A 72,089-nucleotide genomic window follows, 5' to 3' on the forward strand; every position below is an offset into this window, starting at 1 on the left:
GTCCACCTGAGATTTGTATCCCTATCACTTTTTTATATAAAGCCCTAAAATGATCTGTAAAATGGATGAACGGAATTGATGAAACACATACATTATGGTGGGGCCCACAGAGCACCGACCAGGGGAAGTAGACAATGTCTCCGCCCGTACGTCTTCGCACACAACACGTACCTACAGCAGCTATATAGCTGGTGTGTGGTACACCAGCAAATCCAAATCCGCTTCTGCTTCTGGCACTGAGTAAACTCTGTTGGGCCCACCGTGAAAATGCATATGTGGTTTATCCGCTCCGGATCGGGTCAGATCGGATCGGATCGGTTCGGGTAGGTATGAATCCGAACCCGACTCGAAAAACTTTCGGATCTAAATTGTCCTACTCGATCCGCACCGATCCAGGCCCTCGGATCGATTCGGATCGGGTCGAATTTGGTCAGATCGGGTCAAGATTGCCCAGCTCTAGCGGTGATAATGAACGTCCACCATTGAAAACTTCCTTAGAGCTGCAAAAGTTTTGGATCACTTTCTGATATTTGCGTTTTCACTTTAACTATATGTACATGACCTTCTTAATAAGTTGGATGGTAACAAACAAAATAACGGTGGCCCTTGGAAAGGTTTCAACGTTGGTGTCATTATCATCGCAACTTCCTTTGGTGTGGTCCACTGGAGCTATGGACCCGCTTCATTTTTCGGATAATATATTTACATGATTTGAGTACAACGATGAACGACATGGATAAGACACTTACATCACTGTTGGCTTCACAGAGCCTTGCCCGGATAGGTAGTATGTTTGCACCCATCTGTTGAAACACGATCAATCCCGCCCCACGCAGACCCAACCTGCCCAAACGACCATGTTATTTGCACCCATCAAATTTCATGCCATCCCATGCCTGGCCAAATAGGACACACTTACGTGATCCTGGGATAAGCCAAACATCCCAAACAAACCCTACCATTTTGTCCAGGGATACAATAATACCGTGGATCTTAAACCAATCCAATGACATAGCCATCATTACCTTAAAATAGATCCCATCCATCCTAATCCCGTTTAATCCGCCCAACCAAACAAGCCCTAAGAGTGATAATGACACCCGGAGGAAACTTTCTTAGAACTAGTGTGATGTTTATTTACCATACAACATGTTCTAAAGTATAAATAGAAGCTTAATCAAAATTTCTACAACTTTCAAAATGTTTTTAATGATTAGACGTTTAATCCGTATCCTATTGTTCATTTGAGTTGTAAATCTACCTCATTTTTGAGCTCATTCCCTAAAATGACCTGAAAACATCAATAGATGCATGGATAAAACACATACATTGTAGTGGCCCCCCACTGCATCACTGAATTTTGGGCCTAACTTAGGGAGGGCTCATCCCTGAAGTGATGTCACTAAGTTTTGTGGGTCCCACCATGATGTACGTTTTGTATCCACACTGTCCATCGATTTGGAGAGACTATTTTAGGGCATGAACTAGAGTTGGGCAGATCTGACCCGATCCGGTGGATCCGACCTGATCAGACTCGATCCGACCCATTACGAACCGAACCGACGGCCTGGATCGGTGCGGATCGGGTAGGGTCATTCATATCCGACTTCTTTTTGGTTCGAGATCGGGTAATTGTCACTCCGGACCGATCCGATCCGAATGGATCCGGACCGACCCGACCCGACCTGATCCAGAGTGGTTCTTATCAATAATTCTACCTTTTTCCTATGGTATGGTCCACTTGAGCTTTGGATATGTATCAATTTTGGGTTCAATCACTAAAATGATTTGGAAAAACGAATGAATGGCGTGGATGAACCAAATGCATTCACGGTGGGCCCCAACAGAGTTTACTAAGCATAATAAGAAATATTCCTTCGTGTACCATAATAATAAGAAATATTCCTTCGTGTGATTCATTTGATCGTTGGATCTGCCTAATTTTTGTTTTGACGCTTTAAAATAATCTTAGGAAAGAGATAGATGGTTTGGATGTACAGATACATCATGGTGGACCCGCCCACAGAACTGCCCGTTCGGAGCTAGGGACGAGCGGGGGTAGTACGCAATCCGTGTCCTGTGGCGTAGCTCGTATGCTATAGCTGTAGGCACGTGGCGTGCGAAGACGAGCAGTTTAGTATGTTGAAATCTTGGGTTACAGCCCTTTGGAGATACTTCCAAAAGAAGTTATCTGATATGCTGCAAGCTTGTAATGTTCCATACACATGCACACATAAACTGTACACGTGAAACGTCTGTACCTTGAATCCAACCAACCAAATATCGAGACTCTTAATAGATGGAACACAATCCCAAAATCAGTTCAATCAGATGATCCTGACCTCTGATTAGTGGACCGTCCACTAATATCAACCAATCAGCCAACTACAAATACCAATTCCAAAACATTCTTGGGTCATGACCCATCCATAGTCCCATGATTTGAGCATGTGTGATCTGTTATCAACTTCAACATGCACTTTTACCGAGTATCAAACCTGCCAGAGTATCAAAGCATCCCGCCCAAGTAGAAAATAAAATGCCCATGTGGGTGTCCTTACATCAAACTCACATGCATTCCATAAGTAATGGTACAATGAAGCATAAATGTCTAGGACCAGCCATTGGTGAACGGAAGTGATGGATTGATAGAGCACTAATGCTCCTCGAGCTCTGAGTTGTACGAACGGTTCAAAGGAGATCAAGGTTATATGGGCCACAGTGATGTATTTGTTATATCTACGCCGTTCATATGGTTTTAGAGATCATTATTGAGTATTATCTAAAAAATAAATCATATCCAAAGATCATCTGGACCACACTACAAATAGCAGTTGAGAATGATTTTTCTAGTGTGGTCCACATGATAGTTAGATCTATCTTACTTTTCGTCTCAAGCCTTAAAACGAGCACTCCAAATGGATGGACGGTTTGGATATAAGACATATCCCATGATCAGACCTGTTTTCGTTAGCACACATGTCGTGCGAAGACGAGCACTAACGCTACTCGAGCTTCGAGTTGTGCGAACGGTTCAAAGGAGATCAAAGTTATATGGGCCCCACAGTGATGTATTTATTATATCTACACCGTTCATATAGTTTTAGAGATTATTATAAAGTATTATCCAAAAAATAAATCATATCCAAAGATCATCTGGACCACACCACAAATAGCAGTTGAGAATGATTTTTCCAGTGTGGTCCAATTGATAGTCAGATCTATCTTATTTTTCGTCTCAAGCCTTAAAAAGAACTCACTAAATGGATGGATGGTTTGGATATAACATATATCCCATGATCAGACCTGCATAACTTGCTAACTTGAGTGTTCTTGAACAACACGCTACAGGCTTATAGTTGCCGTGCACAGCATGTTCGCAGCTGTAACGCCTCGAGCTCCAAGTTGTATGAACGGCTCAAATGATATCAACGTTAGATGGGCCCTACAATGATGTATTTATTATATCCATACCGTTTATCCATTTTTCATGATCATTTTAGATCATTTGGAAGAAAAATGAATCATATCTAAAGCTCAAATGGACCACACCAAAAATAGCAACGAGGATAAGGATTTTTACCGTTAAAAAATTTGATCCGAATCGCACCCAACCCAATCCGACTCGGGTTCTCTGACCGAGTCGGACTCAGTTTTGGTCATGCCAACCGCGTGTCGGATCGGATCAAGTCGTATGTCTCGGACTCAGTCTTGGATCGGATCGAATTCGGGTTAGCCCAACTAAATTTCGGACCGAATCGGGTTAGACCCAATCCGATCTGACTCGGTCCGATGCCCACCTCTAGTATGAACCAGAGAATGAGTGAGATCCAAATCTCGAGTGGACCCCACCACATAAAATAGTGGAGAGAGTGACGCCCACCGTTAAAAACTTCTAAGGGCCACAAAAGTTTTACATCAAGCTGATATTATTTGTGTTTTCCCTTATCTAATGTTTGTGTTAACTTATGAACAAGTTGGATGTCAAATAAATATCATGGTGGAACTTAAGAAGGGTTCAACGGTGGGCGTCAATCTGTCCACTGTTTTCTGTGGTGGGGTCTACTACAATTTTGGATCTGACTAATTCTTTGAATAATGCGGTAAAATGATATCTCCAAATAAATAGACAGTGTGGATACAACACATACATCATGGTGTAACCCACAGAACTTGGTGACATCACTTAAGTAACGAGTCTCACTGCTCAACTTTTAGCGTTGGCCCACAGGTTTAAATGGGATTAGGTGGGATTGGGTTTTAAGATCCCACGGATAGTTGCAATGTCTTATTTGGGACTCACATAAGGTATGAGTTGTGAAGCTCCTTCTTGAAATCAGCACCGGGCAAGGGTTTCTGCAATCTTACTTTGGGTTTCGTGTGGCTAGTGGTTGGTGTTATATGGACCCCACCATGATGTATGCGTTTTATCCACCATCCATTTTGAAATATAATTCATGATCTCAAAAATGAGGTAGATATAAATCTTCGGTGGACCACACCATGGGAAAACAGTAGTGATTGAATTACACCATTAAAAACCTCCTAGGGCCAATTGTGCGGTCCACTTGAGATTTGGATCAAACTCATTTTTGGGCTCATACCATAAAATGACATGGAAGAATGGGTGGACGACATGGATGAAACACATACATCATGGCGAGGCCTACAGAGCACCAACCCGTAATGGTGAGACGAGTAGCCAATCCATTTCCCAAACATGAAGTGGGATGGCCTCCAAGCCATGGGATTAAACGACAATCCCTGACACAGTGTAATCATTAAATTTTGGTAATTCTATCCCACTTAAACCCATCTAATCCCATGCTCCAAACACTCCCGTAAGCACGGGTGTACACGAACCGAGCTAGCTCAGTTAGCTCGCTCGACTTGACTCGAAAAAGTTTGATTCGACCCGGTTCGAAGCTAAGTTTGAGCTGATTTTTTGAGCTCGAAAATGAGTTTGAGTCGAGTTCGAGCTGGCCCCTACTCGACTTGACTCGGATCGAACCTAGCTCAAATCGAAGTCGAATCGAACTAGTTCGGTGACTCGGTTACTTTGATATTAATGTTGCTCACCAAGTGTTTGATGAAATGACTCAAAGAAATATGGCTGGCGGCAAGGAATGTATATATATGAAACTAATACCTTTTTTTTCCTTGATTTTTATGTTACTTAGACGGTGCTTAGAAGGTGTTTGATGAAATACTGTAAAACCATTACTGCTGTCTCAGAAAAGATTTTGAAGGCACAGTCTAAGTGTTTGTGAAAATGCTGCAACGAAGAACTTAGTTCGAACTCGGCTCCAACTGGCCTGAGTTGTTAACCGGATCGAGCCGAGTTGGCCAATCAGACTCGAGGACCTAGCCGAGCTGAGGACAGCTAGTGGCCAATGTGAGTCAAGCCGAGGGCAGCTCGCCTTGATGTACGCCCCTACGCGTGAGTAGCTAATCTGGGTCCACGGTATCACTGATCCCGCTCCACCCAGGAGAGCCAATTAGGTGAAACCCTGGCCTCACCGAAGATATGCAGCCCTTAGGGTTACTGTGGGGCTCACTTTGATGTATGTATTATGTATCCACACCGTACATCCATTTTTTCATATCATTTTAGGATATTATCTCACAAAGCAGGTTCAATTATCCGGCAGGACATTATGAGGAATAAGTCGATAAGGTCACGTATGCTTGTACGAAGGAAAAAGCAAATATCAACCTGATCGAAAACTTTTGTGGCCCATTAACGGTGGATCACCACTGTTTCTTATGGTATTGTCCACCTGATAATTGGATCAAGTTAATTTTTGACATAATTCCATAAAATGATATTGAAAAACGGATGGACGGTGTGGATACATAATAAATACATAAAAGTGGGCCCCACGGTAAGGGCCGCACCGTCTTGGGTGAGGCCCAGGGTCTCACCTAATCCGCTCTACCCAGCTGGGAAGTCTCGGAACAGGAACCCCTAAAACCTCAGCAAAACCCCGAACCCTTCATCTGAGAGAGAGAGAGAGATGAATCCGAATCCGATAGCGGCAGCAGAAGAACGAATTGTTTCGGAGAGACTGAGAAGGAAACTCAACGAAGTAAATGTAGCAGCTCAAAACCATCTCTCTGAAATCCAAGACCATGTCAATTTCACTCTCCAGGTCTCTCTCTCTCTCTCTCTCTCTCTCTCAATTTTTTTTCTTCTTCTTTTGCATTTTTTTGTTTATCAAATTGGGTTTTTTTCCCGTGTTAAAATTCCATTTTTGAAGTAATTTTCATTGAATTTTCTTTTGTTTAGCTATTTTTCCTTCAATTGTCTGTTTTCTTTGGCAACCGTTTTCTCATGTCAATTTCAGTCTCCAGGTTTATCCACCCTTCTCTTTGCATATATATCCCCCCAATTTATTCTTTCGAATTTTTAACTTCTTTGGCTTCTTTTTTTTAAAATTTTTATATTTATCCAATTCGGTTTTCTTTTGTCTTATCAAAAATCCATTTTTTGAATTAGGTTTCGTTGAATTTTCATTTGTGTCTTTGTATATATGCCTCTCTCTCTCTCTCAATCCATTTATTCTCTCGAAGTTTCACTTTTTAAAAAAAAAAAAATATTTATCCTCGTGGGTTTTCTTTTTCATTATTGAAAATATATTTTAAAGTAATTATCATTCAATTCTGTTTCTTTGTTTTTAATTTTTCCTACAATTTTCAGTTTTCTTTGTCAGTCATTCTCTCACACCTATTCCATTTGTTTTGTTGCCTTTTTTTTTTCCTGAGAAAATGGTTTGTGGTTTTCCTCATAAGAGATTGTTTGAATGGTGTGGATTGTAGCAAGCATACTTCAAATGTGCCTATGAGTGCTTTGATAGGAGAAGAAATCAGGAAGGAATAAGTAACTGTGTTGAAAATTGCAGCGTTCCTGTTGTCAGTGCCAACACCATGGTCGAGAATGAGATGGCCAAGTTTCAAGTAAGAAAATAAAGAAATTATTTATTTGGGGTTTTTGGTATTTGAGTTTTTGTTATCTTGGTGGAAAATATAGAGAAGTTTCTCTTCCTATCACTGGTATTTGGGGTTTCGCTATCTTGTTGAACCAATGTAGGAATTTGGTTTCCTGAACATGGATGGTTTCTGTAGCATTTGGCATTCAAGCCTACTGGGTTCAAAAAACGGCTGCCATTGGATGCATCAGTGAACTGAATTGCGAACATTCAGAATGATGGAAATTAATGATGCTTCCCGGTGTTCATAACAAGGAAACAACCCTAAATTGCAGTGCATTTCCTTCAAGTTCAACTTGAAAGCAACATAATTGCAATTTGAGTGCAGACTCTAGATATGAATGCTAAGGAAAATTATTGGGTTATTTCCACTAAATTAGACTAAATTTTTTAGTCCAAGTCAGTTGTGCATCTGAACACAACTTTAAGAGAATTTTCTCTCTTCTTTTCCCGGTATTTGGATTGTGCCTAATTCGTACAGATGAAGAATGCTCAGAAAATCTAGAAAAGCTTCTCTTGAATTTTGGTTCCAGGAAATCTAGAAAAGCTTCTCTTGAATTTTAGTCTCAGGAAATCTAGAAAAGCTTCTCTTAATTGTTATTGTTGTCTCAGTTTTTGGCTGTGTTGTTCAAACAATGCAGGAATTTCCTCTCTCGTGTCCTGTATGTGGATGATTGTGGTAGTGTTTGGTATTTGGGCTATTTGGGTTTAAAGTTTATAATGGTTTTATCTTTTCCGTTGTTGGTATTTGATTTCAGCCATGGTTTGATGACTTGTTTGAGTCATACCTGACTCGTCCTAGTCGACTCAGTTTTGGTTGTGAGTGGTCGGATCAATAGCATGAGTCTCATTTGCAGGGGCGAGTTGCCATTCACTACCCGATTTGCTTCACACAGGTGAGTCTGAATGAGTCGACTCACCTGATTTGTTTCTTTTAAGTTAAAAGGGGGTTGAAAACCCATCCTTTTTTCCCAATTTTTCCTCCTTTTTTGGTCTTTTTCCACCAAACTCAAGATCCAACATTCTAGCAACATTTTTGAGAGTCAATTTACAACAAATCAAAGAAATGTGTTACTGGATCTAAGCGGAAAATTTAGGAAATTTTTTGTTTTCTTGAAGAAATACCAATAATCGAGGTAAAAAGTTTGATTTGCGCATTGTTCCTCAGAAATTGTTACCTAAATCTATGTATTTCATGTTGAGAGCACATTGTTTGTGTTGATTCTCATTAGATTTGAAGAATGCAGTAGCGAAAATATAGTATCTCAAAATTGTAATATGCTTAAATTTATTAAGTTATTTTTAATAAATTTTGGCCACTTGAGAATTGAGTTTGGCCACTGGAGAAAAGGTATCCATATAATTAACTTCATAAACTTGAGTGTAGCCCTTGGCTACCACCTTGGCCTTGTAATTGATCCATCTGGATGGCCTTGTAACGATTGATTGATCCATTTGACTGAAACTTAACAGTGTAAACCTATCTACATTTAACAGGTGTCTTACCTGATGGAAGATCAGTTAACTCCCATATACCATTACAATACATGGCATTCATCTCCTCATCCATAGCCCTTTTCCAGTTTGCATCCGACAATGCATCCTGAACTTTTGTAGGAATAAAACAGCAGATAAAGCAAGAGCAAACTTTTGATAATTTGTGGATAAGCAATTAAAGTTAAGAAAATTGAAATAGGATATTGAACACATGAGCATTTACTTTTACGAATAGCAGTAGGTAATCAGTGACAACTTCAGTAGACATGGAAGAATCTGGAATCTCAAAAGGTGTAGTAGCTGATGGTGGTGAGAGATAGGAAACAGTCTGTACTACTTGATTTAACATAATATGTCTGCATGAAATGAAATCCCTCCGAGGTGGTGACTTAATAACATAATCTGATGGAAACACATTTGCTAGAGGAACCTCTATGGGAATAACTTTTATGATATTTTTAGATTTAACATAGAAAGGAACATTCTAAAAAAAGGTTGCATCCACTATCATAAAATGTTTTTTAAGTGAAGGATAATAACATCGATAAACTTTTTGAGCGTGTGGCATGAGTGACAGAAAAAAATGCATTTAATGGAATGTGGTGTTAGTTTATCTTGACATAGCCCAAACAGATGAACCAAGTAGGTACAATGAAACACTTTGGGAGGTACAACAAATACTGGCTAGCAATGTTGTCAAAATTGTTATCGTATTGCAAATCGTAATAGGGGTTGGATCTTATTGAATCGCAAATCGTGTGTGTGTGTGTGTGTGTGTGTATTTTTTAAAATTTTTTTAATTATTTTTTCAATAAATCGGGGAAAAAATTTTAAACTCCTAGAAATACCATGCTAAGATTGTGTTAAATGATTCTTATCTTTACTTTATTTTTTTATCTTTCAAGAAATTTTCCTTAAAAAACATACAAGGATCCTTTAATAATTTATATTCTTGTAACCTTTCTTGAATGTATAATCACATTTGAAAAGCGGCATTTGAGTATGTAGACCAATGAAAAAAGATATTTTGATTTCTAACCATCATTCGACAATACATATAAGTGAACATGATCGTAACCATTCATAAAAACATTCCAAATAAGTCATACATCAATTTGGTGTTTTGACTAGTTAAGAAGTAAGACATCATAAAACAAGCTCCATGACTTAATGTTGAATAAAAGATCTATCATTTAATCTCTTATAAAGAACAAAATAAAATAATTTATCTTTTCTAAACGATTCTTAAAGCCCTTCTAACTTAAAAAGATAAAATGAAAGCCAAGTGTAGCTTTAAATCAAAGAGAACAAGTATAATTTTGAATTGTAAATCGGGATTTGAATCGTGGCAGGATTCAAATCATAGAATCATAGGATTCATTTAAAAAAGGGATTCAAATCGTTTTCTTAAGATTTGACTCAAATTGTATATTGTAAATCATAAATCGTAGGATTTTGGCAACACTGTTGGTCAGTCAAGAAACAACATGGAGATTTTTTTTCCATTCAACATGGAAGACAATATCTTGTTTATTGAGAGACATGTGGTAAGGACTTCATCAACCCAAAAGGATTGTGGAACATTCATTTCCAACAACAAGACACGAGTAACTTTAATCAAATGTCTATTATTGTGCCCAACCACCCATTTTGCTAAGGTGTATAAGTATAAGATATCGGATGAATAATATCCTGACTTTGTAAATAAGATTGAAAATCATGAGACAAATTCGAAGGCATTATCCAACCTAAATATACACAAATTTGTACTAAATTATGTTTTGATCTCACTATGAAAGTTCTAAAATACAGAAAAGAAATCCAACATACAGTTCAAAGATATAGTCAAGTCATTCTAGAATAATCATCTAAAAAAAATAAAATACTTAAAACTTAACAAACTTAAAGGAAAATGATATATGACAATGAATTAATTTAAATGGTCCTCGCACATCACGATGATCTAATTTAAATGAGAAATCACACCTATCACCAACTCTAGAAGAAAAATTGACTCTATGATGTTTACTCAGTGACACGTTTCACCCTAAAAAAACTTGACACCTTTTAAAGAGATGGAACAAGAGTTTGTGGCTTTTAGAGAGATGGGTGACCTAAATGATGATGCTGTTGAATTGTAGAACTCTTAGGAAGCACCTACTGATTCTCTCTCCAAATAGCATAGACCATTCCTTTCACGACCTCCAGTCCTCCACCAATTGTCCTTCTTGTCATGAGGTCTTGAAAAATACGATGAGTAGGAAAGAAAGCGACATAACAATTTAGAGATTTTTGTGGTTTACTTACTAATAAAAGACCGAAGGGAAATTTGGGGGCATTTAAGATAGATGATAAGGACACTCACATATTAGCAATATCAAGTCCGACGATGTTGGATGAGGTACAATAAGCTAAAGTAACAAACATATTAGATGGAATAAGGTCAAAGGAGGAAGATGAACTATTGTTACCAGAAATATAATCCGATGCCTTAGAATCAAATTATCCAGGAAGGGGGATGATATGACATGAGACAATTTACCTGAGTGGGCCAAAGTGTCTATAGACGTGGAAGGTATATTGTTGAATGTGGAGCCACTTGAAGAGAGGAGCCGCACAGTTTTCCTGTGATGGTATGACATTAATCTGATCACCACCAACATTTGGTGAAGTAGAAGTAGTGGGTCTACCATCCTTAGAAACATCATCAACCACATGTTCTTGATTGGCTCTTGGAGGCCTCCCATGAAGATCTCAACAGAAGTCTACAGTGTTATTCATCATATTACAGTCAATGTATACACGATCTCCTCTACGACCATGATCACCTCCACCTCTCCCTGGCATCCTACCACGAAAACCACCACGACCGCCTCTACCAACCCATGGCGTCCTACTATGAAATCCACTACGGCCAATCCATCCACCGCGACCTCCACGCATGCCAATGTAACCAAAAGAAGTGGCCAAGGTGGAGTTCTCAGAACTAGTAACATGAGCACTGTCAGATTCGTTCATAATATAAACCCTTTGAAGTCTAGCATAAACCTCTGTAACTGAAGGGGTTAATGTACCAACCAAAATCTGATCTTTAGTAGTTTGGTATTCTTTTGAAAGGCTAGATGAGAGTTTCATAACTTTCATGTCTTCCATGTGCTTCTTCATAAGAATTATATATGTAGTAATGGGATGATAGATTGAGAGTTCTTCCCATTTAGTTTTACAGATGTCACTAATGCATTGAACGAAGAACTAACAATTCCTCCTAGTGATGAGGGATCAATTATCGCACCTTTTGGACCCATAACCACCATGCAATCGATCTATTTCAACTTATAATGAAAAAATGGTGATCTATGATCAGATTTACACACAACTACACTCCATGGCGGTAACAAATATGAATTTCTAGCCCTTCATCATCTAGGATTCACTCAACCATTAACGATGCATCTCAAAACTATGTCACGGATAGCATAGATATACCAAAAACCTGCCTTTCAACACAAAATACTGGAGGGAAATCACTTTACTATCACCTTTACGAAAAAATCAGCAAGCTTTCATCCCCCGGACTAGGCTCCTATGCCCCCTTTGCGAGTAGTTGCATTTACTCGCTGAAGAATGCAGAAAACACAAGAAAACCACAAAATACCTTTTTTTCTTGAGGTCCGATCAGGACACTAAGGTTTTTGGGGCCTCCAAGACTTGATGTGGGTGTTAGGGTTTTAAAGAGGAGATTTGAGATCCGAATCACACATGGAATGGCTCTAATGTCATCTAGACTCATTAAAAAAAAATAGTAAAAGAGTAAATAAAGGAGAAAATAAGAAGAAACTAGAGAGGAATGGAGAGAAGAGTGGAATGGCTAGAGAGAGAATAGCCTCCACATGTCCCACTCTTCTATTATTTTATTAGGGCTTTCACTTATTTGTTGAAATTACGATATTGCCCCACTTAAGTGACTTAAAGAGAGATTAAATAACCATGGGCCTAAACCTCTACTCAAACATCCATATAGAAGTCTAAAAGCCCATAGGGTCCGCACATTGGACAATTTACATTTAACAAACTTGTACCAACTCACTTCTTCTAACTGGCATAGTTCTTGGTCACTTTTGCACATGAACAAACCATCTAAGTCTACTTTAACTCATCTTATTATCTATTGGCAAGGTATTCAGTAATGGTAACGATGATCATAACAACTAGACTCAGGGACATTACAATGCAAGCCATAACGCCATTATGGCCCTATAACAATCAAAATTTTCTTGGAGGAAGAAAATGTATTGGCTCCATATTGGCCCATTATGGGTCCGCAACCACCTTTACAGACCCATTGTAGGCCTTTTTTCCCCATCCTAGAACATGCGTTACAGACTTACAGCCCCGTAGTGCGTAAAGGGTCCTACCATTGTCGCTATGGCCGTTACATAAGCGTTTATGAATATGATGCTTATTGTGCTACTCCTAAGCTTCCTCGAATGCATGCATTTCTAATTCTATCCTACATTGTCTTGCCACTCAGCCATTGCAACGTCCTCATACTCTGGTACACTCATCCTATGAACAATGGCATATTTCGACATCTTATTACCTATTGCATTTTTTATTTTATTTTTATATCCTATTTAGATATAGTTGGGTTGAGGCTTATGATGAAGATGATGATCCCTATTTAAATGTAGAATTTCTGATTCCTGAATGTTTGGGTTGTGATCGCAGCTATTTGGTACTTTGGTTTTTCTTAGTCAGTAAATGTAGAAAATATCTCTTTTTATGGTTAGAAAAAATTTCTTTTGTTATTGACATTTTGGGTCGGGGTCTATCTTGTTCAGGCAAATAGAGAATTAGGTTCACAAATTCACAGTATTGGGGTTTATAACCTGATATGTTGGTTCCAATCATGTCACCAGATTTACGATGGAAGTGATGGCATAAGTTTGACGCCGGCTGCCAACTTGACGCAACCCTCCTCCTTTGTCCGGGCTTGTGACTGGCAATGAAAGCACATAACTCCCATAATCGCATTGTAATAGACTATTACATAGGTTGATTGCAATCAAGCACTATCTAACTCGCTGCCAATCATGTGGCTTTAGCAATTTTCTCCTTTTCTAATTTATTTCATCATCATCATCTAAGCCTTATCCTAACTAATTGGGTCGGCTACATGAATCCTTTTCTACCATTCCACTGCATCAAGGGTCATAACTTCAGTTAGAACATGGATCATCTTGTATTTTCTTACTACTTTCACCCACGTCCTTTTGGGCCTTCCCATTGCCCTTTTAGAGCCCTCAACTTGCACCAACTCACCCCTTACCGATGCAGTTTTTGGTCTTTGTAGCACATGAATGAACCATCTAAGTCTACTTTTCTTCATTGTATCACCTATTGGTGGGTGCTACACCTAAGTTCCCTCAAATGCATTTATTTATAATTCTTGTGTTTTGGCAAAATATGGTGAGCCATTTGGCTCTTTGTATTGGGATCGAGTACATTCCCTCCTTTTCTTCCGTAAAAAAATCCTGATAAAATTAGTTGTTATTTGTCAAAAAGAAAGAAGAAGAAGAAGAATTTGTATTTCCTTGTGATTTGCAGCAAGATCTTTATTGGAACAACCCTATTGCTTTCCGCATATGGAAAGTAGGAGAGATGGTTATGGAACAAGATGATTGCTAGGTTGGAAATGTAGGCATGGATAAACATTATGTTCTTAGGCCAGAGGAATGTAGATGATGGGAGCACTAAAACATGATTTGCCTGCATATGCTATAAGGTGATGTGATGTCGTAACCGTGTTAACTCTCCAGGCATATGTGCATGCTATTTGAGCATACAGGTTATCTACTGCCTCAGTAATGTAGGCGCATTTTCATACCGGCCTCGAGTGGGGTGGCCTGTGGGATGCAAGGGCACACTCAGGGTGGGCGGCCCGTGTGAGGCAGGTAGCTTATGTGTGGCGAGACCCATGTGAAATGGGATTCATAGGGCGAGGACCTGTCCCATGGGATGTGAGGCTTGGGCTATGAGATAAATGAATTAATTCACCAGACTCTATTAATTAGTTCAAGCTTTTAGAGCAAGTGATTAGTTGTCCTGCATCAAAGTGGTATCAGAGCGGGAGGTATCGTGTTCAAGACTCCTCATCGGGGGTGATTAATGCAGGGGCATTTTCACATCGGGCTCAAGTGGGGTGACTTGTGGGATGCAAGGGCACACTCGGGGTAGGTGGCTTGTGTGAGATGGGTGGCTTGTGTGAGGCGAGACCCATGTGAAGTGGGACCCATGAGGGGGGTTCGGCTGAGGACCTGACCCATGGGATGTGGTGCTTGGACTATTGATGGGGACATCAGGCGCACACGTACGCCCCCCCTTACACACATACGCAAGGAGGAGGAGGGCCCCACCATCGATCTAGATCGATGACAACGTACAGGGAGGGCCTTCTAGTTAGAGGACTGCGTTTTAGTTCCTTGAAGTGGACACGATTGTTATGTGAATCCCATCATGGGTTCTCATGATTGTGGCCCACCATTCTAAACGATTTAGTACTTTGAGTTTTGGTTATTAGTATTATTAAAAACATCATGGACGGTTTAGATTACTTTGATTAGTTGTTATTTGTGGTTACTTCGTCTCTAAGTAATAGGTTGCGCACATGGCGCGAGTTTTGGGGTATAAGAGTTTATTATAAATAGGCACCCTCTGAAGTCTTTTTTCTCATTGAAGATTGAATAAAATTTCTGCGTTTTCCTGCTCCTCTCTGAGTTGTGAAAATCCAATTGGGTGCGAAACCCTCCCTTCTTCGAAGGGCTAACTACCGTGGTGCAAAGCCACACCCCTCTCAAATCATCCCCATCTCCTACCATCCATATTCTTCTTCTCTTACAGTCATTCCACTTGCAAATCCATTGTTATTTTGCAATCATTCCTTCTTTACCGTAGATTTCTGGAATCTAGCCCTGCATGAGGGTTGAAACTTAAGCGGAGCACCATGCACGGACTGTATGTCAAATCGGGCCGAAACTTGGAGGGTTTGTAGCCTAACCCTAGCTGACCAGCCTCAAGGAGGGGGTTTTTGGGTTCGTGGGCCCCACGCACATGCAGCCAGCCATCATCATACGTGCGTCAGGCCTGACTTGCTATCCACACGCGCGGGTTGGCTTTAGGCTCACTTTCTCCTCTCTCTCACTCCCCTCTTACCTGATTTTCCTAGCCCTAACCCTAGATTGTCCTAAATCCTCAATTTTTATGTCATTTTCTTCAACTTTAGGGTTCCTCGAATTGAAACCTGTGAATCCCTTGGATTGGGGAAATATTTCTGTGCATGCATTAGATGAATATACTCTCCTTTGAGCTTTATTTGGTCTATGACTTTAATTGATCCAGCCTTAGCATGTGTAGGCCTGGACCCGCATAGATTCCCCTTGTTGAATGCTTGACTTTATGCGGGATGTGGAATTTTGTGTGATTGTTTCTGAACTAGTATGATGTAAAGCCTGGAATCTTGCATAGCATATTTAAATTTTCATATCCTGCATCAACTATGAGATAAAGGGATTAATTCGCCACGCTCTATCAGTTCGAGCTTTTAGAGCAAGTGGTTAATTGTCCCACATCACTCAGCTACTTATTTATGTCTTGAATGTTTGTGCTTGTCATTTATTGGACCCATGGAGCAAATGATGCTGCCCAAAGTGTCTTTCCATGCGTGTACTAGTGCTCTTTGATGTTGCCTAGAAGTCCCTACAGCACATGGAAAGTAACGACTTCTTAACAAGAACTCAGTATTTTTTTTCAAACAGAAAAAAACTTGCCGCATCACAATAGACATGTCCTCCGCATGACAATGTAGCCATTAAGGGAAAACCTTAATTTATATTTTATTAGTATCCATATAGTTTCAATGATTTTCCTTAGGTTTGATTTTTATGTATCTGATATTATATCTTTTAATGTTCATGTTCTATTATGTGCATGCATGCATGTTAGATTGATTTTCCAGACCATGACTAACGACTTTTATTTGTGTCTAGTAGCAACATATGTGTCCACATGTAAGTCATGCATCTGGTGACATATAATTATTTTAATCTTACCTGTGTAACTAATGGAAAGGGGACCAACTTTCCTATTGATCTGTATCCATTTGGGGCACCCACGTCTGAGTATGATGTCCTTTTTGCTCAGGTCGGTTGCCTATATGTGTTTTCATGTATGTATGTTTTTTTCCATGAGGAAGTCTTAATAGTTGACGTAAGCAAGGTAATAAAAATCATACATCATCATCATCTAAGCCTTATCCCAACTAATTGGGCTCGGCTACATGAATCCACTCACTCCTCACTGCTGCATTGGTCTCTTAATCTTTTAGTCAATTGTTTTATCATTGTTCAAGATTCTATTCGTCGTGGCAAAGAGACTTGAAAAACTCCGTGGAGGTTTCCTTTGGCAAAGGGAAAGGGAAACACATTGATGTCATCTAATAGATCGGAGAACAGTTTTTAAAAAAAGAAAAGAAAAAAAAAAGAAAAAGAAAAAAGAGGTGGACTAGGAGCTGTGTATGTGGCTGTGGGTGAGTTTGTTTGTATGCGTGGTTGTGTGTATGTGTGCGGTCATGTGCCTGGGTGCATGGGCAGGTGTGCATATGTGCATGCTTGTGTCTCCTGTGTGGCTGAGGATGTGGTGCGCTATGGGTGTGGTGGGCAGGTGTGGGTATGTTCATGTGGGTTGTATGCATGCCCGTGCAGGTGTGTGTGTGTGCACGCACATGTGCATGTGTGTGTTTGCATGCACCCGGTGCAGTTGTCTGTGTGGGATACTGAATTTTTTATTAGGGGTGCATTTGGTTGCTTTAATATTATGATTTCATGATATTTCATGATTAATGTCTCTATTGGCACAAAATATAATGATTTTTCATGATATTTGGTGTACAAAAATGCACCCTGTGTGTGTGTGCGTGCGCGTGTGTGCATGGAGTAGTGAAAATTTTATTAAGAAAAGCAGACAAAAGGAAAACAAGTGCTACCTATCCCTTAAGATAATGGATGACCATTGCCACTGACAATAGAGGGCCTGATACACAACTTTTACCTAGGAATCGAGCTTGCCCCACAAAGGCTGTAGAAATTTCATTTAGGAAAGAACTTCACCACAGGACCCTACAAGATGAAGCCCAAGCAATAGTACTTTCCGAATGTCCATTCACCAATAGGCTACCAGAAAATGACTTCGGGACAAGAATCAGCCACTCCAATGGGACTTTAACTGTCATAACACTTCATGTTCATCGATTCCAATAGGGGAGAGCCTTTCAGGTCTTCTAAAGAAGATGCTTATAAACAAAGGAGCAGAAGATGAAAGAACCTGAAGGTGGTTGCCAAATGGGACTTTCTTGGCTTATTCTTTCTTCTCGTCCCCAATGAGGTTCTGGTGGAGGGACACACCACCAATAATAGAGTGAAGACATTTGAGAGGTGTGGTTGAGACCATTTAGGGTATGTATTTTGTCCTGGGCTCACTCTATATCACTCTTGTAAAGAGTTTGCCAATTTAGTGTATTGACGCATTAGCTTCTGTTCGAAGATGGCTGGACTTTGAATGGAGAGTTCGCTTTGTTGAAATCAGTGCCTTGCTTCATTGCATCTCTAAATGATCTTAGTAACCAATCGTGTTCTGAGAGAAGATCTCAATATCTTAGTAGTCTAGAAGAAAAACAAAAATTGCATTTTCAGTATGCTCTGACAGAGCGAAATTACTGTGTGTGTGTGTGTGTGTGTGTGTGTGTGTGTGTGTGTGTGTGTGTGTGTTTATTTTTCCTTACTGGGGTCATATACCATTGATGTATTCTTGTTTTCCCTGCAATAAAAATTTCGTTATCCATCAAAACAGCCTAGAATCCAATCTTTGGCCTTTCTTAGGCACATATATTTCTCAACTGCCTCGTTACAGGTAGCTAAGAAAAATGTTGGGATTTTCCAATCTGGGTGATTGTTTGGAATATCCCATCTACAGTCAGGCCCATCATAACAATGGTCTGGACTGCATGAACCATGGGCCCCACTTATACTAACATTGGGACCCAATAGTTCTTTAGTACACAAAAAGCAAACACTATATATGAAAATTCAATTGGACCCATGATAATCATAAATCATTACGACTCCCTATAACCATCAGAAATGGTAGAGCACAAGTACCCATGCCTACAACTTTCAACTCAGATTTCTGTTGATGGTTCTTGCCTCCTAGCGATTCTTTCAGCCCATGTGCTCTGCAATCTCATGCCCCCATTCTTCTGACTAACAATGGCTGGATTTCAATGCAGGAACGAATGAACAGGTCTCTGATGGTCTGTCAAGACAAATTTGAAGCAGCAAAGCTGAAACAGATCAAGACAGGAGCGATGGCTGACATGGAGTCTTGCGTCGACCAAGCAATTCAAGACAGCATCCAGATGCTGCCGCACATTGTCGATCGATTGAAGGCTTCTCTCTCCATCAACAACTACAATGGGAAGTGATTGCACTTGTAATCTTAATTCTGTGAGGGATGTTGAAAAGCTCATTGAGTGGAGAGGGCTCGGTGTGTCCGTTGGATCTCAATAAAAGATTTTATTTTTATTTTTTTTAAGATTTTAACTACAAATTTTAGTTTACCAAAATTGGGCGGTCAAGAGATTTTTGGAATTCTCAAACTTGATCATCAATTGTTGAAAGGAGCAAAGCCATTTTGATTACTTGAGAATTTGTGTTGATTTGCTAAGGGCCTGTTTGGTAAATGCTGAAAAGATGAGTTAATCTCATTTTAATGAATCCTACTTATGTATCAGAGATCATGACTGTTGGTTATTGATATTATTTTTAACGGGTTTTCTCCGGTGTGCTATCAATCAGGCATTGGTACCACCCTAAGCTTAGGTTGGTTACAGTGCTACGGGCATTAGGGCCCACATGGTGTATGTATCATATCCAATCCATCCATCCATCAGGTGTGTTGCCTCAGATTACCACAAGGGCCTGAAAACCAGCGTGATCCAAAAACTCTGGTGGGCCACACGACAGGGAACAAGGTGGGAGGGGTCTCCCACGCAAATCAAGGTTGGGCATCTTAGCTTGTTCTGCGCTGTAGCCCACCTGAGTTTCAGTCTTCTGGTTGGTGAAGGTGAAAAAAAGAAAGGAAATCCATCACCATTGTTGCTGCCGTTGCTGTCATATCCAATCTACAGGAGAATGGGTAGGATTCAATGGAATTTAGATGGAGGTCGTTCACATGGTTCCCAAACTTATTAAAATGAACTCAAAAGTCCTTTAGATGGACCGAGTCTGCAGGACATTTGAGTCAACTCATCCTGTAGTTGAAATTTAACCAGAAAGAACAGTTTGAAGCTGGAAAATCATGGATCATAGAAGCACGTTTACATTGCCGATATCCAATCCAATCAACATGGCCCCCATACAATTTCTGACTGCCCCTCCATGTCAAACTTGCACGATAAACTACAGAAGTGGGTCCCATATTTCAGTTATCCAGACCATTGGTCTGTTGGGCCACACCACAGACAGTGCCTGACCTGAAAATCCCATTGATAGAACGATCCTAATTTTCAATCTGTGGCCTGCAAACAGTCATTAAGAAAAATACAACAGACCCTCCAAAAAGAAAAAGGAAAAAAGAAAAACACAACAGTACACATTCAACTGAAAGAAAGATGTAGATTGGCAACTGAGATTTTCCAATCTGAATATCTTTCTGCTGCATGATCCATCTACAGTGGGCCCACAGCAAACCATGTCCTGAAATAACTGAAATACAAGTCATCCTCTTCCGAACTGAAAATCTGAATATAGTATTCAAACCCTCAAGCAGAGGATCATATACATTTCCTCTTGTTACATTCACATGCTATGAAACATCCTTAACTAGGCGGTACAAGAAGCTTTGCCATGGTTAAAAGACAACTTGTGCTAACTCATTCAGTCCTGAGTTGAGTTGGGTCAATGCAGTCCCGACTCCACTAGGGCTGACTCGTGGTATTGAACCCGATCATATCCAACCGAGTTTGTAAGTCTTAAAGCCATGGGCTGCACCAAGCCAACTTCATTTTGGTGGAGTAAGTGGAGCCATGAACATGTTTTTCAGGATGTGGGCATCTATGTCGTGGTAGGGTGGGCCGCACATGATAAAAAATAACAGGTGGCACAAATTAGACCTACAAATGGTCTGATTCAACCAGTTGTAGATTAATGTACGGCTCATTTTTACTAGCATTTTACCCCAAGAAGAAAAATTCTGTAGGCAAAACTGCAGCTGTTGTAATGTTACAACTAATTGTAGTATTCATTCCTCATAACAAGTAGTTGCCTGGCATCTGTTAGATATCAGTGCACATCATATCAGCGAATATGTCCAGGCTCCCCCTTGGATATTATAGCCCACAGCACTTGGTCATTGATATTTTATTTACCATTTCTTTAACAAGAACTATCAACAGGAGAATGAAATCATTAACTAAATCCTTTCCAAAAAAGGAAAAGTTTCATTGACTAATCCTTTGGTTTGTGGTGAAAACTCACTTCATGACCTAATAAGAAGCGACCACCCAGGGAAACTGACCAGAATGGAAAATGCCCTAGTTTTCAGGACTTCGACAAAGGACCTGTTACATCCTCTGCCTTGCTTTTCTGCTCTTCAAACTTGTCAATTGCTACCTGCAGCTCGTCTGTTCCTCCAACGGCCCTCATGGTGTAGAAATACACCCCGAAGACAAACCCTGTCAGACCTCCGGCTACAATCAGGTTCTTGGTCTTTGGTGCAAGGCTGCTGAATTTCACAGATGCTGACATCCTTTTAGTAGTTGATGGCCAACTGTACGCTTACAACTGTTGAAATTCTGGAAAATAAAATAAAATAATAGATTGGTAATTTGGCCAGATGATAGTGCACTATATAGAGATAAAATTATATTTCCCTCCCTCAGTCACACTGGAACTATTTATCCAAAATTCCTCAGTTACATCCAACGGAACCCCCTGATCAACTGACAAGGAACCGCACAATAGATGGTGCACATGGCAGGATGAATGGTCAATTGGGTCCGTCCATCTATTAAGTATTGTTTATGTTTCAAAAACAAAACCTGTTAGACAATCTAATCCATTACCCTTTCTTTAGACAGCTAATTATTTTGTTTTCTACTGTTGTTTTAATGGCCACTGATCTATGGACAGGAAAGTCTAATAGGGATCGGGTTTTTACATCCATGACATCCTAGCTAGGTCCTAATATATGAATGACCCATTGGTGCCTAAACATGCCAAGGTCAGCAAAGACATCCTTATCATATGTTCATATTCCTCAATGGTTTTCTAGGTACCAAATGTTGGTGCAAAGGCATTTCTCTCTTCCAGGTTTGGTGGAATACATCCCCAATAGTTATATAAGATACATCGCACTTAGTCATTAGATCCGGTGTCTTTCAGGTCCCAGCAATCTAAAATGATCTACCTCACCATGGATGTGGGATATCCAAAAAAAAACAGAAGTCCCATGTAAAAATGTTTTTACCCTTTGATAATTCAAAGGTTAGGAGACTGTCCATATTCAAATGATTGAAGGGTTAAATAATTCAAACAGTTCAAAACAAATGCACACACGCACGCACAGAGTTGCACTAACTATCGTGGGATCAAACTTATGAGCCATATTACAGAACTTTTGGAAAGAGCGTGAGTGATTGAACAAAGACTAAGGCATGAGATGAGTACATCAGAAAATTGGTCTGGTTTCATGCCAGGGTGGTCTACCAGAAATTATTTCCTACTTTGGCAATTGATGGAGAAATATAGGAAGGAGAGAAAGGATCTCCGTATGGTCTTTATCGACTTAGAAAAAGCTTACGATTAGGGCTGGTGGATTTTGGAAAAGAAAGAAGTTTTAAGAGGATATATTGACATGATTAAGAATATGTCCGAGGGAGCGGTAACAAATTTGAGGATCACTAGTGGGGAGACGAGTGACTTTCCAATTACTGTAAGCTAGTGCCTAGGGTCAGCATTGAGCTCGTACTTTTTCACATTGGTTATAGATGAGTTAAGTAAGCATTTGAGGGAGGGTGGTTTAATTTAAGTAATGGCTGAGTGGAATGGTGGAACATGGTTCAACTAGTTGACCCCAATTATTTGGGATAAGGCTCATATGATGATGATGATGATGATCTTTATGGAGGGGAACCTTTGAACTACACAACAGTTATTTTTATTCTACTTTAATTGTATCATGGGAGAAATATGGTTGGTAGAGGGAGAAAATAAAACGAAGTTTCCACGTCCAGGTACTTCTCATTTTATAGGAATCGAAATATAGCAACCCTGGAAAGCCAATTTATTTTGGGTGCTCCACTACACAAGCTTGATTCTTTCATTCTTCTGGGTGCTTTTGGAGCAAGGTGTTTTGTATCTGTTACGATAAAGCCATAAAGGCTGATTTGTATAGGTAACGGTCGTGGCCGTTATGTGATATGGGGATGAAACAAGGTATTTGGTTTTTTGGTACCATATAGGCCATTACGGGGCATAACAACCGTTACCCCCATAATGGTCGAAAAGCAATCACTTTTTTTTTTTTTTTGAATCAAAATTTCTCCTCATTTTTCACTTTTCACATTCCAAAAACTCTCTTAGATCATTCTACAACAGATTTCAACCGTTTTAACTATAATTTTAAGATTAAAACCATAGATTGAAGAGATTTAAGCGAACAGAAGCTCCAAGAGCCTTTTTTTTTTTTTTTTTCAAAAAATCGAAAAAATAGTATTTATGCCTTTTTCTTCCAATTTCTAATTCTAATACTTGATTGTGATGTGTAAACATTAGAAATAAATAACCATGTTCATAAATTCACCAAATAGCCTAATACAACACTCTAACCAAAGAGTGGACCGTTACACTATCATAAGCATATTCAAACTAAGCAATGAATACATATTTGAAATATTTACATTATTATGGATTTTCTAGATATTTTTTCAGAATTTTTCGGCAATATATATATATATATATATATATATATATATATAGATATATATATATATATATATTCCAACTGTTGTAGGGGTCCTAATGGTCATTACGGCCGATACCTACAACAATAATGGTGGTGATCGTTACGGCTGTCGTTACCGATATGGAGCAAGGTATTCCGTAATGGTAATGGTGGCTGTAATGGCCACTACAGTTACCTTTACAATATAGGGTATAAGAATTGTTATGGGGGCTATAATGCCCGTTATGGTCTCTTTTTTTCTTTAGTGAAAAAAAAACCCCGAACAACTTGTATCAGCCCCATAACGGACTGTTATGGCCTTTGCTGGGGGCATAATGGGCTATTACGGCGGCGGCTGTAACGGCCTTTATGGGTCTTTTTTTTTCCATAACGGCCTTTACGACCTCGTAACGTGTAACGGCTGCTACTATTACCTTTATGTAACAGCGTTTACGGTCTTGTAACAGCCTTTACGGCACACCATGCGTTGGAGTTTTATGTCCTTGCTGCATATGAGTCAAAACCAGAGGGGAAATTTTATAGGACAACTATAAGATCAGCCATACTTTATGGAAAGAATGTTGGGCAGCTAAGGAACAACATTTTCATAGGATGAGCATAGCTGAAATGATGATGTTCGGATGGATGACTAGCAATGTGAGGAGGAAGGATAGAATTAGAAATGTATGCATTTGAAGGAGAGTAGCACAATAGGGAATAAGATGGAGGAAAGTAGAATGAGATGGTTTGGCCATGTGCAGTGAAGACCAAGAACTGGTTAGGAATGAGTTGGTTCAAGTTGAAGGCTTGAAAAGGGCAAAGGGAAAGCCCAAAAGTATGTGGGTGGAGGAATTAAGAAAAGACTTGATGACCTAGGGTTTAACTGAGGATGTGGTCCTTGATAGGGTAGAATGGCAAAATAGGATTCATGCAGCTAATCCAATCAGTTGGGATAAGACTAATAAAGTGTGTGTGCATAAGAATTTTCCCAAGCGCACAAGCGTGTGCTATAAAGCTTGCGTATAAGTCACACATGTTCCAACATGGCAAATACGTGCAAGATTTAATCAGTCCATCAGGTTGGTCTGATCTTCTAAATGATTCCCAAAAATAAAATCTGATTCAATCAGGATGTGGGACCCAATATTGGAAACAGGTGAGCGGGTTAGAAAACTTCAGCCAAGTTTTTCAAAGCAGTACATTTGTTTTGATAGATGGATTGGATCTCAGACGTCTCATGCCATGATGGCACGTGCGTGGCATATACATGACCTTTATTCCATGTGCTTGTGGCTTTAGCAAAGCTACACACACATATGGGGAAACGGTCCTATGAGCTCGACCTCTATGGGCCCCACCGTGATGTGCATTGGACATCCACCCCATCAATCAGATGCACCCTTCCATGGTGGGCGTGGGCCAAAAAATCAAGCCAATCCATGACTTAGGTGGGCCACACAACAGATAACAGTTGAGAGTGGATGCCCACAAATTGCAATCTTTCTAATTGTTTATAAGGCCCACTGAGATGAGGTTCAGACATCCAGCCAGTCCATTGTGTGTGTCCCACTTGGATGACGCGTCACACCAAATTTCAGGCCATTCCAAAACTCAGGTGGGCCCCACCAAGTGCTTTTAAATGTTTTAGGCATGATTTCAGATGAGGCGCATCATGTAAATGGTTTGAATCATTGAAAGATGACCCAGATCCAATGGCTACAATCCCAACCTATTATAAAGAAATATGCAGGGATCCGTATATTTTAGCAAACATCATCTCTCTCACATGGAAATTAAGAAAGAAAAATTAGAAAATTATAGAAATCAAAAGATGAAAGGAGAGGGCATAGGCAGCCCTGTTGGAAAACCACCCAATACTCGTTCACATACAATCTTTCTTTCTTCCCTTTTTCTTAGACCATCAAGGACTACATGTTTTACTGAATAATCGTGGTTGAAAGCAGTCCACCTAAATTGGAAAACTAAATTTGTTATTCCAAAACATCAGATCCTTATCCAGAAATGTAAATTACCCTTGACTCTAACATGTTTGATGCAGCTAAATCTTAAGGGACCAATCTAAAAAAAGTACATACCATATCTGTACCCAAAAACACCTTCAGGAAACCGCATACAGAGAAAAAAGGCTTTGCTAAGCACATGCAATCAAGCTCATGTAAAGGCATATATGTGTACACATCACATATGTGCCAGCATGGCACATACATGATCTAATCCATCCATCAGGTTGGACTGACCATGTGTATGTTTTCCCAAAAATAAAATGTGGTCCAAATGTGGACCCCAACATTGAAAACAGATGGATTTGTTAGAAAACTTCAGCCACGTTTTTCAGTCTTACATTTGTTTTGCAAACTTTGGCCCACCTGACCAGTAAATCAACCTAATTCTTGGACTAGGGCATCAATATAGTGCTGTCATTCTGATGAATGGATTGGATCTCAGACTTATCATGCCATGCTGGCATATCTGTGGCATGTACATAAGCTTTATTGCACATATGTGTCGGCTTAGCAAAGCTCCAAAGAAATAACGAAGACTAAAAAAGACTGTGAGCTTCAGCCCAACAGCTTACTACTCAACACATACACCCTTCTCTTCTTCTACCAAACAAGCATCACGTGCTGTGAAGAACTCTTTTCTTGATTCAAATCATCATAACCATCTTCATAAACAGGGCTAGAGATCTCATTACAAGACCTTACACATCTAACATTCCGTGGATGTGGACTCTTGCTAATCTCGATCCTATGACACAACTCCAGCTAAAAGGACTCCCGGACTTTTTATTTCTAAAAGGAAACCAACTGTAAATAGACTGCAAATTACTACAAAACACCTCTTGAAATCCTACGAATGGCTCCTATACTCATCCATATGGCTGTAGACAGGGCATGGTTGGCACACCCACTTTTTATTATTGCCTCTGTACAATGCAAGACCACTCATCGCCATCTAGGATCCCAACATAGGCTACAAGTGCAATACAAGCCATTAGATAACAATCGTCTGATATCTAGAGCCATTAATTCCACCAGATTGGCGCATATGATCATCCAACTCATCTTAAGGCTCCCACAGACCAATCAGACTGGTGATCTTGACTATAGCACTAATTGGGACAACTGACATGGTCTCCTGATCTATAATCAGATCAATCTAAACCCTTGACATGGATGTACATATTATATTACAGCCATTTTTCCCGTCAATATGTCACATATGTAGAATATCCTATCTGTACAAAAGGTGGTCCACACCATGACGACAACCTGATATGAAAATCAGGTCAATCCACACATACAACAGGACACAATAACATTATCAATGGGCAGCCAATTGTATGACTTAGTGTACTGGGGTGGCCCACTCAATGACTGGATCAGCCTGATATTCGTACCCGGTGATAATCATGGTGTGGCCTGCCTGCCTGCCTTTCGCATGGGCAGGATATTCTACTTGTGACACCTTCTTGTGGGAAAAATAATGACTGTATCATATCTTATGATACCGCCAGCATATCTGATCATTTCACATTCTAAAAAGAAAAAATAGCTGAGGGGGCGTTTGGTTGTACTAAATTTCATGAAACACCATGAAAATTTGCACCAAATTAGAACGATTAATCATGAAATATCATGATATTTGGTGCAACCAAACACACCCTAAATAACTTACAAAAAATAATATAAAATAAGGAATTCCATCATTCAATAGGTTTTAGTATTTGCTACCATCTGGTTAACATTACAACCAGAAAATTCAAGGCAAACCCCAAAATCCTACTAAAACCCTAAATCAAAACACTAGAAAATATCAGGGTTTATCACAATTTATCAACAGAACTCAGAAAATGCAAACCAGAACTGTTATAAAAAAATAAAAAATAAAATGCAAGAATCATAAATCGAATTGGGTTTAGGACAATTTGTCAGGGGCAAACGGTAAGGGGCCGTTTGGATGCCTGCAACTTGTGTAAAATGTAAGAAAGTTACAGATGACTTTCTTACAGTTTGTGTTTGGGGGAGAAATGTTACAGGTAACAAAATCTCAACCTGTAACTTTCTATCAGGTAAGTTTGCAAGAAATGTAACAGAGGAATTAGGTGTTTTTCAAGTCACAGGTTACTTTGTTACAGGCAACGGCTATCCATTTCGAATTTTGGAGATGGTGGTGGAAACGCAGCTGCATTGAAAGTGCACCTACCTGCTCTGACCCAACGTCTCCTTCTCCCTCTCTCAGCGTCTACTTCCCTCGCTCTGCTCCAGCAAGTGCCTTCTCTCTCTCTCTCTCTCTCTCTCTCTCTCTCTCTCTCAGCGTCTACTTCCCTCTCTCCCTGCTGTGGCAAGGTAATCCCTAACCCTTATTTGTTTTTCTTTTTCGTTTCGTTTTTTTTTTTTTCCTTTTGCGTGAGTGCGAAAAGGGCGCTGTATGGCCAGGGCCGGTTTCGGATCCGTAGCTGCGGGGCCCACCTTGATGTACTTTTCTTACATCCACACCGTCCATCCGTATTGAAAGCTCATTTTAGGATATAATCCAAAAAATGAAGCTGATCAAAATCTCAAGTGGGCCACACCACGAGAAACGATCTTAATTGAATCCCTACCGTCAAAAACATATTGGTGTCCAATGGAATATTTATTTGCCATCCAAACTGTTGATGAGGTAATAAAGACTTTAGATGAAGAGACCACACAAATATCATCATGATCCAAAAACTTTTGTGGCCCACGCAAGAAGTTTTTAAGGTCAATTACTACTGTTTCTTATAATATGGTCCAATGTTGTCGAATAGCATATGCGCTCGTGTGCGCGTATACGATCGCACAATCATTAGGGGTGCACATTTAACTGTTGGAACCGTGTAACCGGACCGGAACCGTTGGATCGGTCCGGTTCCAGGGAGCTAATGGTCCGGTTCCGGTTCTAATATTCAGAGAACCGTTAGGAACGGTTCGGTTCCGGTTTAGGGTCCTGCAGAACTGATCCGAACCGTTAACCGAACCGTTGATCCGAACCGTATACTTGAACTGTAGAACCGATCTGTGCAGGAACCGTGGATCTGAACCGTCGATCCGTATTTAAAAACAAAAAAAAACCCCTAACATTACATACATATGTCTCGTCCTGCTCTCTTTCTTGTGCCGCACTCCCTGCCCCTGCCCTCTCTCTCTCGCTGCACTCCCTGCCCCTGCCCTCTCTCTCTCTCTCTCTCTCTCTCTCTCTCTCTCTCTCTCTCTGGCTCGCCATCCCGGTCCCAGACATCGGCACTGGTGCGGCGCATCTGCTGTCTGAGCTCTCTCTCTCTCTCTCTCTCTCTCTCTCTCTCTCTCTCTCTCTCTCGCCATCCACCCATCCCAACTCCCAATCACCGGAAAACCCTCTCTCTCCCAATCACCGCTACACTCTCTCTCTCTTTCGGTACGTCATTTTCTTTCTAGGTTTTCTGAATTTCTCCCCCCTTTCAAAACCCTAGCTCGAAATCTCTAATCCGTCTCGAATTTCTCCCCCATTTTCTTGCATTTACAGTGGTAATCTTCTCTTTGCAAGGTAAATAGCTCAAAAACACCATGTCCAGCCATCCCTCTCTCGCTGGCCGCCTCTCTCCAATTGTCCATCACTGGCCGTCCATCTCTGGCCATTTCGAATCTTGATCCGAACTTCAACAACGGCTTCTTCATCATTCTCTGTGATGGTAATTAGCAATTATCAATGTTATTGATTTTCTGTAAATGTTTTATTGAATATGAACCATAGTTGCATTTGTTTTCTTATACTGTTTGCGGGCCACTAGTGTTCATTGTAAGGAGAGATGGTTGGCATCTCCCCTGACAGGGACGAGAACAACTTTTGGGCTTTCCTGTTACCACACATCCCTATTTGCGGGCCACTATTCCAAGGGTTACAACTCTGGACTGCCCCGAGAAAGGAAATTTTTAGGTGGCAGGGTCCATGAGAGCAATGGTCTGGATAATTGAACCATGGGCCTGCTTGCTCAAGCTGAAAACTTAGAGTCCTGCATCAGATAAATTCCTGGTTGTTGAAGGGTGCATTTGATTGCACTAAATACCAAGAAATTTCTTGTTATATCACTAACAGCCTAAAACAGTTATTGGGATATCTGTTTGGTTGAGTTTTGAGAGATTGTGTTGTGAAGACTACTAAGCTTTTTAGGTGGTTTTTGTTTTGCCTTTTGTTACTTGCAATGTTAAATGAACATAATTTTAGATCCTAATAGTTGGATTTTAGAGAGCCATTATGTAATGCCTCCTGTGTTTTGTGCATGCTAACTATTTGATAAAATGGCTTGACAAGAAATGTTTTGTGTGGATTGTAGTATTTTATGTTTAGATGTGATATTGAGTTGGTAAATGTGGTACACTCGACTACAGCCACAGTAGTCAAGTGTACTTCCATTGGTAACTTTGAAGCTACAAATGTTTTATCTTGAGACATACTTGCATATGCCTTACAAAGAGCTAGTATGGTGTTGTTATTAAGCCATCATCTGCTTTCTTTTGTTTTGCCATTCTCATGAATGGATGATAAATGGAAAAGGCTTTTTCCTCCATGATTGGTTAACATGTTCTCCCTTGTTTCTAAGCTAAGTTTGCAAAAATTGTATGTATGGTTTCTTCCTTCTGACATGCAAAATTTCGGTTACAGATGGAATGAAATGATAATTTATGTTGTTTTTATTGAATGTTTTAGAGTGTTTGGTTGCAACCAAACACCAACCAAACACCTTACATCAATGTTTTATTGATTTTTTTTTTTTTTGTATATCTTAATTCTTATTAGATGTCAAGTACTGGAGAGACAAATAATCCTCAAGAGCTCTCTATCACTAATTCTCCATCTCATGCAAAGATATGTCTTCCTAAAGACAAGAGTCGTAAATCTGACGTTTGGGATCATTTTACCAAAATTGTAAATGACGGGGATGGAAAAGCGAAAGAGGCTAGATGTAACTACTATAATTCATCCTATGCATGATTGAGTGAGAATGGGACTAACACTTTAAGAAAACATATATCAAAGTGTCCCAAGAATTCCCAAAATAAAAACAAGAAACAGAAACTTTTGTCAATGCATTCACTATTAGAAGATGGTGGTAGTACTCTTAGTGTGTGGAAATTTGATCAAGATCTATGTAAAAGCATTTGCAAAAATGATAATCGTAGATGAGTTGCCTTTTAAGTTTATTGAGCATGAAGGATTTCGTTACTTTTGTAGCATCATGCAACATAATTTCAAAATATTATCACATACTACAATGGCAAGGGATTGTATGACATTGCATGTGAGTGAGAAAAAAAATTGAAGGATTTATTAGTAAACTCAAATCAAAGAATTTGTCTCACTACGGATTCATGGACCTCAGTGCAGAATCTTTCTTACATGTGCCTTACAGCTCATTTTATCAAAGACTGAAAATTGCATAAAAGAATTTTAAACTTTTGTGTGATTTCTAGTCACAAATGTAAGACCCGTATTCTCGCCCGTACTGTTCCGTAAATTTTCACGGTCCTCCCAGTCGAATTTTAATGACCCGCAGGTAGCATTTGCGCACGCTCTTGAGTCACATCCTATAAACCCGAACTGACTCAAGCTGAGACCTATGTCATTGCGACCGCGCCGTTGCTGCGGTTCCGACGACGCGTCTCGTGCGTCAATGCGACGCTCAGATTATGAGATCCGGCCCGTGCATTATCTCAGCCTTTGATCGCTTGATCGCGGGACCTACCTATCCCTTTGGTTGTAATTTCCTAGAGACATAATTATTATGATGTCACCCTAGGGGTGACATCACCCTACCCTACCTTAGCCATAACTCATAAATAACCACCCATTCCCTTTTCCCCATAAGTCAACTCATTAATTACCTATAAACCATCACCTCTCTCTCTCTCTCCTATCTCTCTCCCTCCCTCTTTCTTCCTCACTCTCCATTGCAAAAGCCATGGACGTCCAACCATCCCAAAAATCCAACCACCATCTACCTTAGATCCCCACCAATCCAACCTCTAGATTGTCATCTTCACCGTTGAAAGAGCTTCATAGAAGCATTGGAGTATATGGGAAGAAGAAAAAGAGTAAAGTGGGTGATTCTCCTTCCCTCTCTCTCTCTCTCTCTCTCTCTCTCTCTCTCTCTCTCTTCTTCCTTTATTTTGTGGCCCACTCAATAAGATGTGATGTATATTTGTCCATCAGATGGACCCCATGGTCGTCCAAGCTATGTGGGCCCTATCTTGTGGGTGATGGAAAAACCACAAATATCAAGTTGATCCTGTAAGGTGGGCCATGTCAACGTGGGACCCACCTTAAAGAACTTTCATATTCACTTCGTCCGTCCAGCGTCATCCACGGACGCTGGACGTGCTTCACACAGCATAAAAAAAAGAGGAGATTTTAAGGCTTTTGGGAAGGGTTGCCTATGCAGGCCCCACCTTGATGTATCGGTCTAATCCACACCGTCAACCCCACTTCCCAGATCATTTTAGGCGTTGAACCAAAAAATGGAGTCAATCCGATAATCGAGCGAGCCATACCATAGGGAATAGTGAGGTTAACCGTTAAAACTCGCCTTGATGCTTTTACCCACCACAACACGCTGCATATTAGACTCGATGAGTCTATCTCGAGCTATGAAATTCAATGGCTGGATTGGATTTATCTTAGGTGGGCCCCACCTACTAAAAACCGTAGAAAAACAAAAAATAAAAAATAAAAATTGCATGCAGCAGCAGCGCTGCTGCTGTCAGAACGCAGCAGACGCTGCCTGCGGCTGGCGGACGGCCAGCGAGCTGGGCCTCACGGCTCCAGCTGTGGGCCCCACTGTGATGCGTGTCGACCATCAACTCCGTGCATTTGATGGGTCCCTACAAAATATATGTCCATTCCAAGAATCAGCCTTATAAGAGACTCAGGCGGGACACACCATCTAAAATCATATGAAAACATGCCTAAACATATAAAATCATTTGGTGGGGCCTACCTGAGTTTTGGATGTGATTGAAACTTGGTTTGGACCTCTAACTTTATGGGACACATATAATGGACGGAGTAGATCTGGTTAATGTGGGTCCCACCTAGGATAAAAAAAAAATGCATGCATGTACATTGACGTCTAGACTCTCTGGACGTCCAACGTTAAGTAGGGAGGGTCCCATTGGCCCCAATGGTGGACCCTACCATGATGTATGTTCTACATTAACGCCATTCATTTGATAGGTCCCTTTATTTGATACGTTGGTTCAAAAAAATCAGTTATAAAACGTTCTCGTATGGCCCACACCATCATCTTTCATGCGGTGGTATGTCAAGCCACATGGAATCAACTGCTGGGGTCCACATGCAGCTTGGATCCACCTGAAACTCTGTTTGGACCCTTAAATTGGTGGGACACACAAAATGAATGGGTTGGATTTGTGAACTACATCATGGTGGACCCCAAGATCACATAATCGTACCAAAAGTTTGGTGGACAAATAAATATTACAGTGGCTTAGTCCACGTGACTTTATAAAGAGGTTGTATGGCAAGTAAACATTGCGGTGGGCCCCTGGCCCATGTGACTTTATCAACAGATTGGATACAAGTAAATGTTGTAGTGGGTCCAATGTCGTGTGACCCTATCAACAGGTTAAAATAATAATAATAATAATAATAATAATAATAATAATAATAATAATAAATATTGTAGTGGGCCCCAGGTCTATATGACCTTATTAACAGGTTGGATGCAAATAAATATTACAGTGGCCTAGGTTGGATGCAAATAAATATTATAGCGGGCCCTAGGCCCATGTGACCCTATCACCAGATTAGTTTGGATGGAAAATAAACATCATGTTGGCCCCAGTTTGGATGGACAGTATGTTGGGCCCTAGGATGGGTGGAAAATAAACATTTTGGTGGGTCTTACTTAAGACCCATTTATGCATGTGTTGTGTCCACAATTGTGGACCTCCATAGCGGGATATGTGACTTATCTATGCCTTCCATCCCAATGGGACGCACCACGATGCATGTGTTTCATCCAACCATCCAACCATTTTTGGAAAAATGATTTTAAGGTTTAGGATGAAAATAATACAGATTTATTTATCAAGTGGACCATAGTGCACGGTGAGGATTGAACGGCTATCTTTGAAATCTTGAGACCTTATGATTAGATTAGATGGGAAATAAATGTTATGGCGGGCCTTGAAAATTTTAGTAGTGAAAATCATTATCACCACTTATATTTGAGTGTGGCCCATTTGATATATATGGGGCCCATTGGTGTGGCCCATTTGATGTATGTATGACCATGTTATGAGGCTTACTTTGATGTATGTTGTGGCCCATTTGTCAGGCCCACTTTGATGTATTTTTATCCACGCCATTCAGGGTAGGCACCCCATTATGATATATATCAGGGCTCAAGGGTCGAGGCCCATTAGTGCTGCCTATTTGATACAACCCACTTGATGTGTACGAGGCCCATTAGTGCGGCCCATTGATGCAAGGCCTATTGTGACATGTATTGGGCCCATGACGCGTGACCCATTTGAAGCGTATAAGACCCATGGGTAGGGCCCACATATTATGTATTTGAAGCCCATGAGCAGGGCCCACCTGAGGTTTATATATGGGCCCCATTAATGTGGCCCACTTGTATTTGAGGCCCACGGGTAGCGGCCCATGGGTCGTGGCCCATTGTGATATATACTCGGCCCATACGTTGTGGCCCATTGAGATGTGTTTTCGACCCATTTAGTGAGGCCATTGTGAAATATTCCTACTCATGTGATGAAGCCCATCGAGATGTATTTCTGGCTCATTGATGCGGCCCAATGATGCCACCCACCGTGATGTGCATATTAGGCTAATGGAGCGGCCCAATGTATCGACCCACGGTGATGCGTAGGCCCACGTGCTGCGCTTGCAAGGCCCACCTGTGATGGCTATTTGAGGCCACCTGTCGGATATTTGGGCCCACCTTATGTTTGACTCTACATGGGCCACTACTTGGGAGCAATGTTGGTTAAATGTCCACTTTGACGGGCGATGATGGTTGAATGTTCATATTGTGACCTTCCCATAGGCCATGTTCGACCAATCAATGAGGCTGATTATTGACCAATTCTGATTGACGTGACTAATTTGCCGATTCTGGTTATCGACTACCGATTATGATTGTTGTGGTCGATTGGCTGATTATCAACCAAGGCCAATCATCGTGGCCGATTGTGGATTTCGATTGTGATGTATATTCTGCCCGTAGGTTGAGGTCCACTATGATGTATAAAGGCCCATGGACGTGGCCCATTGTGATGTATATGTAGCCCATGTGATGCGTATTAGCCCCATGTGACGCAGCCCATTATGATTGTACAAAGCCCATTGTGGTGTGTTTGAGGGCTAGGCTATGGAGCCATTGTGATGTATGTTAGGCCCATGTGAAAGGCCCATCGTGATATGTATTAAGCTCTTGAGTAAGGCCCATGGTGTTCTATATTTGGCCCTTGTGTGAGGTCATAGGTCCACTATATATTAGGATCCATGAGGGCCATTCCTTGGGGGGCAATGTTGGTTAAATGTCCACATTGTCGAGGTCGATTGTCGATGCCGGTTATTGATACCGATTATGAGTATGTGACAGCATAGCATCATGATACATGCCCATACGCATCATCTGCATGTTTGTTATGAGATGTGGTTGATCATTGCATATGTCATTGAGCATGTTGTTATGAGACTCCCTGATAGGCGGAGGTTATCTCACTTGAGCACGCAGTATGCACAGGATTGATGCATGACTGGATTGTATGACTCATGCATCTTGCATTATGATTACTGTACGCCCTAGCGACACAGGCATATCGTGGATGGCCAAATGGGACACCGAAAATATTTTGTTCTAGCATACGGGCGCCATAGATGTCCCTGGGTGAAAATCCCTAAACCTCCGTGGCCAGGAGACACCCCAACGTTGAGACCGAGTGGATACATGAGCGCCCGAGTGCCGAATACCAGGAGGCCGCGTCTCCCACTGTGTCGTGGTCGGTTGGGAGGGGGTGTGGCCTTACCCGCCCGAGGGTAGGGGACAATACTAGGCTGAGTTTGACCAGCTCGTGAATGGGTCCGCTATCGACATGCCGGATAGGTATTGGCAGACTATTGGCCAGGCGGATAGTGAGGTTTCTTACGCTCACTTGGACTGTGCGGCTGGGAGAGCGGCAGTGCCATTTGGAGTGTACTAAACCCCGGTGATGATCCCAGAGATGAACCGTACTGATATGTGGATTTAGTGAGCAGGAGTTGCATACTCATTCATGCATTCATTCATTCACTATCTACTCGGGTTGGTGGTATGCAACTAGTTGTTACGTGTGCCTTCGCAATGGCCAGGATTTCGGTTGGGGCGCGACTAACTCGAGATCGGGAGTTTACCACATTGAATCGACTATCCAAATTTAGGTATGGGGACCTGGTTTGGATAGAAGTCCTTGTGATAGACCCCATAGCTCGTGATACTACGCACTACCATCCCGACTTCACACTCCAAAGATGGTCATTCCATTCGCACCGCATATTGCATTACATCCGCGGCATACGACATCTTGGGTTACTGTGCTTCTGCATTTATATGGTCTAGATATGGCTGACGTATTTGTGAACAAATAAGGAATTATATACCCCATTGCATTCTCGGCATTTGATATTTGGCTCTTTATGACTCCTCGTTTGCGTAGCTGTTATATATTGCGTATTCTGATATTGATTGGCTCATGGACTTGCTCGTATTTCCGCTTACTCTGTTATCGTATGATCTATGATCTTGTGAGTATTTCTGTTTACTCTGATAATTCCTGCTCTTGTCAGTATTTCTGCTTACTCAGATAATTCATGATCTTGCTAGTATCTTTGCTTATTCCGATATTGTACGATTTATGGATTACCAGTACTTCCAGTTTGTATGATAATGACATTGTATTGAATACTTGGCACTTACCTTGTGCACACACTTACACCACCTCCTAAGCTTTCTATAAGCTTATGCACGATAGATGCGTGCAGGTGTTATTAGGTTGCAGCAGCGTTGAGCTTGGAGCGTGCAGTTGTATTCTGGAGCTTTGATTTCGATATATGTATTTTCCCTTTCAGCATTGTACTCAAATGATTATATTAGTGGATATGTGATGATGATGTTGCCTTTGTCAATTGGGTAATCTTGTGGTTATGCTTATTACGAGTTAAATGTATGTACAAAAAAAAAAAAAATCCTCCTTGTAGGATCCCAGGATCGGAATCTGGCATATGGACGCTAGGACTCGAGAATGGGGTACTACGGAGGCTGTCGAATTGCATAAAAGAATTTTAAACTTTTGTGTGATTTCTAGTCACAAAGGTGAGGAAATTGGTCGAGCGGTGGAGGCATGTTTGATGGAATGGGGTATAGAGAAACTATGCTCGATTACTATGGATAATTCAAGTTCCAATGATGTTGTTATTTCATATCTGAAGAGAAATATGTCTAAGAAGAGTGATACTTTCATTTTAGGCGGCGAATTCTTTCACATGAGGTGTTGTGTATATATTCTTAATTTAATTGTGAAAGATGAGTTAATTGAATTAAAAGATTCATTAACTCGAATTCGTGGGGCAATGAGGTATGTTAAGAGTTCTCCACAAAGAGAACAACGTTTCAAGGCATGTGTAGAGAAAGAGAGAATAACAAATAAAAGTTGTTTGTGCCTAGATGTTCAAACTAGGTGTAACTCCACATATCTCATGCTAGATGCTGCAACAAAGTTCCAAAAAGCATTTGAGAGATTGGAAGAGGAAGATCTGCCGCCTATCACTAGTGATTGGGATGCTGCTCGGGTTTTTACAAAATTTTTGTAGAAATTCTATGATGCGACTGTTCGCTTGTCTGGTTCTTTATATGTCACTTCTAATTCATATTTTCATGAAGTTTGTGCCATTGAAAGTTTCTTATCCGAGTGGTCAATCAGTATGGATCTACTTTAAATGCCATGGCTAAGAAAATGAAGATTAAATTTGAGAAGTATTGGGGAAATATTGGCAAGGTGAATATGATGTTATTGATTGCTGTTGTGTTGGATCCCCGTTATAAATTGAAATATGTGAAGTTTTGTTATTCTGAAGTTTACGAACCTACCATGGTGATTGAGCTCACTAAGAAGATAAGAGAGACATTCAATCGTATTTATGATGAGTATCAAAAGTTTCAGTCAGTTGATTCTTCTTCAAGTCAAGCTATTTTTGACATGGATGTCGACCAATCAATTAATTGTACAAGTGAGCAATTAATTTCTCTCAAATCGAGTTTCAAAAACATTTGGAAGAAGAGAATTATGGAGGCAAGTCTAAAGTGGACAAATATTTGGAAGAATCTTGTGAAAAGGATGATCCAAACTTTGAAATTTTGAATTGGTGGAAGGTGAATAACTCAAAGTATCGAGTTCTTTCTCAAGTCGCAAGGGATATTTTAGCCATTTCTGTATTTACCGTTGCTTCTGAATCGGCTTTTAGTACTAGAGGTCGTGTTCTAAATCAATTCCATAGTTCTCTTACCCCTGAGCTTGTGGAATGCTTAATTTGTGCACAAGATTGGTTATGTGTTTCGCCTCTCCCAATTCAAGTTGAAGAAAATATAGCTGAAATTGAAGCTCTTGAATCAAGTAAATGTTCATTTGATCAATATAATTTCGTCATATAATTTACTTTTACTTATTGTGTTCTTCTTGATTTTAATAAATTATTATATTTTTGCAGCCCTATCTTCTATTTGAGAACTTTCATATCAAGTTTACTTTGGTGAGGTTCAATTGACTATGATCTACAGGTTGGTTTCCTTCTGCTTTGTGTTTTCATGGTCTTTTTATGTTTATTGAGCATTTGTTGTTTGTTGGGTGTTAATGTGTTTTAATACGATTGTTGTTATTGTTGGTTTGTTAAAGTTTCTTTCTTCTTTTACTAGTATATTAGAAAATTAGGGTAAGAATGGATTTCTAAAGCATGGTCCCACTTGTCGGAACTGAAAACTTATGTATATAGTACCAACAATCTTCTTTAACATCTAATCTGTTGATATGTTGAAGTTGTTTAATTTTATCTAAAGTTTATTCCACCTTTTTCACCTTTGTGGTACACTTCTATGTACTGTTGGAAGAGTAGGATTGGTGAAAAAGGTGAGGTTTGGTAGTTGTTTAATTGTGACATGTTTCAGGCAGATTCTAAACTGCTGGTTGCATCGTGGTCATATAATCTTGGTGAGGTTTGGTAGTTTTCAAAGGCATTTCTTAGTTTTGAAAGAATGGTCATGCAAATCAGATGACTCTAAAGTTTGTCCTGGTGTTAATTATTAGATGATCTTTTCTATATTTGGTTGAGATTTCCCCAGGTTTATACATTTGGAAAGACTAATATGAGCACACAGTGCAATCTGCAATTTCTGCTAAGTTTCTTCAATCTATCCAATTTTTTTTATTGCAATGTGAGTTGATACCATTAACGATCCATGGTTAATTCTGTCAGTGACCTGCAGAGCAACCAATTTACTGGATCAGTTAACTTCTTGGCTGGTCTCCCTTTATCATACCTGTATGTCTTGAACTAAGTGTCTTACTTTGTATGGATTGTCCATTCTTCAACACTTATTAAGCCTAAGTACAAAGTTTTGATTTTAACTGCTCTTAAGTTTCAGTAGTGTATTGATTTTGAGATGAAAGGCTATTGTGATTAGGCCTTTCTATTCTAATAAACATATTAGTCAAGGCTAGTAATAAATCATGTACTAATCATATGTATTAATGAGAAAAGAGATTCGTGATGGAATAAGTTTGGTGCTTTCTTAGCAACGTATTAATGTGTAATGTACGGTACAGTTTAGTGTTGGAGAGTCCACTTCTCTCTTTGGTAGAAATGATTCAAGGGCATGCCTGGAAACAGCACGTCCAAAAAATCAAAAGCTCCCTTATAATGGATTGCTTATGATTCTAATGAATCACTTTCAACAAATGATCTTAACCATCCATCCATGGCATACAACTTAGATAAAAGATGGTCATAAAAAACAGACGACTACTTTTCAGGTGGATAGGATCATCTGACTGGTGTGATTCTTTCAGGACGTCCCATAGGTTGTAAGTTTGTAACTATGGATAGTCCAGATTCATTCCTCGAAGACAGTTGCCTACAAGCAGAAATTGTTGATGGCACTGTATGATGGCTGATAGATGAATTTTTATGATAGTGGTTGGTTTAGTTAGTTGATTTTGTCATAAGAAGCTCAGATTTTCTATATTTTAATATGATTTCAGTTTGTATAAATATGATTTCAGATTTTTCTATATTTGCAAAAGATTATAAAAATCTTATAGTTTTATGATTTGTGATTTACATTTTCAATCCTCTTGCTATTTTGTGATCCGACTCGACTTTCAAAACATTGCTCATGAATGGACATGTTGCACCCATGTGGCAAGCAACAATGTAATCCTAACCATTCATGTGGCAAACAACTTCCAACTGACAGGAACCTTATGGAAATCAGGAAGCTTAGTTTAAATAATTGGAGTGTGTTTTCATGTTCAGACACAGAACAATGTTTTGGAACAATATCATACCAATATAGCTGCAGAATCTAAAATTTCATTCAATAGGCTTAACAAAACCCAGCTGCACAAACCTTCAAGCTCTTCAAATCTAAGGAGCATGAGTAGGTGAATGGATACAATTCAGTCGTTAGTATATGGAGAAGAGTAAGTAATCTTTTTTGTTGCTTCTTAATTGCGAATGGTCAATCTTACTAGAGATTCTCACCATTGATGTTAAGTCATTTGTGCAGCTTGAGGGATCTTTTTGTTAATTGGGCCACACATGGCTAGGCTCCATTTTTGTATTAAAAAAATTAAAAAATCCCCAAGTGACTTCTTATTAAAAAGCAAACAACCAAATTATAATTTTCTCTGTCTGCTTTTGGGTACCCATGTGACTTGAATTGCAAATGCTCTGTCTAAATCATGAGGAAATGGAAAAAGTTAGCAATGTTTGCTAGTATTCATGAGGAAGTAGTCTTCAAAATTCAGTTATATGCCATTCAAAATTCAGTTATATGCCATTCATATTGAGTTTCTGGAATCCAAATTGCAATTACGTTTACTTTTAAGTTGTAGTCAAGCTAAATGTTAGTTTGATTGCAGGGCATACAAGAAGCTAAATGTTATTTATGGTTGTGAAACAACATTGACTTCTGTCATTTCCTCATTCACACTTCACTTGTGCATCCAAGTACATCGATGACCATTTATTTCTAAAAGTTGAATATCCCACTGTTATGGACATAGTCCCTGTCTTATTTTTTGGGTGTGATTGTAGGGCATACAAGAAGCTGACAGATCTTCAGAAGGGTTCTACAATCTACATTCGTTCTGGCATCATCATCATGGTGAAGAACTCAACAATCAAGGTGGGTTTGTCATATGATGGCGGATTTTTTCCTTTTTGGGTGTGTGTGTTTGCAGGGCATACAAGACATTCTTTTTCCTTTTTTTTTTTTTCATACCTGTGGACTGTGGGAACTAGGAAGACATTTAATATGTTGCTTGCTGAAGTTTGTTGAAATCTCCTAAGCTATAAGATCCTAGCCTTTTTTTGCTGTTGTGGCATGAAAATAGACAATTACCAAGAGAAATGTGACATTGGTCCTCATTCCAGGGTGGTGCATGTGGTGACCCTCTCTTGCACCTTGGGTTCACCTTTTTGTGATGATTGGAGCATATTATTCTTTTTCTTCTATTTCATCTTCTTTTTTTTTTTTCCTTTCAAATCAACTAATTGGGTTGAATTTTTAAAAGCCCAGAACCGTGGATCCGATCCAGGACCGAAACGTTCTTCACGGTCCGGTTCCGGTTCGGTTCTAGGATGCTAACCGTCCGGTTCCAGTTCCAATATTCAGAGAACCGTTAGGAATGGTTCGGTTCCAATTTCACCCCAAAACCGGACCGAACCGACCCGTGTGCACCCCTAACAATTACATATGCGGCCGCATATTTTATTTTATTTTTTGCATTTTTTAAAAAATTAAAAAAATCAGAAAAAAGAGGAAAAATCAAAATAAATTATTATATGTCATTGGCCCTTGAAATACATTTAATTTAAGTAAAATAAAACCAATTACATTTACATTTACAATTTTACATAATGGATTAAATATTAAGTTAAGTCATCATCATTCATCAACAATTCTACTACATTCTACAATATAATTAGCTTCTTAACAATTAATATTTAACAAATATGAAATATCAATATTCAACATTCAACACTACATGATATACATCAATAATCAACATCAACACACTTAGTAAACATTAAACAAAATTAAGAAGTTACTTATTTATTATTTATCTAATCAATAATCATATACATTGATCTAGTAGCCATTGTGGCATATCACCACCATGTCTACCACCACCACCACCACCATCATCATCATTTGAGTCATCTCATTCTTCCATATACACTTCTTCTTCTTCCATTTTTTCATCATTTGTACGTACTAATACTTCATCAACATCCAATGGTGGATGATCTTTTGCTTGATCATCATTATCACCATTTCTTTCTTCAATCTCCTTAATCTCATCAATGGGTTGACGGCTACTACTCGCCCCCCGGCTCTCCTTGTCCTTCGCCTTCGAGTGGTACTACCTTCAACAGTTGTTAATCCGTATGCAGCATCTTCAACTTGTGTCATGTCAGCTCTTCTCTAGCAAATATCGGGTCCTCCATATATACGAGTCACTCGTTATCTGCATGCAACTCATCTAAGCAGAGAGGGTCAAAGAAACCGAGCTTTTCTTTCCTAGTTTGGAATCATTCTCGTAATTTTTGATTGTATTAAAAGAAAACTAATTCATTGAGTTTTTTGGCTCAAGGCGATTCCTTTTCTTGGTATAAATTTACAAAAAAGAAAGCGCATTTGACATTAGCTATTTAGGTAATTAATTTAGCTTAGGCCACTAAAAAAATTAAAGTTTACAAACAATTACTAAACAGTCTAAACTTAACGCCTCGAACGTGCTCCAATTACGCTTGCAACCACTAGTAGAATACATGAGTCTAAGAATCTTCATAGCTAGTTCCTTTAGAGCTGGATCTTTCTTGTTCGGGTCTACTCCATAAGCAGTCCACCGGTCAGCTGAGAAAAATAGATTAAGTAGGTTAGAGACACTTTGTATAAAAACTATTTGTAAGAGTACACAGTACACTAAGTCATTAACATTCATAAAAGTACTTACTACGTAATTCCATTATCCAATGCCTTATTAAGATATCCCTTGAGAATCTCTTCACTTTTTATGTAGAAGTCCAATAAAGTTGAGATCTTATCCCGTTCTTCTCTATCCGAAATCATTCTTTCAAATACATTAACAAATCCAACCATATGCATAGTTAGTGCTTCTGCTGGATCAGCAGAAGCGAATAAAAAGGTTGGATTAAGGATGTTAGCAGCCGAATACAATAGAAATGACATTTGGTTGCCCCATCTTTTATCTATAATATCTAAAATTGGCTTGCAATTACGATCTCTATAGTTAAAAAGGTCCATGATCTTATTTTTCGCTCTCTTCATCGCATCATATATGTAGCCCATTGCAGGCTTCTCATCCCCGTCCACCAATCACAATACAGTGACTAAGGGCTCAGATGATTTTAGCGTCTTTAGCACTTGAGTCCAAAAACTTTGAGAAAGAATTGTTTGTTGAACTCGTTTCCCTTCAGCCTTTTTTGACCAAGGCCCACTTATAAAATCAGCCGATACTACAAATTCTAAGTTCTGATTTCTTTGCATGTAGCCTTTGTAGTGTTAAAAAGGATGTAGCGAAACAGGTGACTGTTGGATGTAACAAGTTACCCCCAACGTGTTTTTTCTTTCGACTGAGAAGAAGGGCGTATTTGTACATAAAGACCGTGATTCTTCTAGTCCTTGCAATCACATTTATAAATAACCTACATATATCTTCTAATATAAGATCACTACAATGGGCCGCATAGGGGGTCCAAAATAAACGTCGTCTCTTCTCCATAAGAAAACGACTGACCATTACATACGAGGCTGTGTTATCTGTAATTACTTGTACAACATATTCCTCACATATTTTTTCTACTACACTATCTAGTAAGTTAAACAAATATTCTCTTATGTGTGAATGGCCCAACGCATCCACTAACTTCAAGAATATTGTCTCAGCTGGACAATTTACAAAAAAGTTAATGAGAGACCGACCGGATCTATTGGTCCATCCATCGGTCATTAGTGAACGACCATATATTTTTCACAATTCCTTATATTCAATTATGAAGGGTTATGTATATTCAACTTCAGCTTTTAGGCATGTCTCCCTCATTTCATAATATGAAAGAGGTTTAAGCTTAGGTCCAAATTGACCTATAACTTTAACCATTACTTTGAAGCTTCTCGATTTAACGGCGTTGAAAGCAATGCAGGTTTAGTAAAACCACTTAGCAATATATTGAATTGTGGTTTTCCTTTTCTTTTTTTTTATACTGGTTCTCTAAAGTTGTTTGAGCCGACCCTTTCCCTCTACCCCTTTGGTTGATTACATCCTCAGGGTGTGGTCTATGCCATTTATCCATGGGCCCATGCCCTCGGGCTCTTTTGGATAGTCGTACTTGTGGTTTAGACCGACCTGTCGAAGTAGGAAGAGTGGGACTAACTTCATCTACATTAACTACATTTATATCTTTATATGTATCTTGTTCAAGATATTCCTCATGACGTAAGGTACCATCGCATTTCTTTTTTAACTGTTTTTCCATATACTCCATGATCTCCCTTCGAATTTCTGGAGTGATTTTGTCGTATGCTTTTGCATTTGACACCGGTAAATGTGCAAGATGTTGCTTGTGCCTTGCAATGCCATCGGAACTTATATACCCACATAACTCACATACTATGTGAGTCTTTTCCATAGCACTACGATAGTGCTCATACTTCCAATCCGGGTCATTCGACTTGGGTTTCAAAGAGGAAGATTGAGAAGAAGACATTATGATATTGGTGTGTGTATTATTGATTGCTAGTAGCCTAATACTAAAAAGTAACTACTAACTAGAAACTAAAAAGTAAACTAAAGTAAGAGACTAAGAAGTAAGATCTAGGAGAGTAAGAGTAAAGAAACTAAAGAGATGAGACTTGGGGGAGAGAGAGAGAGAGAGAGAGAGAGAGAGAGAGAGAGTTACACTTACACACTTTACACCAATAGTAGTAGTCTAGTAGATGGAGAGAGAGAGTTAAGTTACACTTGTAGAAAGGGAAAAGAAGAAGGAAAAGAAAATGAGAAAGAGAGAGAGAGAGAGTTAAGTTACACTTGTAAAAAGAGAGGGAGAGAGAGAGAGACTTATACACAAACAAAATTAAAATTACAAATCTAGAAGAGGTTCCAACTCTAAATTCTTGTCTAAGTTGTCTTCTCTTCACCTTTGCCCCTTGACTTGAATATTGATCTTGAATTCTTGTTGTACTTGTAAGTTGTAAGTTGTAAGTTGTAAAAGTTGTAACTTGTAAGTTGTAACAAAGTAACAATTAACAAACAAACTAAAAAATAAAAAATGATAGAAGTTGTTAGAACTTAGAAAACTTAGGACTTGGATATTATGAAACTCTAAGTGAAAATGAGATAAAAAGAGAGAGAAAGAGAGAGTGATGTATGTTCCCGTAATTGAATTAGAAAGTAGAAAGAGAGTTCAATCAATTCAATGGATGGAGATTGGAGAGCTTGGTTGTAGACTTATAGTTGTAGTCTTGTAGATGTAGATCATGTAGTAAATTATTAATGTCTCTTGAAGAGTCTTGACTCTTGAATCTTCTTGATTCTTGAATGTGGATGTATGTACCCTTCCTTGATTGAAACTTCAATCTCAATCTTGATTTTTGATTCTTGAAAGTTGAAAGAAAAGAAATATGAAATATGGATGGAAAGGAGTGGATGTAGAGTTCTTAGAAATATGTAAGAGAGCAAAACAGAGAATAGAGAGAGTTTGAGCTTCTTTTTTTTGCATGTAGGAGTGCTTAGAATCCATTTTTATAGAGAAAAAATTTGAATAAAAAAAAACGCTCAAAAAAAGGTCAAAAATATGACTGTTGGCTACTATGCGATCGCATATGCTGGCACATGTGGCATACACGATTGCATATGTGCAGTGATCACATATGCTGGCACATCTGGCATACACAATCGCATATGTGCAGTGATCGCATATGCCACTGCTGCATATGTGATCCCACCACCATTATGCGCATATGCGAATGTGCGATCGCATATGACAACATTGCTATTGTCCACCTGAGATTAGGTCTTCTGATTTTTTGGATCATGTCTTAAAATAAGCTTTCAACATGGATGAACGACATAGATGTGAGGAAAATATATCAAAATGGGCTCCACAATTTGGGATCCCACACACCTGGATGGATCGACTCTAGTTTGGTTAGTGACTTTAGCCAATAGCTAGATCACTACTGGTTGGTGCTTGGTAGGCCTCGCCATGTTGCATGTGTTTTATCCATGCTATCTATCCATCTTTTCATATCATTTTAGGGATTGATTCCAAAATGAGTTAACTGAGGTAGATCTCAATCTTAGGTGGACCACACTATAGGAAAACAGTAGTGATCGAATGTTCATGATTAAAAACCTCCTATGGCCCACTATAATGTTTATTTGATGTCCCACCTGATGATTAGGTCCTAAAGACTTGGATAAAGAGAAAAACAAATATTAGTTTGATTTTAAACTTGTGGCCCTTAAGAAGTTTTTGAGTTACATATAAGTGGGTCCACTTTACATGTTTTTTAATACGAGGGCTCACTTTTAGGACCCACCTAATGATTAGTTTAGCCTAAGAATCGGTTCAACTATTCATCTAGATGGACTCAATAAAATTACATACTTTTATATAAGCTTTTCTATATGTTAATTTAATTTTTAAATAATTCTGTACTCCAAACTCAGGTTGAGGCGAATATACAACATTTTAACTGTAACGAACTTACAGGTTATCCAAACACAGAAACTAAGTTACATTTGAGTAAGTAACAACTTGTACTCAAACAAGATTACATGTAACTTTTATTCCCTTGAAAGTAGGTTACCTGTAACTTACAACTTAAAAAACTTACAAGCATCCAAACACAGCCTAAGAGAAGGAAAACACATTCCTGAAACTGTCTCTCTCTCTCTCTCTCTCTCTCTCTCTCTCTGGATTTTTTGTTCTTTCGACGGAGAAATGCTAACGTGAGCCCATAGCTAGGTTCCCATTTCATTTCGAGGTCTCGAGTCTAACCGTTTGGACCATTCGTTACTGTTTACCCAATGGATAACATTCAACCTTTTACGTTTTTGAAAAATCCAAACCGTCCAGTAGGTTTTTCGCATCAACAATATCACATTGTGCCATTATCAACAAAATCCACTTGTATGGTGGACCACACTTACATTTTGTTATTTATTAATGTCTTAAATTTTTTTCCCTGCGGGGGTTCGCCTTATGAGTGGATGAGGCTGATTTTTGCTTTAGGCAATCCTAACCATGAGTCTAACCTATGTAGCTGATGGAAAAGCTCTGTGAGCCCCACCATGATGTATGTGTTTTATCCACGACATCCATCCATTTTGTTAGATAATTTGAGGGCATGATTACAAAAATAAGGCTGATCAAAAGTTGGAGGAGACCATATGAATGAAAGAATGGGGATTGAATGCCTGTTGAAAACTTCTTAAGTTGCATGTCAATGTTTATTTGAGATCCAACTGCTCATAGAATAACTCGATGTTGGGAAAAGGCAAATATCAGCTTGCTCCAAAACTTCTATGGTCTCAAGAAGTTTACAACCGTAGGTAGGCATTCAATCACCACTTTCGTATCATGTGGTCCTATTGCTAGATATGTGCTCATATGTATGACGAATGTTCCAATTTTGATTAAATGTATGTAATTAGATTAGATGTTTAGACATGTCAAAGTCATATTCAAATTGAATTAAATTAGATGCTTGTGACCCAGGCACTAAATTGACTAAATCTGTGAAGATTGGCGTGATTGTTCCACCATTTATTGTTTACAACAACTAGACAATTTTAAAAGGAGGGCTAGTTTTTTCGAATGAGATATTCTTGTCTTGAGGATAAGGACTTTTCATTCAATAGTAATAACTGTGATTATGTTTCTCGATAAAGCAATAAAGATGAACCAAAAAAAAGAAAAGAAAAGAAAAAAGAAGCTAGATTTTCGTATAAAACTGGTACAATTAGTAAAGAGAAATTAGTAAGGAAAAAATATTTATGGCAATCTGTGTTAATAAAAACACCCATATTCTTGACAGTATTTTGGACCTGAATGGTCGTGAGATGGTCGTGGAAATACCAGACAGTCATGATATAAGATCAACAAGATGTGACTAAAGATGTACCAAGTAAGAATTCAATAATATGAGGATCCTATAATTGGGTTGTAAATATTTAAACTACTCTTATGTTCGTGTATTGCAATGATATGCTAGGCAGTAGCAAACTAAACTAAGAATTCATAGTTCCGAAGTTGTTGTAGCATGGTTGAACAAAAGTAAAGGAAATTAAGCTAAGAAGCTAAATTAATATGTTCATGATGGAGGAAATGGATAAGTAGTGTAAAGCTGAGAAGAGAATTGATTGATTTGAGTTGGTGAGGGCCTGAAGCTCTTTTTTGAGTGATATTTTTATTGGTTTTTAAGAGGCAATGACTGTGCGTAAGATTATGTCACTTGGATATAAATTTTCTGATTATGTAGTGGCTATATCTTACTCGAATCTAGAGTCCTTGCTTTGTTCTACCGTCATAGATGATCTACTAATATTTTTTGATGATTTTTCCCTATTTACCCCGACTTTCTTACGACTTTTGAGAAGATCTTGGACATTCTTTGAGAGATTTTTTTTAAAGTTAACCTGAGATAGTCATGCCGTGTGTATGTTGACTATATAGAATCTGACAATAATAAGTCTTTTGAGAAACTTCTTGTATACACTAAGAATCGTGTGTGCCTTATGTTTGTTGGTCATGTGTCTTGTCAGAGATGACCACCTTTTTAGGTCCTCGTTGTATGTACGACTTTAAGCATTCGACTCTTTTAGCATGATACGTGTCTTTAATAAATTAGTGCTAACGGTCTCTTTTACTGTGAGTATTTTTCTCTCCTATCTTTTGCATGAGTGTGCCAACACGTGGTGGCTTCTTGTTGGCTGATCTGAAATGCGTCAAGCCAGGTGTCAACAATGCCCTAAGGTCTCTTTGCATTTGGAGAGTGTGAAGAGATATTGCATCTTCTTGGCTTCTCGTTGGGAGTGACAAGTTATACGTGGTGGCATAAGATTTGTGTTTATTTATCGTGTGTAACCTCTAGCGTAAAAAATCATCTTGAATTTATTGTCGGTGAAGAGATTAATGGCATGTCCTTGTATAAATGGACTCTTTAGCACAATATACCTCACCACTAGATCTTCACCGCCTCCTCCTCTTGCCAGATGAGGGTCTAAATCAACAACGGTGTGTACAGGGGATGACCAAAGCTCAAAGAATCGATCTTTAAAAAATATCAAGCTAGGAATCCTCTTTTTGCACATACAATTAGCCAAAGATAGATACATTTTTCTCTTTTCTTTTGTAATTTTCAGTTTTATACTTCTTTATGTATTAAAAGATGAACGTTAAAAGAAAAGAAAAATATATCTTGTAAGGTTGATAGTAATGCAAAATTATCAAAATTATTTTTTGATAAACTTTTTCTCTTGTAAACTGTATACGGAATTGTAAAGGACCATGCTATGCATCGAATATGGAAATCAAATAAACTAAATAGCGTACGTGATTGGGACGCCATTGTTGTATGCTTGATGCCGTAGTCTTTCGCACCTTGCACTCTTAGAGAAGCATTGAGATGGGAATGGAAGCTTTTGTTATATGTAGGCTTGGGGATCCAACTATGTTTTTATAGTTTAGAGGGTTGAGGAGTTTGGAACCTATCGAAACTCCTCTCCCTAAGGCTCCACATGAATTTGGTAATCCCAGTTTGACTTGAACACTGTGTGTGTGACACAGTTGTAGCACACCACCCCCTACACAATTTTAGATGTATCACAACTGAGTGGGGTCCACTGTTATTCCCGATCACACTATCCAACCCTTAGGGCAATCTAGACTGTTGATCAATAAGGCCAACCTTATAAAATTCTTACATCTCTCTCTCTCTCTCTCCCCCCTTCCTCTTCTTTGTTTACTTGGTCAATTCTTCGGTTATTTCAATCTATACACCTGTAAGGACTCCTGCAAAGTAGGTACATACTTTTTTCAAATACAACTATTAATAGGATTCTTACTTTCTTGACCGTTTAAATCTTGCAAAAGATAAGAACCTTCTCATAGTACTTTCTTTACGATAAATGGTCCTTCCAACTTCAGGGTACCATTTTCTAAATTTAAGATTTTTTACGATAATGGGAAGTATAGTTTTTCAAATCAGCATACCTTCGTTGACTTTTCTTTTACCTTCTTATTATATGCTCTGGTCACCTTGGCTTTATGGAGTCATAGTGAATTTAGAGCTTACATCCTGGCATGATCTAACTCTTCGAGTTCGATCATCATTGACTTAGTAAACTCTCGCGGAAAGGCAACTCAAAGGGATGTTATATTGTCACGCCTTAAAATTTAAAACTCAAGTATTTTTTACATTCGTTTATCATATTCACAATGAATTTATCATACATCTAATGCAAAACATTATTAAGTCATATAAACCATGATAAATTAAACCTAAACTTTAAAGTGAATGGTATGAATCGAAAATCTAACTCCTTAACTACCACTAATTCTCTCATAATTCCTCATTTTAAGTTTCATTATAAATTTTTAAATAAAAAAAAATAAAATCTAATCTCTAATAAAAATACTTATCTAGATATTCTTCAACTATTGCCCTTCTCATATCCTATAAACCTACAAGGGTTATAAAATTTGGGTGAGCTAAAAGTCTAGAGAGATCATATTTACTGCAGTTGGATTCCAAGAGATATACGATACAACCCAATTAAATAACTGATAGAACTATATGAGATATTAACATAATAACGTCATAGAAGAAATTCATACAGAGATGTTATGAATGAACCATGATTGTCATGATGTTATGAATGCAATACTATATGCAATTATCTATCTCAATAACTAGATGTCCATGAAATCACATGACGCTGACATTAAGAACTTGTAGCAAATCAACAACGCTCACCTAACTTGTCCAGCAAGTTGTGTACATTAACAAAGATCTCGTACGATTTTGACATTAGGAATCTGATGCAAATCAAACATGCTCACCTAACCAGTCTGACGGCATGAAAAATCTACCTTGCACGTCGGTGAACAAATCAACCATGCATCATCGATTCAACCGAGTAAATAAACCATGCTCAATAATTCAATGGATCGACAAGATCTCGAATGACTCTAACATTAATAATTGTCATGCTCCAAAAAAGGGTACCCAGGTTGGCCAGACCTGACTTCGTGTTGTGGGTCATGATTTATAATTGAAGCAATTCACAAGTATAAGCTTATGAATATCACACATTAATCAATCACAATTCAATGAATACAATGTAAATCTTAAGCGTTATTACAATAACCTTGACTCACATGTAAACTTCCATTACACACACACACACACACAATAGACACAAACTAAATGATAAACCTAACACTATGTAGACTTCTAAGTCTTCACACCGCTTTGCTTCTTGACTAGATTGCATCCTGTTATTTGGTATCTAAAATAAAAAAGTGAGCTTATAAAGCCCAATAAGATAATCTCATGCAATTTATTATAAGTAATCAATTCCAAAATCAAGTAAAACTAGAGATTTGCAGAAAAGATACAAACACAAGATTGAAGTAAGATTAAATCGTTCAAGCTTTTAGAGATATGCAAGATATAAATTTTCATATCAATATCATTACAATTAAACAATATACTTCCAGGGTTCATTTGATTCAGGTGGTGACCATTTTTTCGATGCATCACTTCGCTTGGCAATAAAAACCTTTTGTATGTTATGAAATTGCGCAGGTTGTCCACCACGACAGTGAAAAAGTTTGGCGGAGTTTAGAATTACAGCTAAGTCCTAGAGGAGGGGTTGGGGTATATGACTACTTTAAAATTATTTGCCTAATTAATACAATTTACTTATTAAATCTAATAAGAAAATTTAACACTAAAGCTTCCAAGCCAAAGTGGATCCAATCACATAAATTAAAAATAGTGTAACAACTAAGCAATTAGTCTATAAAGATAGTGAACTTGTGTGTACATATAAGTTAAGTGCCTATCATACAACCCAATTCAAGCATTTATATGATTTAAATAATCAAACACATAAGGCATGAATAAAATTATGCTCAAATGATAATCACAAACACAAGCATGTATAGTAGTTCATTTTTTCTACTCCACTCCCAGTGGACACACTCTCCTTGAGTGTACTGGTATTCACTACCTTAGAAGTTTTCAATTGGTTCACTCTTAACCTTTATAGCCCCACATAAGGACCTAACGTACATATACTCCCGTGTCGAAAGAACACATTTACACCTATGTTGGTGGCTCCCGCAAGAAACTTTAGTTGGTTTTCTATCGGTTAACCAACAAGCACCAGTGGTCCTAATCCAAGGCCCTAAGCACACTCTCATTGAAAGCTTCTTGTGGAGACTAACATATACATACCTGTGTCCAGTAAATTCAGCCCTACACAAGAGTTTATGTCCTACATAGGAACTTATTCAAGTTTGGATTACAAACTCTACACTTAATCTTATACAAGGAAGGAGTGTGAATGGACTATACAATTGATAAGTTACTTGTAGGATTGAGCCCCGTTAATGCGCCTTCCTTAAGATGCCAGATCGATGCTCTCTCATGCTTTAATCAGATTCTCAAATGCTCCCATGTTCGTTGATGCTGATGGCTCAACTTCACGAATAAACACCTTGCATGCAATGCTCCGATGAGGTGAGCAAGGTGTTGGGAGGATGGTGGAATCTCTTACAACTAATGGACAATTGATTTATAGAGGAGATTCACCTAGATATGTGTTTTATGGGATTTAGACAAGAATTTGACTATTTGTTCATGTCAAATCTCTAGAACAAGGGAGGGATCAAGTTCATCTTCACAATCGAGATTGAAATCCTAATCGGAGTGATAAAGCTCAAGAAAAAGATTTGGATCTTATTGGTTTATGGGCTTAAGATGAGATATCTAAACTTCTATTGACCAAAAACTCATCCAAATGCCCATGATTCGTATGTCATTTATAAAGGAACCAAGTTTTAACGGTAAAAAATCGGGTAGGAAATGACACATTCGATCGATCGAGCGATGATCCCAAAAATGAAGCAAATTCAAATCTTAAAAGACAATGGTATAGGAACCGTGGTAATTGACCATTAAAAACTTCGTGTGCGCCACAAAAGCTTTGGATTAAGGTGATATTTGTGTGGTCTCTTCATCTAGGTTTTTGTGACCTTATCAACAGGTTGGATGCAAAAAAAAATAAAAAATCCTGATGGAATCCATAAAGTTTTAATGGTGGGGATTCAATCATGATTGTTTCATGTCGCATAGTCCACCTAAGATTTGGGTCAACTTCATTTTTGGGATCATGCCCTAAAATGAGTTGTCAAAATGGTTGGACAATGTGGATTTAAGTCACATACATCACTGTGAGCCCACATTCAGGGGTCCCACTCACCTCAATGGCTCCGAAAATCCACCAATGCTGCACCCGTTCACAAGGTATTCCCAACTGGATGTAGGGAAAACACAAATATCACCTGATTCAAAACTACCATGGGCCCAAGGAAGGTTTCAATGGTGGTCTTTTCATTCTCACCAAAAGTTGTACATGAACCGAGTTAGCTCGGTTAACTCGCTTGACTCAACTTGAAAAAGCTTGACTCGACTTGATTCGAAACTGGACTTGAGCTGAGTTGAGCTAATTTTTTAAGCTCAAAAAATTTTCAAGTCGAGTCTGAGCTACATCGAGCTCAACTCGACTCGGCCCAGAACTTGACTCAAACTTGACTAGATTGAATTGATTCAACTTGGATTGAGTTCATAATATATATTAAAAACCCTAGACTTAAACTTGAACTCAACTCGTAGGCTCGAACGCGAACTCAAACTCGACTCAAAAGATCGAGCTCCAACTCGGCTCAAACTAGCCTGAGCTGCTAAGTTGAGATCAATCAAGCTTGAAGACCGAGTCGAGTTGAGTTCATGCTGAGCTAGCCTGCTGGCCGAGTTGAGCCGAACTGGGCCAAGCTGACTTAGTTCGACTCGTGTACAGCTATATTCCACTATTGATTATGATGCGGTACTCTTTAGTTTTCGATCGCCCTTGTGTTTTGCTTCACGTCTTGAAGTGAGATGGATGGAAAGACTAGACATAGACTGAAATCATGGTGGCCCCCACAAAGCTTGGGGCTACATGGGACTCATGTGACCCTGGATTGCAGGCAAGTATCATCCTTGCTAAATCCAACACCTAAAAAGAATACGGGAAGGCGACAAGTAAGTGGGTGTTTTCCTGACCGTGGGGCCCACCTTGATGTATGTGTTGTATATCCACGCCGTCCATCACTTTTTCTAGCTTATTGTAGAGCATAGTCCCATAAATGAAGTAGATCTAAAATTCAATTGGACCACACCAACGGAAACAATGCTCATTGAACACCCATCATTAAAAACTTCCTTGGGCCCACCATAATGTTTATTTGCCATCCAACCTGTTGATAAGGAGCACAGACCCGGATGAAGCGAAAAAACGATTATCAGCTTCATCCAAAACTCTTTTTTTGCCCCCAATCAGTTTTTAACGGTGGGCATTCAATAACCACTGTTTCCTGTGGTGTAGTCCACTTGAGATTTGGATCTAATTTAGTTTTTTTGGATCATGCCCTAAAATGATCTGGGAAAACTGATGGACGGCATGGATATTTAACATATACATCAAGATGGGCCCCAAAGTAAGGGCAACACCTGGTCGGGTGTTTCCCGAATAACACCCAATCCGCTCCCGTGACCCCGGACCACAGGCGAGCGAGTGACACTAATCAGTGGTGGCAATGGGCCGGGTTTGGGCGGGCCGGGCTACATGGACTTGACCCAACACTAAAAACCCAAGGCTAAAGCCCGGCATGGTTTTGTATATTGGGCCAAGGCTAAAACCCAAGGCTAAAGGCCGGGTTTGGGCCACACCACAGGAAAACAATAGTGATTGGATATCCACCATTAAAATCCTCCTAAGGCCCACTGTACTGTTTACTTGGAATCCAATCTATTGATTAGGTCATACAGACTTAAATAAAGGGGAAAAACAAAGATCATATTGATCCAACACTTTTATGGGCCCAAATTTTTTTTAATGGTCGACATTCATTCAACACTGTTTCCTGTAATGTGGTCAACTTGAGATTGGGTAATACCTCATTTTTGGTCTCATACCTAAAATGATCTAGAAAAATAGATGGACAGCATGGATGAAACACATACATCATGGTTGGACCCACAGAGCACCGACTATCAGCCATTGGCTGGTGGCAGTGGGAGTAGCCAATCCGCGTCCCTCCATCTCGGGCTGTGCCTAATCAATATGGATTGGGCTTGGGCTTGGGATTGGGCTTGGGCTTAGTTATTTAGGCCCTTTTCCGGGCCGGGCTCTTAGGTTTTGCTTTTGGGGTTTAGCTTGTACAGACCTCGGCCCCACCCGAGCCTAGCCGATTGACCAAACCGGGAATTGGAAGTTTTTTAAGGTGAAAAGTTGGGAAGGGGGGGAAAATAATCACCGTTAATATCCGATGAACAAAAGACCCACACTTCAGCCGCTAAGCAGTAGAAAAGTACGGATTTTGTATTATCGTCCATCCATGGTGGGGCCTACTGGATGAACGGTCCTGATTTTTAGACATGTTCAAAGGTCCCCCAGGAGGTGTGTGGAAAATTTTGAGCAGTGCTCAACATGTCTGACCACGGCCTGTATTTCTGGATGAGAAATTTGCGACTGTACGACCCATTTATGACCCATTTAGGCAACTACGCCCACCTCATTTTCCTTTGCGAGAATACGCCCCAGCTGTACGGAAGGCTTGCCAAAGGTCGAAAACGCCCCTGCTTGTTCCTTCAAGCGGATATGTGGTGCTCGAAGACGAGCCCTGACACTCTCGAACTCCGAGTTGTACGAACGGTTCAAAAGATATCAGAGTTACATGGGCCCCACAGTTACGTATTTATTATATCCACAACGTTCATCCATAGTTCGAGATCATTTCGGAGTATTATAAAAAAAAAAAATCCTATCCAAAGATCAACTGGACCACACCACAAAGAGCAAAGGGAAAATTGATTTTAACCGTTAAAAATTTTGTAGGGCCCACCATAACATTTATTTTCCATCTAATGTATTCATAATGTCACAAAGACCTGGATGAAGAGGAAAAACAAATTTTGTAATGATCTAAAACTTCTGAGACCCCTAAAAGGGTTTCAATGGTAGATGTTCAATCTTCTACTGCCTTTTATAGTGTGGTCCACTTGATAGCTAAATCTGTCTTATTTTTCTTCCCAAGCGTTAGCACGAGTTCGCCAAATAGATGGACGGTTTGGATATAACACATACCTCATAAAAGGACCCACAAAGGTGATGGAGATTACAACAGAGAAAAAAAAAAAAAAGAAGCCTAGAACCTATGGCTACGGATTTTAACCGTAGAGATGACCGCAGCCCATGCTTTTTCCATATGTCCTTTAATATGCATCGAAGGTCTTTCGATATGTACTTCGATATATCGAATGTCTTTCGATTAATCAAAAAGGTCCGAAAATATCCAGCAACTTTGCATAAAAAATCCTGCAATTTTTTATTAATCGAAGTGTATTCGATATGTAGCGAAGATATAGCTACAGATTATAGCCGTAGCCATAACTGTAGTCCATAAAAGTCTATGCAAAATTTTTAATTTTTTTAATTTTAAATTTTTATTTTTTACATGGAGAACTTTATCCTAACTACAATTTTCTCTAATACATATCTATATAAATATGTATATATAAGCATATAAAAAAAAATTCTCTCTTTTTTTCTTTTATTTCCCTATTCATTCAACAAGAATATCTTATAAACCAAAATTAGTTACTTGATGTACCCTATATGATTTTGGGGTAGGAGAAGATACTTTAGCCAACTAACCTAGTTATTTTCTAAGATTCCATCATATCGATGGTCGAAAATCCATTTCATTCACTTTGCGGTCAATTTTAATCAGTTCGTGGTCATTTCCATGCATTTCACCGTCAATTCCCTCCACTTCACGGACAATTCCATGCATTTCACGGTCATCCCAAACTATTTCGTGTTGATTCACGGTCGTTTCGAGGCATTTCGCGGTCAATTCCCTTCACTTCACGATCATTTGCATGCATTTCGCGCTCAAATCGCTTCAAACCATGATCATTCCCATGCACTTCACGGTCATCCCAAACAATTCCGTGTTGATTCACGGTCGTTTCGAGGCATTTCGCGGTCAATTCCCTTCACTTCACGGTCGATTCCATGCGTGACCGCTGATCATGTTGTGACGCGATTTGCGCCCGAAATGCATGCAAATGACCGTGAAGTGAAGGGAATTGACTGCGAAATGCCTCGAAACGACCGTGAATCAACACGAAATTGTTTGGGACGACCGTGAAATACATGGGAATGATCATGGTTTGAAGCGATTTGAGCGCAAAATGCATGCAACTGACCGTGAAGTGAAGGGAATTGACCGCGAAATGCCTTGAAATGACCGTGAATCAACACGGAATTGCTTGGGACGACCGTGAAATGCATGAGAATGATCATGGTTTGAAGTGATTTGACTGTAAAATGCATGCAAATGATCATCAAGTGAAGGGAATTGATCGCGAAATGCCTCGAAACGGCCGTGAATCAACACGGAATTGTTTGGGACGACCGTGAAATGCATGGGAATGATCATGGTTTGAAGCGAATTGACCGCGAAATGCATGCAAATGACCGTGAAGTGAAGCGAATTGACCGCGAAATGCCTCGAAACGACCGTGAATCAACACGGAATTGTTTGGGACGACCGTGAAGTGCATGGGAATGATCATGGTTTGAAGCGATTTGACTGCGAAATGCATGCAACTGACCGTGCAGTGAAGGGAATTGACCGTGAAATGCCTCGAAACGACCATGAATCAACACGGAATTGTTTGGGATGACCGCGAAATGCATGGGAATATGCATGGGAATGATCATGGTTTGAAGCGATTTGACTGCGAAATGCATGCAACTGACCGTGAAGTGAAGGGAATTGACCGCGAAATGCCTCGAAACGACCGTGAATCAACACGAAATTGTTTGGAATGACCGTGAAATGCATGGGAATGATCATGGTTTGAAGCGAATTGACCGCGAAATGCATGCAAATGACCGTGAAGTGAAGGGAATTGACTGTGAAATGCCTCGAAACGACCGTGAATCAACACGGAATTGTTTGGAATGACCGTGAAATGCATGGGAATGATCATGGTTTGAAGCGATTTGACTGCGAAATGCATGCAAATGACCGTGAAGTGAAGGGAATTGACCGCGAAATGCCTCGAAACGACCGTGAATCAACACGGAATTGTTTGGAATGACCGTGAAATGCATGGGAATGATCATGGTTTGAAGCGAATTGACCGCGAAATGCATGCAAATGACCGTGAAGTGAAGGGAATTGACCGCGAAATGCCTCGAAACGACCGTGAATCAACACGGAATTGTTTGGAATGACCGTGAAATGCATGGGAATGATCATGGTTTGAAGCGAATTGATCGCGAAATGCATGTAAATGACCGTGAAGTGAAGGGAATTGACTGCGAAATGCCTCGAAACAACCGTGAATCAACACGGAATTGTTTGGAATGACCGTGAAATGCATGGGAATGATCATGGTTTGAAGCGAATTGACCGCGAAATGCATGTAAATGACAGTGAAGTGAAGGGAATTGACCGCGAAATGCCTCGAAACGACCGTGAATCAACACGGAAATGTTTGGAATGACCGTGAAATGCATGGGAATGATCATGGTTTGAAGCGAATTGACCGCGAAATGCATGCAAATGACCGTGAAGTGAAGGGAATTGACCGCGAAATGCCTCGAAACGACCGTGAATCAACACGGAATTGTTTGGGATGACCGCGAAATGCATAGGAATGATCATGGTTTGAAGCGATTTGACCGCGAAATTCATGCAAATGACCGTGGAGTGAAGGGAATTGACTGCGAAATGCCTCGAAACGACCGTGAATCAACACGGAATTGTTTGGAATGACCGTGAAATGCATGGGAATGATCATGGTTTGAAGCGAATTGACCGCAAAATGCATGCAAATGACCGTGAAGTGAAGCGAATTGACCGCGAAATGCCTCGAAACGACCGTGAATCAACACGGAATTGTTTGGGATGACCGTGAAGTGCATGGGAATGATCATGGTTTGAAGTGAATTGGCCGTGAAATGCATGTAATTGACCGTGGAGTGAAGGAAATTGACCGTGAAATGCCTCGAAACGACCGTGAATCAACACGGAATTGTTTGGAATGACCGTGAAATACATGGGAATGATCATGGTTTGAAGCGATTTGACCGCGAAATGCATGCAAATGACCGTGAAGTGAAGCGAATTGACCGCGAAATGCCTCGAAACGACCGTGAATCAACACGGAATTGTTTGGGACGACCGTGAAGTGCATGGGAATGATCATGGTTTGAAGCGATTTGACCGCGAAATGCATGCAACTGACCGTGGAGTGAAGGGAATTGACCGTGAAATGCCTCGAAACGACCGTGAATCAACACGGAATTGTTTGGGATGACCATGAAATGCATGGGAATGATCATTATTTGAAGCGATTTGACCGCGAAATGCATGCAAATGACCGTGAAGTGAGGGGGATTGACCGCGAAATGCCTCGAAACGACCGTGAATCAACACGGAATTGTTTGGGATGACCGTGAAATGCATGGGAATGATCATGGTTTGAAGCGATTTGACCGCGAAATGCATGCAAATGACCGTGAAGTGAAGGGGATTGACCGCGAAATGCCTCGAAACGACCGTGAATCAACACGGAATTGTTTACCAGATGCAATATCACATCCTCCAGTCCATTATCATATCCTTCTTTGAGCACTTCGATCAATAGAGATTCTTTACCAGATGATGATGGACAATCATTCTCAATTGACCCATACAACAACATACCCTCGATTCCATCACCATCTCCTCCCCCTTCTTCTTTTAAATCGAGCTTCTCGATTAGCGAATGGTGGCCCATCTCCTCCACTTGAAACCCTTCCCCAGTCAATAAGATTCTGGTTGCTGGACCATTGAGGTACATTTTCGATATATCGATATTTACTCGATATATACTTACTTCGATATATCGAAATATCGGAGATATAATCGATAATTGCACTAAAAAAGCAGTTCGACACATTTTCTGACAATTTTCGATATATCGAAATCTAGTCGATATATCGATACCTCGATATATCGACATCTACTCGATTATATCGATAATACAATTTAAAAAGTATTTTGTCGCTGGACAGTGTGTGACTATTTTCGATCAATCGAATAATAGTCGATATATCGGTCGGTTGTAAGGATGACTTACTAATATTATATCGACTAGATTTCGATATAATCGACAACTTACTCTACCATTAATCGATTAGGTTTCGATTATATCGAAGAGTTTCGATATATCGTGTTTTATTCGATATATCGAAGTGTAATTTTTCTATTTTTTTTCTAATTTTTTAATTTTTATTTTTTTGTTTTACTTTTTTAGGTTAGCTTGTTAGTACACACCCATGTCGGTACACACTCCATGTTTTTCAAGTTGTGTTCATAGTGTGCTTCTTCTAGTCTCTTAAGTTGCATGGTCATTTGCATGCATTTTGCGGTCAAATCGCTTCAAACCATGATCATTCCCATACATTTCACAGTCATCCCAAACAATTCCGTGTTGATTCACGGTCGTTTCGAGACATTTCGCGGTCAATACCCTTCACTTCACGGTCATTTGCATGCATTTTGCGGTCAATTCGCTTCAAACCATGATCATTCCCATGCATTTCGTGGTCATCCCAAACAATTCCGTGTTGATTCACGGTCGTTTCGAGGCATTTCGTGGTCAATTCCCTTCACTTCACGGTCATTTGCATGCATTTCGCGGTCAAATCGCTTCAAACCATGATCATTCCCATGCATTTCGCGGTCATCCCAAACAATTCCGTGTTGATTCACGGTCGTTTCGAGGCATTTTGCGGTCAATTCCCTTCACTTCACAGTCATTTGCATACATTTCGCGGTCAATTCCCTTCAAACTATGATCATTCCCATGCATTTCACGGTCATCCCAAACAAATTCCGTGTTGATTCACGGTCGTTTCGAGGCATTTCGCGGTCAATTCGCTTCACTCCACGGTCATTTGCATGCATTTCGCGGTCAATTCGCTTCAAACCATGATCATTCCCATGCATTTCGCGGTCATTCCAAACAATTCCATGTTGATTCACGGTCGTTGAGAGGCAATTCCCTTCACCGTCATTTGCATGCATTTCGGTGTCAATGGATCACCATGATCATTCCATGATTGGGTCATCCCAAACAATTCGTGTTGATTCACGTCGTTTGAGCATTTCGGTCATTCCCTTCACCCGATTGCAATTTCGCGATCATCGTAAACCATGATCATTCCCATGATTCTCTCCCAAACAATTCGTGTTGATTCAGGTCGTTTCGAGGCATTTCGCGGTCAATTCTTCACTTCACGGTCATTTTGTCAATTCGATTTAAACCATGATCATTCCCATGCATTTGGCATCCAAAACAATTCCTGTTGATTCACGTCTTTAGGTTTCGGGTCATTCCCTTATCAGGTCATTGCATGCATTTGGTCATGCACCATGATCATTCCCATATTTCCGTCATCCCAAACAATTCGTTTGATTCACGGTCGTTTGAGGCATTTGGTCAATTCCCTTCACTCCACGTCAGTTGCATGCAATCGCGTTAAACCATGATCATTCCCATGATTTGGTCATCCCAAACAATTCGTGTTGATTCACGGTCGTTTGAGGCATTTCATGTTAATTCCCTTCACTCACGGTCATTTGCATGCATTTCGGTGTTTTTAACCATGATCATTCCCATGCATTTGCGGTCATCCCAAACAATTGTGTTGATTCACTCGTTTCGAGGCATTTCCGGTCAATTCCCTTCACTCCGCGGTCAGTTGCATTGCTTCACACCATGATCATTCCCATGCATTCACGGTCATCCCAAACAATTCGTGTTGATTCAGTCGTTTGAGGCATTTGGGATGCTTCACTCACGGTCATCATGCATTTGTCGCTTCAAACCATGATCATTCCCATGCATTTCGGTCATCCCAAACAATTCGTGTTGATTCACGGTCTTTTAATTTCACGGTAATTCCCTTCACTTCACGGTCATTTGATGGCATTTCGGTCAATTCGCTTAAACCATGATCATTCCCATGATTTCGCGGTCATCCCAAACAATTGTTTGATTCACGTCGTTTGAGGCATTTCGGCAATTCCCTTCATCCCGATCATGATTTCGCAATGCTCAAACCATGATCATTCCCATGCATTCGCCATCCCAAACAATTCGTGTTGATTCACGTCGTTTGAGCATTTCGGGTCAATCTTCACTCGGCATTGCATGCATTTCCGGTATCGTTCAAACCATGATCATTCCCATGCATTTCGCGGTCATCCCAAACAATTCAGTGTTGATTCATGGTTCGAGCATTTCGCGGTCAATTCCCTTCACTTCACTGATTTGGGATGCATTTCACAATTCGCTTAAACCATGTTTCCCAGCATTTCGCTCATCCCAAACAATTCGTGTTGATTCAGGTCGTTTGAGGCATTTCGCAATTCCCTTCATCCATCGATTCTGCATCCAAACAATTCGTTAATCAGTTGACATTTCCGATCATTCCGTCATCCAAACAATTGTTGATTCCGGTCGATTCGCATACCAGTATTCCCTTCATTTGGTCATTCCCAAAATTCCGTGTTGATTCACGATCGTTAGCATTTCGCGGTCAATTCCCTCAACAATCCGTGTTGATTCATTTTCGACAATTCGCTCAACCTATCATCCCATGCATTTCCGGCATCCCAAAAATTCTTCCCTTCACTGCGATCATTTGCATGCATTTCGGTCCAAATCACTTCAAACCATGATCATTCCCATGCATTTCACGGTTGTCCCAAACAATTTCGTGTTGATTCACAGTCGTTTGAGGCATTTCGCGGTCAATTCCCTTCACTTCACGAGTCATTTGCATGCATTTCGCTCAAATTGCATTAATTCATGATCAGCGGTCAGTTGCATGCAAGTGACCGTGAAGTGAGAGGAATTGACCGCGAAATGCCAACACGTGTCAACACGAATATTTGGGATACCGTGAAGTGCATGGATGATTATGGTTTGAAGCATTTCGAAATGCATGCAATGATCGTGAAGTGAAATTGGACCAATGCCTCAAACGCCGTGAATCAACACGAATAGTTTGGGATGCCGTGAAATGCATGGAATTGTCCGTGAAGTGGAGGGAATTGACGGTGAAATGCATGGAAATGACCACGAACTGATTGAAATTGACCGCGAAGTGATGAAATGGATTTTCGACCATCGACCCGATGGAATCTTAGAAAATAACTAGGTTAGTTGGCTAAAGTATCTTCTCCTACCCCAAAATCATATAGGGTACATCAAGTAACTAATTTTGGTTTATAAGATATTCTTGTTGAATGAATAGAGTAATAAATGAAAAAAAGAGAGAATTTTTTTTATATGCTTATATATAAATATGTATTAGAGAAAATTGTAGGTAGAATAAAGTTCTCCATGTAAAAAATAAAAACTAAAACATTAAAAATTAAAAATTAAAAATTAAAAAAATTTGCATAGACTTTTACGAACTACAGTTATGGCTACAGCTATAATCTGTAGCTATATCTTCGATACATATCGAATACACTTCGATTAATCGAAAATTGCAGGATTTTTTATGCAAAGTTGCTGGACAGTTTTGGACCTTTTCCGATTAATCGAAAGACATTCGATATATCGAAGTACATATCGAAAGACCTTCGATGTATAATAGAGGACATATTGAAAAAGCATTAGCCGCAGTTATTGCTACGGTTATAATCCGTAGCTAAAGATACCAGCTCTTTTTTTCCCTTGTCATCCCTACTGCCTTTGTGGGTCCTTTTATGAGGTATGTGTTATATCCAAACCGTCCATCTATTTGGCGAACTCGTACTAACGCTTTGAAGAAAAATAAGACAGATTTAGCTATCAAGTGGACCACACTGTAAAAGGCAGTGGAAGATTGAACGTCTACCATTGAAACCCTTTTAGGGGTCCAGAAGTTTTGGATCATTACAAAATTTGTTTTTCCTCTTCATCCAGGTCTTTGTGACATTATGAATATATTGTATGGAAAATAAATGTTATGGTGGGCCTACAAAAGTTTCCACGGTGAAAATCAAATTTCTGCTGCTCTCTGTGGTGTGGTTCAGTTGCTCTTTGGATATGATTTTTTTTGCTTGGATAATGCTCCGAAATGATCTCGAAATATGGATGAACGTTGTGGATATAATAAATACGTAACTGTGGGGCCCATGTAACTCTGATATCTTTTGAACGGGAACGGATTGGCTACTCCCCCTGACACCAGCCATTGGCTGGTGGTCGGTGCTCTGTGGGGCCCACCATGATGTATGTGTGCCATCCATGCCGTCCATCTATTTTTATATATCATTTTATGACATAGAAAAAGAAATGAAGTATATTTCAATCTCAAGTGGACCACATTACAGGAAACAGTGATGAATAAATTTTGACCATTAAAAACGTTTTGGGTGCCATAAAAGTTTTTGATTAAGCTGATATTTATTTTTTCTCTTCATCTGGGTCTTTATGACCAAATCAACATATTGGATGTCAAATAAACAGTACAGTGGGCCTTAGGAGGATTTTAATGGCGAATATCCATTCATTATTTTTCTCCTGTGGTGTGGCCCACCTAAGATTTATATCCCTATAATTTTTTTTATAAAGACATAAAATGATCTTTAAAAATGGATTAACGGAATGGATGAAACACTTACATCATGGTGGGGCCCACAGAGCACCGACCACCAGCCACGGGGCTGGTGTTAGGGGGAGTAGCCAATCCGTCTCCCTTTTGAACCGTTCGTACAACTCGGAGTTCGAGGAGTGTCAGCGCTTGTCTTCGAGCGCCACATATCCGCTTGAAGGAACAGGCAGGGGCATTTTCGACCTTTGGCAAGCCTTCCGTACAGCTGGGGCGTATTCTCGCAAAGGAAAATAAGGCGGGCGTAGTTTCCTAAATGGGCCATAAATGGGTCGTACAGTCGCAAATTTCTCATTTCTGGATGGGTTAGTTCGAACTGATTTAATTCGCGGTTTGACCCTTGGGAGTACAAAAAATTAAGGGGAATGATCACATACGTGGCGAACTATGTGAGGTCCACCTGTTATACGTATGTGGAATCCAAACCGTGCATCTTGTATGTCTCCTCATTTTGACCGTCTATCTTAAGAATAATGCCGATCCAAAACTCAGGTGGGACACACCACATGGAGCAATGTTCAGTGCAGATAAAGACCTATGCGTTCATGTAGTGCACCCCACCTCAGTCTTGAAACAGCCCTGGGTTTGAAGGACCTTTGTAACTATTAAAGTCTATTGATATGCATTGATATATCCTCTAACAGGTGGAGCTTTTAGAGCAAGCAATTGTTTAACATGGTAGTAGAGAAGATGATATTGATTGCACTGATGGCATGAAATTTTATAACATTTCATCATTTAGTAAAAAATATTATTTTATTGTGTAACCAAACAAACTATAATATATATAATTATAATTAAGTAAAATGAGATGAACTCATTTTCAGGCCCTTGACATCACTTAAACAAGTAAAAATATTTTTTAAAGAGATCTTTGGTTCGCTCATATCATTTATCATTTCCAATAATTTAAAGATTATATGGGGGAATATCAAAGTATTTTAAAATGTGAATTTTCAAAAAGCTCAATTTCTCCCAATACAGGTTAAGATTCTCTTGGAAGATCAAAATGTTCCACAGGAGGGACACGACTTCGATTCAAAATAGATAACTAATGTTATGACTCGGCCTACTGGTGTGGCCCATAAAATGAGTGAATCGGACTGATTGTCATATAAAGCCCCGTTTGGCACCTTAGAAATGAGTGTAATTGGAGGTAAACTCATTAGAATCTAACTTTTGGTGCCATGACATTGGAGGTAAATGGACACTTTTTTCATGTGCTTTGAAATCTCTTTATTTTGTTATGAATGGAAGGTAAACAGTACTGTCCAATGACATTGTTGCTCCCCCTTTTCAAGTTAGAGCGACATGACTAACAAAGGATTTGTTGGGGAAAATAATATGCCAAGTCCGAAGACTCGGTTATTTTATGGACCAACTCTATTAAAACTGACTGAAAGATCCGAGCCAATAGTTCGGGTCGAGCAAGATAAAGCCAAAGGAGAGACTTGTTTAGATTTGTCGGAAATGAATCCCGACCAAAGTTGAGAGTCGAGAGCCTTAGGCGAGTATAGGGTACATCAAGTTGACTCTGTTAACGAGGCAACAATGTTTAAAGAGACTTATTAAAGGTCCCAAATCAGAAAGCCACCTGACCGATTATAAAAACAACCCATGTATGGTTGGTTGTAGTATCGGCTATCGGATAGAAGGAAAACATAGGTCCTGAACCGACCTAGTTTTGTCCGATAGTAGGCAAAAAGTCTCCTATGTAAGCCAGCCAAGATTACGAATCTATTGAGGCCGAGCCAAGCAAAGGAGAGATGGTGTAATCTTAAACACCGTCCCGAGAATCCTGTAGAAGGATCTCCGGTCTCGAAAATCTCGGGATCAGGAAATATCCGTAAACAAAACACCATCTGAATTAAATCTCCAAAATATCAGGAAAGAATCCCCATACAGTGGGATCCTCATTCTCTTATAAATAGGAGAGACTCCAAGGATAAAAGGTACGTAAAAAACTCTCTCCCAAACTCCCTCAATACAATAAGATCCAAATTCCTGGCATGACTTTGGCATCAGAGGGTCCCCTGCCTAGCCAGGGTCTCTTTTGTCTTTTTCTTGTGTAGGCACTCGACGGCCAGAAAGAGGGACGACCAGATTTTTGCATCAACAGTTTGGCACCGTCTGTGGGATCGATACAAAAAGTCGTTTCCTACGCTCTATCCAGAGGTTGAAAAATGTGATTTAATGGTGGTTACTAGAAGAACGGTCCCAGAAGATCCGAATGAGGCTGCCGCTGTTGAGCCATCGGATGCAAACGCTGTTCAAGGGACTCAAGGTCAGAATTTCGCTGCTCGACCAGTGACATCTGCTGGGAGGAGGAACACTCAGCCAAACCGAGGTAATGGGCGACTGGATAAAGAGGTACAGGAACTCAGATCTGACATCAACATTATGAAACAGCTGTTGGAACAAATACACCGGCAGCAAGTTCCGCCGGGTATTCAGAGGACTAATGCCTCGTAGCAAGTTGTTGATCCCGAGCCTAATGCTCCACAACCGACAATCCCTAAGAAAAGTGACGCCTTCCTTACCAATTTTATTGGCGGGAAGAAGAAGTTGAAACCTCCAGTGCATCTGAACAACATAGTCCAGAAGGAGGAAGAATTGTTAAAAGATTATATCAAACGATTCAACTTCGAATTGCTCTAAGTTCGGAAACATTCGGAAGAGACAACACTCAACTCCATCATGCAAGGTGTAAGGGATAAGCCATTTTTGGTGTCCTTAAACAAGAATCCACCCGAAACTTTGGCGGAGTTCATGACTCGGTCAGACAAATACGCAGACGCTGAAGAAACGCGGAACTTGCGCGAGGCCGTCCAGAACGCAAAAACCACGGCCAAAGGGTCGGCCAAAAATGAGGTTAACTCGGCTGGAGGGAAAAAGTGCAAGGACGACCGAGCGCGCGACGAACGCAAGTAAGGTAAGCGACCCGATCGAATATTTTCTACATACACCCCGCTTAACAAACCTCTAGAAAAGGTGTTGATGGAAATCAAAAGTGAAGGATTCGTAAATTGGCCGAATAAGTTTTGGGGTAATCCAAACCGGCGGAATAAGGACAAGTATTGTCACTATCATCGTGATCACGGTCATAGTACAAGTGATTGTTATCACTTGAAGGAGGAGATCGAAAGGCTTATCCGAGAAGGCCGGCTCAAAGAACATGTCAAGAGAACAGGAACAACAGAAGAACGACCGAGGTACAACCGATCTACGGAAGAAATTCGGACGATAGTCGGAAGACCCCTATGAGGAGGCGACTTAAATAACGCCTGGAAAAATCACGCCAGAAGCCTCAGCCGACCTGAGTCCGACATTCTGATCATAGCTCGGCCTTCAAAAGAAAAGAAGAAGGAAAAGTACTGTATCTCGTTCACTGATGAAGATGCCCGAGGGATCCATCATCCACATGACGATGCATTGGTCGTTACTCTGACTATTGCAAACCGAAGGGTGTTCCGCATTCTCGTCGACACAGGGTCATTGGCTAACGTGTTGTTCACTAAGGCGTTCGACAGGATGGGTGTTGAACGATCGGTATTACGACCTGTTCGTACCCTGTTGGTCGGATTCTCGAGGGGACAGATACTCCTAGAGGGGATCATTTCACTGCCGCTCACAGCCGGGAATCGTCCGCACTAAGCGACAACAATGGATGATTTCCTAATAGTCGACCAATCATCCGTGTACAACGCTATACTCAGTCGACCCTCTCTGAGTATCCTCCAGGCCGTCGTATCTACGTACCACCTCTCCATGAAATTTTCGACTGAGTCGGGAGTAGGAGTCGTCAAAGGAGATCAGCAGGATGCGAGACGTTGCTACATGACAGCTGTAAAAATATCCACCGAGAAAGCTCCAGCTGAAGTATCAATGATCGAGTCGCTAGACCCCCGGGTCGAGACGCATGAACGAGGGCAGCCAGTTGAAGATCTTGTCTCGGTGCCCTTGGTCGAGACAGACGAGTCCAAAACAGTGCAAGTTGGCTCGTCTTCGACCTCGGTCTTACCGAGTTTATTACTACATCACAACCCTATACTTGGGGAGTGAACAGCCATGATGATATACAAGGAATCGACCCATCAGTGATCACTCACCGACTCAATATCGATCCGACCTACCGACCAATCCGACAGAAGCGACGACCTCTCGGCCCTGAAAGGTACGCTATCATAGAAGAAGAGGTTAGCAAGCTCCTCAAGGTAAAATTCATAGAAGATATATACTATCTGGAATGGGTAGCAAATGTCATACTAGTGAAGAAAACTAACGGGAAGTGGCGAGTCTGTATCGACGATACCGACCTAAATAAAGTCTGCTCGAAGGATAACTTTTCCCTTCCAAGGATAGACCAGTTGGTAGATAGTACCGCGGGGCATGAACTTCTTAGCTTTATTGATGCGTGTTCAGGGTATAATCAAATTATAATGCATCAGTCTGATAAATCTAAAACAACCTTTGTCACTGACAAAGGCCATTATTGTTACCGTGTGATGCCGTTTGATTTGAAAAATACTGGTGCGACTTATCAGAGATTGGTGAACAAAATCTTTGCTCTGCTGATCGGCCGAACGATGGAAGTGAACATTGACGACATGCTCATCAAAAGTGTACACACGACCGACCACATAGCCGACCCAGAAGAAATGTTCCTCATCTTACGTAAGTTCCAAATGAAACTGAACCCTAGCAAATGTGCCTTTGGCGTAAGATCAGGAAAGTTCCTCGGTTTCTTGGTCAGTCAGCGAGGGATAAAAGCTAACCCGAAAAAGATAAAAGCCCTGCTTGACATGGAATCTCCAAAAATGATTAAAGATATATAAAGACTGACTGGATGGGTAGTAGCACTTAATCGTTTCATGTCTAGAGCCACGGATAAATGTCTCCAGTTCTTCAGATAGTTGAAGGGACGACAAACGTTGAATTGGACGGAGAGTGTGAAGCAGCGTTTCAGCAGTTAAAGTTTTATCTCAGATTTTCCCTAATCTTATCGAAACCCGAGTCAGGAGAAGCTCTGTTACTATACCTAGCGGTGTCCAATGCAGCAGTTAGCTTGGCCCTGATACATGCGCACGAAGGAAAGCAACTGCCGGTTTACTACGTCAGCAAAGCACTATTACCGGCGGAGATGAGATACCCACTCTTGGAAAAGGTGGCCCTAGTTCTAGTAGTCTCCTCGTGCCGACTTCGACCATATTTCCAAGGTCATACCATCGTCGTAATGACCGATCTCCCACTGCGTCAGATTCTACAAAAATCGGATGCATCCAGCCAACTTACGAAATGGGCGATCGAACTAAGCGAATTCAACATTCAATATAAGCTGAGAGTAGCAATCAAAGGGTCAGTTGTGGCTGACTTCATTGCTGAAGTAACACCACAGGCCAACCCGATGAATGAGCATACTACCAAGCCCGTTGAAGAATTAACTACTGCTTCTCCCGTATCATCGCCCGACCCGATACCCTGGAAGCTGTATGTTGACAGTTCCTCCAACTCTAAGGCAAGCGGGGCACGAGTAGTTCCGGAAACTCTAGATCAAACCTTCACGCAATATACTTTAAGACTTGGATTTCAAGCGTCGAATAATACAGCAGAATATGAAGCGTTGTTGCTCGGCCTTCGACTCACGGCCAGCTTGGGTGTTAGATATCTAAATGTTTTCAGTGATTCTCAGCTGGTTGTTAACCAAGTTACCAGTGCATATCAAACACGGAAAGAATAATGAAAAGCGTATATGGAGAAAGCCAAAGAACTGATCAAAGGCTTTCAATGTTGTATTATTACTCGGATCCCTTGGACAGAGAATACCAAAGCCGACTTATTAGCAAAACTCACCTCCGCCGACGAAGACAATATACTCAGGTCTGTTCCGGTCGAGTACGTCACTAAGCCGAGTATCGATGAACCAGTTAGCTCGATTGTACATACGATCGACTCGGAACCTTCTTGGATTGATCCGATTGTCCGATATCTCAATAAGGGCGAGTTGCCTGAAGACCGCGCCGAGGCCCGACAATTAAAGGTCTGAGCCTCCCGTTATACCATACTCAATGGGACGTTATACAAGAAAAGTTATTATACTCCACTGCTGCGATGTCTAAACCTCATCGAAACGGACTATGTACTACAGAAAATCCACGAAGGGATCTGTGAAAACCATTTAGAAGGACGGTCACTCACGCATAAGGTATTGCGTCAGGGATACTACTGGCCGACTATCCAACACGACGCTTGTAAGCTCGTTCAAAAATGCGACAGATTTCAGAGATTCACAGTTTTTCTAAGAAGACCTCCAGAATGCTGACACTTATGACCGGTCTTTGGCCCTTCGCACAATGGGGAATCGACATTATAGGGCCACTCCCAGTGCGAAGAGGCCAAACCAAGTTCGCTATCATGGCCGTGGATTACTTCACGAAATGGACCGAGGTTGAGCCACTGGCGAAAATAACCGAACAGAAGATCATTGATTTCGTGTGAAAAAACATTGTCTGTCGGTTTGGAATACCCCGGACCATTGTTACCGACAATGGAAAGCAGTTCGACAATAATAACTTTCGTGAAATGTGTGGCAACCTCGGGATCAGAAACGTGTACTCATCGCCCCACCATCCTCTGACGAACGGGCAGGTTGAGGCAGTCAACAAGATCACTAAACACCACCTCCGGACCAAGCTCGACCGAGCCAAGGGAGCGTGGGCTGAAGAACTCCCGAAAATATTGTGGGCATATCGAATTACAGCACGAATTGCTACGGGCGAAACTCCTTTCTCCCTTGCTTATGGCTCGGAAGCCGTCACTCCGGTCGAGATCGGGTTGCCTTCAGCCCGAGTCAGTTCATTTAACAAAGAGGATAATGAACAACTTCTAGTACTCGGACTCGATCTTGTAGACGAACAAAGAGAAAGAGCTCGACAACTTACGAGAGCTCGACAACAATAGGTTACTCGGTTTTATAACGCCCGAGTCAAGGTCAGACGTTTTCGAGTGGGAGACATGGTTCTCCAAAAAACGTTCCTCAATACTAAGGAAGTCGGCTCAGGAACACTGGGACCCAACTGGGAAGGACCCTATATCGTCTCAGCCACCATTCGACCAGGGACATATCAGTTGGAAG

General features: G+C 40.1%; 2 protein-coding genes and 1 pseudogene across 2 annotated transcripts; 2 read left to right on the forward strand and 1 right to left on the reverse strand.

Moving 5' to 3' along the window:
• The first annotated feature begins 5,952 nt into the window (after nt 1-5,952).
• LOC131240193 (uncharacterized) lies at nt 5,953-19,335 on the forward strand. The gene is made up of 3 exons (XM_058238305.1): nt 5,953-6,152; nt 6,820-6,957; nt 18,826-19,335. Exons 1-3 carry the CDS (start codon nt 6,018-6,020, stop codon nt 19,018-19,020), a joined length of 468 nt encoding a protein of 155 aa, XP_058094288.1. The 5' UTR covers nt 5,953-6,017; the 3' UTR covers nt 19,021-19,335.
• Nucleotides 19,336-20,893: 1,558 nt separating this feature from the next.
• On the reverse strand, nt 20,894-27,912 carry LOC131240194 (uncharacterized). Its single transcript, XM_058238306.1, has 2 exons — nt 27,768-27,912; nt 20,894-21,390 (listed from the first exon to the last, which is right to left on the reverse strand). The coding sequence occupies exon 2, from the start codon at nt 21,341-21,343 to the stop codon at nt 21,137-21,139; it is 207 nt and encodes a 68-aa protein (XP_058094289.1). The 5' UTR covers nt 21,344-21,390; nt 27,768-27,912; the 3' UTR covers nt 20,894-21,136.
• A 1,442-nt stretch (nt 27,913-29,354) lies between these two features.
• LOC131241900 (U6atac minor spliceosomal RNA) lies at nt 29,355-29,500 on the forward strand (annotated as a pseudogene).
• The last annotated feature ends 42,589 nt before the right edge of the window (nt 29,501-72,089 follow it).

This window comes from Magnolia sinica, chromosome 3 (assembly GCF_029962835.1).
Source record: "Magnolia sinica isolate HGM2019 chromosome 3, MsV1, whole genome shotgun sequence".
Taxonomy (NCBI): domain Eukaryota; kingdom Viridiplantae; phylum Streptophyta; class Magnoliopsida; order Magnoliales; family Magnoliaceae; genus Magnolia; species Magnolia sinica.

Coding starts and splice junctions, on each gene's coding strand:
- LOC131240193 (XM_058238305.1), top strand. CDS start 6,018: ATGAATCCGAATCCGATAGCGGCAGCAGAAGAACGAATTGTTTCGGAG. Junction 6,153..6,819: donor ATGTCAATTTCACTCTCCAG/GTCTCTCTCTCT, acceptor TGTGGATTGTAG/CAAGCATACTTCAAATGTGC. Junction 6,958..18,825: donor ATGAGATGGCCAAGTTTCAA/GTAAGAAAATAA, acceptor ATTTCAATGCAG/GAACGAATGAACAGGTCTCT.
- LOC131240194 (XM_058238306.1), bottom strand. CDS start 21,343: ATGTCAGCATCTGTGAAATTCAGCAGCCTTGCACCAAAGACCAAGAAC.